The sequence below is a fragment of the Brachionichthys hirsutus genome, chromosome 14 (genome assembly GCF_040956055.1).
Source record: "Brachionichthys hirsutus isolate HB-005 chromosome 14, CSIRO-AGI_Bhir_v1, whole genome shotgun sequence".
Classification (NCBI taxonomy): Eukaryota; Metazoa; Chordata; class Actinopteri; order Lophiiformes; family Brachionichthyidae; genus Brachionichthys; species Brachionichthys hirsutus.
The window spans coordinates 12,094,790-12,166,524 of record NC_090910.1 but is presented as its reverse complement, the minus strand read 5'-3'; the positions used below and the strand labels follow the sequence as shown (position 1 = coordinate 12,166,524).

The 71,735-nt window shown below is 49.2% G+C and overlaps 1 protein-coding gene across 1 annotated transcript; it reads right to left on the bottom strand.

Annotated features, from left to right (window-relative positions):
- Nucleotides 1-37,609: 37,609 nt before the first annotated feature.
- Nucleotides 37,610-62,995, bottom strand: LOC137904124 (cadherin-12-like). The gene is made up of 12 exons (XM_068748287.1): nucleotides 62,991-62,995; nucleotides 62,877-62,934; nucleotides 61,667-61,961; nucleotides 59,324-59,443; nucleotides 58,421-58,588; nucleotides 56,166-56,353; nucleotides 48,437-48,690; nucleotides 45,355-45,491; nucleotides 42,619-42,740; nucleotides 41,091-41,208; nucleotides 39,873-40,124; nucleotides 37,610-38,121 (listed from the first exon to the last, which is right to left on the bottom strand). Exons 1-12 carry the CDS (start codon nucleotides 62,993-62,995, stop codon nucleotides 37,610-37,612), a joined length of 2,229 nt encoding a protein of 742 aa, XP_068604388.1.
- Nucleotides 62,996-71,735: the final 8,740 nt, after the last annotated feature.

Genomic DNA, 71,735 nt, shown 5'->3' with positions numbered 1-71,735 from the left:
GATGGCAACCGCTAGCGTTAGCGACACCGTCGCAGACAGAGATATTTCAAACGCTGCTCTCTGGAGAGACGATAAAAACAACGCCACCGTCGACAGCATCTCGGGCGTCAAAATGGGAAGGAAAACAGGAAAACTCCGGCGACGTTGTTCTAAATTGACGGACAGTTCTCTGGCACCGGCGACTCGAAAGCGCCTCGGCGGAGACAGGATGCCGAAAGTTGTAGCCGCCACAAGCTCTTCCAGATGACCAATTTAATATGGGCTGCAGATTGTGATGTAACAAGTTGTCACCCAAATCACCGGGACAGCCACAATCTCAGCGTGGCCGCCGGCAGCAGCAGATAATTGCCATCAATATTTCACACAAAGGGCGACAGGAGGGCGTGACCTGATGCAGCTCGGGAAAAATCAGAATCTCTCGGCTCTGACGGATCATAACTCAGCGGCTGCAGTTTCCCACAGTCAGTAAAAGCTGACGCAGACGTCCCTGCAGGAGACCGACGTGTCAACGTCTGTCCTGCAGGTTCTAGACTCCGAGCAATCAGGAAGTGGGAGTTTTTGTATTTACCTGCCGGGTTTGCAGCAGGGCAACAGAGATTGTGTTTATTTCTTGACTATCTCTAACAACCCAGTTGTTGATCTGCTGAAGCCTCACAAAGAAACTTTATTTTGACATGCTTGAAAAAGTAGAACCATGCGAGAACCAGGCCGCAGGGAACGCTTTTCCTAATTCAGCAGGAGACGGGAAATACGGATAGGACAATACCGGACGTCAAAGCAGTGGATGGAACTTTCAGGGATGAACAATTATGCCAGCACATTAGTCAAATCTTCTAATGACCAGCAGGGGGCAGCCTTACTGATTTCAAAATGATGTTAGCTTCCGTGAAATTTTTTTACTTGATATGTTTCCCGAATATTTTTCAGTGACTTCATGGTCACAGTTTCATGTCTTTCTCCAAATCAGCTACAGCTCCACCCTCTTCTCCAAATATGGTCACTTCCAGGCTTGGCAGCCGTTCATAATGTCGCACACTCATAGGGCACGATTGGTGCATTGGTGCATAATCCCCCCCAACATTTACACGCAAAGAGCAACCTGGCCTCTTTATGCGCCGGCCCGATGACTTGTGGGAAATACAGAAACCGTCAAACCGTGATTGACACTGATCAGAACTGTGATGGCCAAGATGTCTCCGAGTGGAATGAATCAACAGGCAGAACCATTTGTCATGCAGATGAGGGCTTTTGTGTCTCCGGTGTGATTGCTCGTCCCTCAATCATCCACTATGTGCACAACGTAGGTTATTGATTTATTTCCCATGCCTTTTTTTTTTTTTTTTTCCTCTTGCGGCTGCTATTCCAACACAGAAAATGTAAATTCAATCATACCGATGTTGATTATGACTTATTGTACAGGAACATTTTCAATTTGTCCGAAAGTTAGTCCCCTTCAGCCGCATGCCCTTTATCTTCAAATTGCATTATAAACCTTTATTTAATATATACCACACTGAGGTCATTTTTGCTGTCAGGGATGATATTTAACAATTATTAAGAATGCATTTTATGTATTGCACTAAGAATGGTTGAGTAGGAACGTTTAGCCTTTAAACTGTTCCTTTCCTTTTAAAGCATTGATAATATATCCTAACATTTGGAGGACGACTACAGGGATGCATTTTATTTTAATTCCGAGTGCAAGCGGAGTGTAAAAAGCAGCCCAAAGTACATCTGCAAGCGTCCGAGATTGCCTATTAGAAACAGAGGTTTGCACACAGGTGAAAATCAATGGCGCTGGAACTCGCTACGGGCGCTCGCTAATGTGTGTGCTACCATGGGGTGAAGTACAAGGCAGAGCAAATAAATAAAGGAGGTTTGCAGCATTCAGACTCCGAGTAGGGGAGATATCTAACGCAGCCTGGCTATTGGCCCTCAGCCCAGGAGCTGCACGTGCACCTCGCTGGCTGGCTCGCCACCTGCCCCGAAACACCGAACGTCTGCAGGTAATAAACGTAATAACCTCTCTTCTAATTTCCCAGCGAAGCTGCAGGATCCCGGACAGGTTTTACTCGAGTGGCCCAGCCTCTGGATTTTATTTTATGGTGCTTCACAGTGAGGCGGCACCTGAAAGGAGCTATTATGATCAAATAAAAGTCTGATAATACCAACCGATTAAAGCGAGGGGCGAACGCCGGACCGATTTAATGGTGTGTTTTTTTTTGTTTTTTTCACTTCAATGGAGAGAAATTTTAAATTGCCTCATCATAAAGCTGAAACAGTCGGAAAGGAATCGTGAAAATCAAAGCAGTGGCGACATTCAAAGCTTTAATAGAAGAACGCCGTATAATCGTAATTCTTTCCATAACTCCAGTTTGCTCCGTTTGGATTCCGATGAGAAAATACTTTCTAATATTCCCAGCTGTCCCACCATTGACAGACATTATCAATCCTTTGTTATTTACATATAGTGCAAGAAGAACTTAAATATAAGAAATGAGGTCTCTAATGACCAGTGTCTGACAATTAAGTAGCTTTACCTGTAAATTGACTTTTGATTGGTGCAAATTTAAATACTCCACTGTGATTCGATGAGGGAGCTGAAAATGATTTAATTTGCTGCATCTTTCAAGCTGCTCTAACAACAGGTATCCAAACCGAGAACGCTAAAAACGAGAGGCTTTATTTCTTATTATATCAAAAGAATCTGCTCTTTGCGGATGATGTGATGCTATCAGTGGTCCATGATATTTGACTTGTATGGAAATGCTTCCGGATCTCTCCCTCCAGAGGAGCTGGTACCTTCAGACGGACCTTGGAATAAAGACGCTGATGTGTGTTGGATTCACTCTGGAGGCTTTCCAGGCTCGTCCAACTGAAAGGACACCCTGGGGTACACCCAGAACTCGTACGTGGGGGATTATATATCTCATCTAGCCGAGGATCCACCAACTGTTGGCAATCAGAAGATTATAATTGGATGAATCGCTTTGATTTTATCGATTCGACTTTGCCTTAAAACAGTAGGAAGTCCAGTAGGAAACACATTTCAACGCGGGTACCTGTTGAAGGATGAGTCCTAATGAAGCACGCCGTGTTCTCCGGTAGCACGGAGCAGTGCCAGCGTCACCACATAGATATTATTACTTTACGACCGAGGTAAGGCTTAATGGAAGCGTGTCTCTGGAAGTGGAAGCGGCTGTAATAATGAGTTCGCTGCTTCTGAACGGTCCTACCGAGATGATTCAATATTCCTTCCTCTGTAATCGCTCATTAAATTCTCCGGGATTTCTGCGCTGCTCTTCCCATTAAGTCGTAGGAAAAGGTGCATTCGCTGTCTTTCACTGCGCTCACTTCATCAGTGAAAATCAGAATGCTAATGGGCTCCCTTCCTGCACGGCGAGCTGCGTACTCGGGGGGGGGGGGGGGTGCAGCGTCTACAGACGGGTGTTTGCCAACGCGAGGCTGTTTCAGACTCGTGCGCCGTCAACAAGAGTGAATTAGAGCTTTCAGAAATCTTTCATTTACCCTTCTGAGCTCTCACTTTCTGCCGGGTCGCGAGGAGGATAAAGCAGCAGAGCAGTTTCACGCTTCAAGCAGCAGCAACGGTTTATGTTTCTCTTCCTGAACTCATCATAAGAAGAGCTCGGCGGTCAGTGCACCGTCGCAGTAACGGTTCAAATCTCACCGTCGCTGAATCTGACCAAAAAATAACGGCGTGCAAACGTTGGCAACAGCTGCCGCCGGCGCGATAAACACGGTGGAGTGAATAATACGGGTCACGACAGATACCCTGTGGGCGTAAAACATATGGCTTCTGCTCGACAAAGCAAAAACGTCACCAGATTAACGGGTTCAGCAAACCGATGGGCCGGGAGACGCTGGACTTTAAATGTCACATCGAGTCCGTCTCTGAGATCAAGCAGCAAACAATTCGCATGTCAGACGTGTTGCACACGTCCAGGTTCGACTTGGAGAAGAAATCCGTCCTCATCCGATCAGTTTTTGTTGCCGCCGTGGTGCGAACTCCACCGGAGATCCGACCGGCATCCCGCTGAATAGATGGAGACAGAATTTCAATTTTGAGGTGAATAGTTCCTTAAAACAAGCGCGCGTGCTTCTGCGTGGATACGAGAGCATTGATTTGTTCAATCGGTTATTTTCCAGAGTAAAATCCACCGGCTGGTTTAAGGCGACGCCGGGTGATGTCTTCGGCCAGCTGGGAAACGCAGCTGCAGCTCCTGACAGCGTGTAGCGTGCTACGCTCGGTCGGACGCCGGCGGCAGAATGAATCAGGCTGGCGACAGATAATCATTTAAGATGTTCAAATTACAAGAGAATAACGTTGCTGCTATTGAGTCAACACAAAGTCGATGGCTGAGGATTCTTACGTTAGCGATGCTCCTTCTTTAACAGCATTTTAGCTTCTAGCCCCCAGCAGGGGAATCATTTCCACCCATCTGCTGCCTGTGTGTTTGTGCTACATGCTAACTCTCCACATACGGTTATGCTAATGACTGAGATGCCCTCATGAGCCTCTCGTCACATTTGTTTCATTCAATGTCAGTCGGTGCATCTTCTGGCGTTTGGTCTGCTGTCGGCCCCGCCCGGGCGAGGCGCCTCCGCTACACGGTTATCCGACCGCCGGTATGAGCTCTGGATGGCGCCGGAGCAAATGAGGCTCGCTGACAGTTCTTCAAAATGCCAAATATCTGCCTGGCAGAGATGGAAGTTTCTATCCTCGGGGACATCTTGCATGGCAGCCAGGCATTCAGCCATCTGCGAATCGGAGATCGCCATATTTATTTATTTAATCGTTGTGGCCCATCCCTGTTTTTTTTTATCCTGCGTTGTGTCCCAGTCCCCCGTGCAACGCGGGTAGGTATAATTTAAAGCCAGCAGCACCGAGTGCACACGCTAATTAAAATACATCTAAAAGCAGCCAGCGTATAATAATTGTGTGAAATGTTCTACATCGAGGGATTTCGGCTGCAAACAACCATCAGCATGTTTTGCGATCCTCACCAACTGAATGGAAGAATTAATCTGCAGATAGAACAGCTAACAGGACACATTCAATCCCTTGTATAATATATTCCAGCTGATTTTTACATCTGGGGAAGGTTTTGCTGTGCTGGCTCGTTGCTTTTCAGCAATGACCTGCTTTAGGATTCACACTTAACAAAGAGCGTAATCAGCATGGAGGGCTGTGGACGGTTGTATGGAATCACGTCTGCCCCTAATGTCCCTGGCTGGCGTGGCTTCCTGTGCGTCCTGCAGAATGTTCCTTTTCTTCTTTGGGATGAAATGCCTTTATTTGATGACTCCGGTGAACAGGATGGGGCCTGGCTGGCACGCAACTAAGGTTCCTAGTCAGGAGCAAAGCAGGTACGTTAAAGCTGGCGGCCCCGGCTCAGAATATTCCAGCTTCAGTGGAGTACAGCTTTTTAAAAGAAAAATGTAGTTTCAACCATGTTAGGAATGGGAGCTAAAGTTCAAAGCAAAGCCAGCACGACTGGCTTGTACTTGTTATATTCCTATGCAGATGACTCCATTTGTTATCTTTCAGTCATGGACTTTCTAAGGTGCTGTTTCATGTTGTATTCCTGGTTTTGTCCACCTGTCCTTGGACTACAGCTGTAAGTGAGCTGTCTTTTAAATTCTTCTTAATTTCTCAAAAAATAGCGTTCATATTCCTGCTGGTTATCTTTGAGTATGTGGGCGGAACTGTCTATATTTATGCAGGTGATGATATGAAGGTTAAAAAAAAGAAGAATATTGAAAATAAAGAGCTTTACCTTATTAATTTCAATCTTTAGCAGAATTTGAAACGTTTAAATAATGTACTCTGGACCACAAATTACTTTCAAGTGCTCAGTTTGTCTCCTTAACGACCCTTTAAAAATAAGGGTCAAAAAGTCATTACTATGCTAATGCAATGCAAAGGCCAGAGGCAAGGAGGCAACAATTGATCTTGGAATTGACATGCTGTCACCGTGACTCGTCCCGACTCCACCGAGATAAACAAATGTGCTGCCGAAAAGAAGAAGAATCAATTCTGCATTCCTGCGCTCCGAAGCTGGCAAAATTATTATTTTCCATGAAGTTATCAGATGGAACTGAAGCACCCTGAAATGCTGGAACCCCGTCAGACGTAGGGAAAAGCCGGAGCGCTATTGTTATGCGCTTCATTTATTATTGTCTCTAAGGTCATTCGGTGCTACAGGATACACAGACGACAGCCGTCACAATTAAAATCAATCATTTATTGTCAAATGCGTGCGTTCCTCTTTCAAGATGATCAAGATCGATTAGCCATAAATGTATTCTTTCATACTAAATAATCAATATATCTTCATGCCGTTCTTTTCCAGCAGGTTTAATTAGACAATCGATTGAACACATACAAGCTGAAGCTTATTTTGCGCTGCATTTGTGCAGGGATGCGCGTCTTTGAACATGCTGCACAAACGTTGCCCAGGAGGAGCTCAAGGGTAGAAACAGGTCGTTAATTCAAAGATTTGGGCACGCAGCTCAGGCGGCAAACAGCCGTCGAAAGCTTGCCCAATTAAAACAGTGGCCAGGGCGGCGTGGAGGACAGCGGAGAAGCGGCGAGCGCCGGTTCACGTGGCGTGGCGTTGATCCCCGCGTCTGAAGTACGGAATCTTAACCGCCGTTGCAGCCAACTTGCGTCATGCGTGTTGGAGAAGAATGTCAGCGATTCATGGACTTGAATAGAGTTCAGTAAATATACGCCTCGTTTTGCATTTCGCTTCTAAATCACGAAGCCGCTCGGGTCTCAAAGGTTAAAGCTCCCTCGCAACAATAAACCTCCTTTTCTGAGCATGTAGAGACCTTTAAGTTATTTATTTCCCGTGAGAAATGCTAAGTGAAAAATGCTTCCTTGTTATTATTATTAATATTATTATTGTTGTTGTTGTTGGTGAGAATTAGCATACATGCCAAACCAATGAAACGATGCATCCTGTTACACTCACATGCTAATAATTTGACTTCCTGTGTCCGAGGCAGGCGACTCGTCGTTTGAAATGCGCTGATCTCCTTTGGCTTTTCTTTTTCATTAAAGACTTGCTCCAGCAGGATCTTAATCAGGAGGTACTGATGTGGGTCAAAGCGTGCCGCCGTCGGAGCCTTGGGCTCATTTATTGCCCGTGGCAGGTCGTTTTAAGGCCCCTCACACTAAAGGGTTTCAGAAGGAAGGGAGATTCATTAAAGTTCGTTCTACGGCCTCGGGGGAAATCAGCAGCGACTTTGCCGTAATCCAATCTGCTCAGATATGAGTAATACAATCGGTAATGCTTTATGTGTAATAAAGTGGGAATATTTAGGCTGCTCAAACACTTGAAGAGGAAATCATTGATCCGGGAAATGCTTTAAATTGACAAAGATCCTCTTCTTGGAGTCCCTGAAGTCCGTTCTGACGGACCGATAAAGAAGGACAGCGGTTTTATTGGTTTTATTATTTAACCACATTCAAACGATCGCATTCCTGTGATTGGAATAAGTTGGCTTCCTTTTTATTGTTCTTTTTTTTTAGCCATTCTATTGTGTTAATTATGAAGCAACGGTCAGGAGGAGGAGCTCGCCGTGCGCCGGGCCCCACGCGACCTTGACTCTCACAGACGTTATTCTGCGACACAGATCACTAGTAACGACTCGGCTTTATATCCAAATCATTAAAGCTGGGCTCATCGCCTCCGTTTTCCATCCCAGGTCCACAAACCTCCGAGGGGTCGTTTGGCTGGGTGGGGGGGGGGCACATTATCAGCACTTTGAGGGTTTATGATGTTTTGCCAAGATTTCAGCGGGACGGACTTCATGAGGCTTCATTTAGTCCGTCCTTATTATTCACGTCGATGTTCCCATTTCAGTGGCGATAACACTCCCAATCCCGATAAACGGCTAATTGCAAAGCGGCGCGAGCGTCTTTGTCTCGTGTGTCCCCGCTACGTGTAAAAGGCGCCGCCGCCGTCATTTAGTCCACCTATTTAAAGGCCTATTTAAAAGGAGCGTATTCCAATACAACAAGCTGGACACGTTCCAGTCGTCTATTTATGGAGGCGTGTTGAAATTAAAGCCTGATAGTCTGCAGATGAAGAGTGGGATATATTTATCCTCCGTTGACATGACAACCATCAACAGCCCATTTACGCAAATAAACTCCGAACTCTATCTGTGTTTATTTTAGCGCGCATTAACGGGACGTCACTGTTTATGGTCATAAATGTCAGACGGTTGGACGGACGGCGCCGCCGCCTCGGACGCCATCCCTCGGTCCGCTGGGATCAGAGACGTAACGGTAACGACACCCGACAGCCTCCGGCGCCACGGCCCACGTCGTGCAGCTGATGCGGACACATTGCGGGACAGATGGGCCAGAGGATGCTCGACATTAGACGTGCGCCTTCTTTCGCATTAGCGTAGCATATGCTCGCCGCTACGCAACCGGTCCAAATGGATCTATAAGTCAGTCCTGTGCGTCTGCGTAAGCGTTTCCACAATGCAGTCCGTATCGGGATTTAATTTGACCTCCTTCTGCTCCTTTAAAAAACAACAACAACAACACAGATCTATCCAACGGCGTCGCAGCACAACACGCTGGGCGTGCACGCTGCTTCACTATCGCACACCCACGAGGTCTTCAGTGGAGCGCCACAGCACTTAGGGGACGTGTGCCTTGCACAAGAGCACATGAATAATTCGTCTCGGCGCGGGGATTGAAGCCAGAACTCCCTCGTCTGTAATCTTCGGTCCAGCTTTGACCCGAGCGTCCGCCGGAATATTTGCTGCTTCGCTCAGAGCAGTTGCAAATAGAAGACAAACAGCCGGCCCAACACGCGACGAATGTCTGGAACAGGAAGTGCTGAAAGCCACGACGTGTCTGTTGAGGATAAACGCCGCATGCACGGCGGCGGCGGCGGCGCGTGGAGCCAAAGCGGCGCCGCCCTCGGCCACCTGGCAGCTGGAAGTCTCGGTTGAGGATGAGGAGCCGGCTGTCACCACCGGTTCTACATGTGTGGCCCCCCCCCCACCTCCCGCATGTTCGGCTACACGCTGAAGAGTCGTAAAACAACCGTGTCCGACTCGTCTCTGCGCGTCTCCTGCAGTCCTCGCATGGCAGTCGCTGCGTGGACGACACGCTGTGAAACTGCAAAGCATGCAGGAAGCGAGGAGTCTCTGGAGGCTCCGTCAGCAGCTCAGTCGGAACCCATTATAGATTCAGGTCCCAGGGGGGGGGGGGGGCTGCTTTTAGGGGGTGTCAGTGAGTTTAACGGGAACGTCACGGACCAGGCCGGCTCCCCGAGGCACCGACCGCAAGCCGCTCAAAGGTGACAGAAAGGTGCCTTCCTATTTATTCACTTGATGTCTGAATTTAATTTCTGCATTAATGCCACATTCACAATTTTAAACATGAACTGAAACTGGAATCCCTTCAATGTTTTGCCGAAGGTTCAGGTTCTAAAGCCGACAACGTGTTTGTCTCGTGGGTTAATGACCGAGTCGTTCCAGGTGACAACAAGCAGCGGGTTCATATCTGTCGTAAATAAAGCTCCGAGCAAGTCATCAAGGGAAATGTCACCGGAAGCGGCGACCTTTCAGGAGGGCTGACCTTTGAGGCTCGGTCGCCAGACGTGGAGTCATTTAGCAGAAGTGCTGAGTCGTAATGAGGGCCGCTGCGGCGTTTGTCACAGAAATTAACTTTCGGCTAATGATCGGGGAGCGTCATTAGGGAGCGTCGTCGGGGAGCGTCGTCGGGGAGCGTCGTCAGGGAGCTCCTCAGCTCCCGTGTGCTGCTAAACAAGCACAAAGAGGCGCAGACGCAACGACTTTTATGCTCGCGCGCACACAAAGACGGACACGGCGGGACGGTTTGCAGATGCATGCAAGTACTTCCTCATCAATTCAACCTCCGGCGCTCGGCGAGGAGGAGCAGCAGAGGAGGCGTGGAGCGCTTATTTAGCGTCTGCCCTGCGCAGGCTAACAATATGGCCGTCTATCTGGGCCGAGCAGGGTCGCGTCGCCCCCTACAGCGATCGGTGAGGTCTCTGTCCGCGTGATAAAACATCTCGCCCCGGGTTGAAGCCGGAAATCCGCATTCTCTGAGTCATGACCATGAATCACGGCGCCACACTCGGCTCTCCCATTGGCCGAGAGGAGCGAGATGCTGAAGACAGAGGCGATGCTTCCGTTCACGTTTAGCCACTTCCTTCCTCTTCCGATCCGATTCCCAGGCGTGCGTCACAAGGCATGAGAAGAGTACGAGTTTCATCAGAAACTTCTATCGAGCGAAACCAAAAAATAAATCGCTCTCCTCCGTTCTGTTGAAAAAAAAGAAAAGGAAAGTAATTTCATTTTTACAAAGCGGTGATTTATTTTCGGGTCGATATCTGGAGAACAAGGGAAGGCGTGCGATCGATACGCAGGCGAAAAGCGACGCTGGCCTCTCGTGCCGAGGAGAGTCGTGTTCCTGCGAATCTCCAGTACGGCAGCATTCAAACGTCCGTGTTGGCAAACGCCGTTGCGTCACGGCGCCTCGTGGGAGCCGCAGAGGTCCGGGGGCAGATTGGGCTGAAATTAGGTCGCACACATTCTGTAACTTCTGCTCTTTCTTGTTTACTGCCACATTTTGGGGCCACAGCAAGGTCTGGAAATCCCCCCCGGGGGGGGGGGGGGGGTCCTTTTAATCTTTAGAAGAGGAGAGTGATTGCTGACGAGCACAGATGCTGTCAAAAGTGCAGGACCTCAAACCCCGGCGTCGACATCGCCGACATCCTGGGCTGAAAGTGGCTTCTCTGCTGCGGAGAACAGAAATCAGGGCTCATTTGGGGTCGGAGGCGATTTGAACGGCGACCTTATCTCCGCGGCGCAGCATCTGAGGTGCCATCGTGCCATCGTGACGGGGTTAAGCTCTGCATGTCCAGCCTCCTCTTCCTCGCTGTGTAAAAATACATCCAGCCCATGCAGGTTCTATTCAGCGTCTCTGAGGGTGTGGGCGGTGTTCCACCAGAATAAAAACGACGGGCTCTTTCATCCTCACACAGAATCTATATGTTAGCATTTCGCTATTTAATGAACTCCCTAATGAACGCTGGTGTTTATTCACGTCCGCCAGCGACGCCCAGATTTATGCTAAACTTATTTGACAGGGGAGCGTCGCGGTCGCTTTCATACTGTAAAACACAGCGCGGCGCCGGTTTGTGGATGAGCTCAATCTGTCAACGTTTGAGAGCTTTTTCGGGAAATGTTAAAACAATTAACAGGCTGAGAGAGAAAACAGCGCTCCTCTCATCCTTCTTTCATATGCATTATATATGTATTGATATCAATTTGCACTCCATCTTTTCCTGGGTGTTATTTTCCCACAGCGCCCCCCACAGGGCTGCGTGGGAACTGCATCTGCGTCTTCCTGGCGCTGCAGCCTGCCGTGGCAGTAAACTGTTGAAGCCCGTGTAGAACATCTGCTCAGCTCGACCAATCGCTCCCTGTGGCCGACCGCCTCTCGTAAAATCAGCCGGAGCTTCATCCTCCGATGCTCGTCTTCATCAGACAAAATGAGCCGGGCTGAGAGCAAAATGATAAATCCAGCCGCTTCGAAGAGAGAAAAAGATAGTAAAGTTCTGATTGATCGGAATCTGAAAGTCTGGTCACCTTCAGACCGTCTGATGAGATTAGTATGGAGCGGCTGAGGAGATGGCAAAAATGTGTATTTACCCATTAGAGCATTGATCAGGGTAAACACTGGGAGACGGCTACGTGGAGCTGATCGATGTGGATCAATGAGACCAAACCTGGAAGTATCAGAGGTCGACCTGCCCCGGCCAGAATAATTAGCGAGAGTTTAATCAAAAGCTGAAAATGTTGATCTTTAGTCGACTCCAGAGGTGAAATGAAACCGTTTGCTCTGAAAAACGGGAGGAGATGAGCTTGCGATCAATACCGGCACGTCTTTAGGAGCAAAGCGTTGCTCCTTCGTCGCATGATTCCACACGGGATGAGCGATCGGAGCGATCCGTTATAAAAACAATTCACATCTCAGTTTAAATATGAATTACATTTAAGCGTAGAAGCAGGATTCCTCAGCCTCACGCACGCACACACCCACACCCACACACACACACACACACACCCACACACACACACACAGACGGTGTCGTTTCCGGTTCGGAGCGTCCGGATGAGCGTCACAATTCCCTTTAACCGTATCAATCGCCGCCTTGAAATCACGACGCTTTCTATGAATTCTCGTTCTACCGCCGCTCAAACTTCCTGCTTGCAGTCGGAACAAATGGATCGGCCCGATCTGAGCTGGCAGCGCCGTTCGGCTGATTGTGTTCCACCGTCAGGTAGCAGCTGGCTAATCGCACCTATCTGCTGCGGGCCTTTTTAATCAGCAGCTATATGGAAAGTGTGGCAGCGGAATCCTGTTAACTCTGGGAGCCAGATGCGGGCCGCCGGCCGCTAATGGCCCCGTTCAAGAGGGAGCGGCGTTGCATTTATTATTAATGAATTACAGCTCAGCCGCTCTGCTTCCAGATTCCATTCCCTGAACGACATTTTCTCGGCTACAGGTGCACAAGATCGAGATAAAAACGTGTCCTCGGTGGCTGATGGGTAAAAAACGGGACTGTCGCCAGACCTGCGTGAGGCAAATAAATAAAAGCGCTTTCCTTTCAAAATAAAAGAGCCGCGTGAGTCATGCAGCGTCTGCTGAGGCCCTGAAGGTCCAGCATTAGCCTGGTTTCAAACTCGTAGCGTGAAAACGCTGCAACTGCAGTGAAAGATTGCAAAAGAAAAAAATGTCTGCAAACATTTTTATGAAACATTTATGCGATTCCAGATAAACATTTGAAGCAGGATCGCCCTCGCTTCACTGTTTTTATCGGGGTGAAGCCGCGGCTGAGGCGTGGCAGCAGGTCGACGCACATCCATGAAAATAAAAGCATCCTCGGTGGGAATATTTACACCGAAGATGCTTTTATTTCTTTGGTTGCTGTATTTCTCATTCCATCATCCCAGCAAATAGAATATTGGAATAATCTTTCCTAACCAATCCGTGTGAAGCAACAACAACAACAACAACAACAAAATGAGAGCCCAAAATGATAAAGCTATAAATAACCATCAAACCAGGATGTGCAATGACATCCAGCTTCCGACGACGCCCCGTCGGTGGCGCTAACAGGAAGTCAGGTTTGCTCTTTCGACTGGCGTTGACGCCGTCACAGAAAAGCAAGGGGGGGGGGGGGGGGTTGTTGGCATTGTTTGCAGAGATATTCCGCTTTAAAGTTTGATGGCGCCATCGTCACACCATTCATCCTCCTTCTGGGCTCCTCCAGAGCCCGCCTGCCGCTTCCGCCACAGTCAGAACCGGTACCGGAACCAGCAGTAAAAGAATCAAATGTGTTGAGGTTGAATCCACTTCCGTTCTCTCATCGCGCTCCGAGCAGCATCTTTGAAATCCGCCTGTGCTGACAACCCGGTGTCAGATTCCATCGGTGGCGCCCGCGTAGCGGCGCCTCATCCATCAGCCTCACTGAGGCGTTACGCACCGTTCCCATTCCAGCGTCTCCTGCAGCCCGAGACGGGAAGGCGTGTCAGAATAAATCCAATCGGCGCCTCACCTCTGACGCACGAGCTCAAACATTGAAACGGGTGTTGATGCAATGCATTCTGGGAGAGAAACGTGATCGCAGCAATTAGCCGTGACGCTGATTCTGACTGTAAGCGGCTAAGCGCTACTGCTAACTGGAGTACAGCAACGGACTTCCCCGAACTCGACTCCAATTATAGAATCAAGCAGAACGTTTGTGGCGAAGCTGCTGCTGGTGAATTCAGTCCCTGAGACGCACGCCGGCGCCCGCCGTGGCGCATTTTTCAATCCGCATTTGGCATCAGAAACATTTTTGCAACGGCACAGCGGGATGTTTCTCCGGAATCAAGCCACGCTCATCTGAGTCGTGTTTGGAAAAGCAGCAGAGTTTCCTTTGAGCTGCACCGAGAGTCCGGCGATTGAACTTGCAGCTCGCCTTCATGAGTGGATAAAGGTGGATCAGAGTGGGCGAGCGTGTGTGTGTGTGTGTGTGTGTGCGTGTGTGTGTGTGGTCAGATGTTGCATGCATGACCACATCTCTAGCAGGTCCAACACAACCTCGCTGAGCTGCCATGGCAACGGTTGCAGCTTCATGTCTGTCTTTCAAACATAAACAACAACAACAAGGTGCATTCTGCAACGACTCAGGGAGCAAATCCGACACGAGACTTAAAGACGCGAGCTGCCGACACGCACCCCACACAACGCGGCGTCCGGCTTCCCTCGCCTTACCTGTGCAGCAGGAGGCAGCGGTCCAGGCGGCCGACGCCTCGGGCTGGGGATGCTGCGTTCGAGTGCACGCGGAGCAAGCAGTGGAACGGCAGGGGGGGGGGGTGGTCGACGGGGGCGCCGGTGCTGAATTATGGATGTGGAGGGGGAGAGAGAGGGAGTCCTCTGCCGCCCTCGCTCCCCAGAGCGTGACTCTTCTTCTGCATGGATCAAACGGCTCGGTCCACCGGAGAACAGAGGGGATCCGGCGAGGCTGGGCTGGGTGCCGGCGGGAGTGGGAGTGGGGGGGGGGGGGGGGGTGGGGTGGGGTGGTGTGTTCTCCTGCAGGAGAAGCAGAGGAAATAACTTCCCCGCCTGAGTCCGCTCCTCCTCGAAACAGGCTGAGTGGCTCTAATCAGTTTATGCTCCAGCAGTCCTCCGGTCGACCAGCTGATCAATACCAGGGATTCTTCACTCCCACCCCTCCCTCCCCCCCTCCCGAATGATTCATTATCCTCTCCTGCAGACTCCCTAAATCACTTTATTCCAATATCATTGAACACATTTCTACTTTACGAGGCGATTGGCTCTCGTAGAGTTCGTCCATCTATCGCAGATCGGCTCATTTATTGATTAGCGTCGACACATCCTGATGCCCCGGATGGAAATCCGTCCCCCCGAGCTCACTTTCGTGCTCCGCCCACTCCTGAGGGGGATTTCGACGTCCTATGTTTACCGGTAACTTTCCGTTTTGTGCCGTGCAGGAAGTAAAAATAAAACATGGACTGCAGCTTTCCTCCCCGTGACCCTTCACCCCGGATACAACGGCCACTGGGAGATGAGTCGGAATTCTGTCCCGGGTCAAATTCAGCTCTACAGTCATGGAATAACGAGGCGGTGATTCATTCCGTAAAGTTCGGGGATCGTCGGCAGTTTTCCACGTGTCTCAACTTGAGCTTAACTTTCAGAGCGAGTCTGAAGGAGGAAGGCGAATTCATCTGCCGGCGATGGGCGAGAAGTCAGCTGAGCATTTGGAGACATTTGAGACGCGCCGTCGGCCGTTCGGCAGCATCGGAGACAACCGGAGAGACGAGATGCGTCTCCGGCTCAGACGAACGCCTCGGCGTCCGTTCCGGCGTCTGCTGAGCTGCATTATCGTAAAGCCTCGCTGCCTCCGCGGCGCTCCGAGTTCAACGCCGTAATGTAACGGTGGAATGAAATAAACGGGGTCAAGCCATCATTTCCTGCATTGATTGAGTGTTCCGGCAAACCCAACAACGCATTACGGCGGCAATGATCGGCTCTGAGAGCACAATATTTGATCAGCGATCGGGAAGCGCACTGCGCGGGCGGGAAGGCATCTTGATCCGTTTCCTCTCACGCCCTCCAGGCTGCTTCCATGGCGTCCGCACACCTGTGGCCTTCGCAGTCGTGATGATGAAACCAGAGCCGAGCCTCGCCGTTCTGAGCTTCGGATCCGTTTCCTGTAATTCGCCATGAACGATGGGCCGGCGAGCCGATCTGCATTTTAAGAAGGAGTCGGACACCAGGCGTGGAATACCAATAGGCTCAGCGCTCACGCTCCACTCCTGCAGAAAGCTCGCATCGATGCGCACGACTCCATCTCTGTCTCCGCCGATATACTCGAGTCTGCGTCGTTACGTCGACGCCACTCGGAGGACTTTCTCGCCTCCCGCTCGGCTCTGATCGAGCTTTACGCCTGCTCTGTGTCTGCCTTGTTGAACCTCTCTTCAGATTCTCCCCATCCCCCCGTCGGTGTCAGGCTGTCGGAGGAAGAGGAGGAAGAGGAAGAGGAGGCTTCTGGGCCCGGCCATGCATCTGTAATCATTCAGGCTGCTGATTGGTGCTCCGGTGTCGGGCCATGCTGGAGGTGAGTGATCAGCAAGTCCGCCGTTGATCAATTGGCCCATTAATCCGGCAGCAGAATGCTCGAAAGCGCTACACGCTCCGGATGGTCCGCTCCGTCCGTGTCAAACAAGCCCCCCAGTTGTTTGACAAAAAAAATAAAATCACCCCCACTCATTTGCATAATGAGCTACCTGTGATTGAAAGAGCATCACCTGCAACACAAGAAGCCCCGCCCCCTCCCGGCGGCGGCTGGCCACACCTCTCCCAAAGCGACGTTTCTCGGAGGGAAGCCGCTCTACGTTCTTTAAGTGTATCGCTGTCATTCCGCTTCCGACAGAAGGAAGCCGCCGGAGTTTCTCCTCAGCTTGAAGTTCAAACAGGAATAAAAAACAGCCTCAACTTGACCGTGATTAAAATCCCGGCGACTTCTGTTTACAGCCGCTGCTTCCCTCGTAATCAGGACGGCAACTTTAACAAGGCCAAAATAAAAAAGATGCTAATTTTAATACAACACAAAACAATAATCGAGCCGAGAATTTCCACATCAATCGGGGGGGGGGGGGGGGGGGGGGGGCATGTTTACTCCTTACTTTCTCTCCTCACATCTCAATATCCTGATTACTCACCTGATAACTGCTTTGTGTTTTCTAAATTAAAGCTCCTCGCGAGTCTCCGCCGTTCCTGCCCCGCTGAGCTGGGGGGGGGGGGGGGGCTGACGAGTCACATCTCAGTCATTAATTAAGAAGATAAAGCTGAGCAATGCAGCCGCTCATTAGCTGCAGAGTGGCTGTGTTGGGCTTTCTCCTCGCCGCCGTCTCCCTGGACAGGAATCGAGGTCACCGGCTGCACGACTTCCGTTCCGTTAGCGGCGCTTTGTGCATTGCTTTTATTCCATCAGACGAGCGACCGCCATGTTCAACAAAACCCTCCGACCATCACAGAGCCGTAATGACTAAAATGTGGTGGTTATTGAGGTTCCCGTGTACCCCCCCCCCCCCCCCCCCCCCCGTCGGTTTAGCTTTATTGCTTTTCTTGGTATTGACGGGATGCCGCATTTATCCCGCAGCGCTAATACCCAAACATGCGACCTAAATTGCTTTTCGCACGACTGCACCTATCCGCTCGCACCTATCCGCTCGCCCTCCGAAGTACACAGAGCATCCCTGACGCAAGTAAATCAGTCCAGACGAGGCGGAGTCAAGGAGGGCTCCGCCAACCTCTTGTCCAATCACCTCCCCGATGATTGAGGCCAATCAGTGGAATCAGAGCCGACCTGTCCGGCCCCGCTGTCTCAGCTTTTCACTCGGAACGCCGCGCTCCACCTGCAGCCCAATTGTGTCCGTCTGAGTCTCCTCCCCGCCTTTCGCCTCAATCACGGCTGGTCGATATCGTCTATTAGCATCGACTTGGCCCGAGAAAGTTGTGAGGCTAATGCTAACCCATTTGTTTTGGGGACCATTGCTGCTAACTTTTCAGCTAACACACTGGTAAAGTAATCAATACCGATCTATAGTTCCCTCTGGACCAGGCAGTCCTGCCAGCAGCCTATTAGTAATGTAAAAATACATTAATTTACAGGATAAAGGAATGTAAGAGGGGGGGACATTTTGGTGTTCTGCTTCCAAACAGGATGTAAAGGTGAATTTAGGGATTTAAGCTACACGGGTTAGCTTGCTAGCATGAAGTAATTAAAGGAACTTTAAGGCGGGAAGACGTGGCGCAGAACCATCACAGCAATCAGGATGGACTTCAAAGACCTTCCGGTACTTTCTGCCCTGGATCGGGTGACACACTCCTGCTCGGGGTATATAGCGAGGAATGTCGAAACCATTAGTCACCACAGGGAAGGGTCAGAACTCCGTCCCGGCTGTCTGCTTCAGCCGGGCCCACAGAGACAGCGAGTCGTAAGGTCGAGGAAGCCTCCTGCATCAACCCGTCGCCCTCGAGTTCTACCTCAGCCACCGCCCCGGTTCAGGCAAAGACGTGGCTGCGAGGGTCAGCGGTGACACGTCGACGGGGTTGTCGACCCGCAATCCGAGACGCCGTCTCGTTTGCACCCCAGAAGGACAGCACGTCAAAAGACAGAGGACATTCTCTAACAATGCGTCCCCGTAAAGTCGCGGACGACACCGCCGACTCTTCCGCCGGAGTTCCAGCGGTATCCGCCCATTTACAGAGCGTCACACCTGCTAAGGTGAAATTAGGTGGTCTTTATGTGCATGTGTATATAATCCCCTCCAGTCGTCACCAGATTGCTTCGCCCGCCCTGTGATTAGGGATTAATATTAAACCGTAAAAGCAGAAGCCGGTGCGTTTAAATATAGAGTCTAAATAATGCGGGACATTTAATGGTGCTTTTTATTTCTTTTCTGTTTACCGCTCTGTGGATTTTATCGTTACGTCCCCCCTCCCCCGCTTGCAGATCTCCTCGCTGCTCTCAGCAGTGACAGATTATCTCCTTTCTCTCCTTTAATTAACCAAATTAGGCCCTGCCGCCACGAGCACTTACAACAAAGGGAAAGGCTTTCACAAAAGCACAAGATTGTTTTTTTTAATTAGTTGTTGTTTAATGACGGAGTGACACATTAGCAGCTGCTCTGTGAACTGATTTCAGCGAGGGTGTCTAGTTCTACAGCGAGACTGACATGCTGAAATCACCAGGTTAGCAGGTGTTGCTACGACGCTACGCCGGGTCTGGTTCCATTCAGGGTTCTGTCGGCTCAGCCAGAAACGAACAGGAGCTGAATTTGTAATTCCTGTTTAATCACTTTGTGAATCAGGCGACTATCATGTTAAAATAACTTGAGACTCAGTTCAGGGATTGAATCCTCTGAAGGACGCATTTAAAGGCTAATTTCGACAAGGTCGCACAGGTTTTCAAAGCTCCTTCAAATGTGGCCCAAAAAACACTTCAATGCAAGATAAAATGCTGCTTTGAGTCTCACCAGCATGCGTGGAAATGAATTTCCAACCATAATCACAGGACCGAAAAAGCCTCCATTATATGTAAATGGGAAATCCAGATCTGTTTGTGTTGCGACAGTATCTGCAATCCAGATCTGATCCAGATGAAATGAGACAGAGGGCCCCACCCTACATGACTGTCAAATCCCATAAATATCCGTCAATAATCAACTGAGATATTGAGGAACAACTTTTGAAGCTCCATTGACTGCAATGTTAACAAAAACTTCAAAGTGATCCAGAAATCAGGATCTCTTCTGGATCATCCCAACATTTCCTATAAAATGTCATCAAGATCCGTCTGTAACTTTGAGTTATGTTACCGACAGACAGACAGACAAACCAACGCCGGTGATTACATAACAGAGGTAAAAATATTCATTCATGTATTTTTTACAGTGTAAAGAACCGGAAAGCAATTTCTCCACCGAGCTTGACGAATATTCATCATCGGACTGGTTCACTGGTTCGGTCCTGTTTGCCGAGCTGCAAGCGGCCCGTGGCGTCAGTTGTGCAGCCGTTCGGTCACATTAGGTCAGAACCAATCCCAGAGCGCTTCGGAACATTTGTAAAGAAGCATTTTTAAGGGAAACAAAAGGACCAGATTTAATGGATGGAAACACGAGGGAAGCAATGGAGAAACAATAAATAGCAGACACCTTTCAGAGTGTGTGTGTTTATGTGTTTATGTGTGTATTAGTGCTTTGAGAATGCAAAAAAGCAGCTGTTAAGTCCCGACCTCCAAAAATCAAATCCGTTTCCGTGTCTCTCACTGCGCTGAAAGATTTGAGCGCTTGGGTGATGGATCGTCTCACACGTCTTTGGTTCTGGCTTCAGTTTCTTCTTTGTGGTATAATCAGGGAGGGAGGGATAATTAATTTAGCAGGGGGGCAAAGAGGCCTGGATTACTGTGCATAAATCACTCTGCTGTTTGTTCACACTGGTTTGGGGATGCACTTTTACACCGCGTGATAAATCGGATGGACTGTAACAGCTTTAAACCTGCAGCCGGAACATTTCCTTACGTCTGCGGTAACTCGTTCAGACGTTTTTGTGTTATTTTGGGCTGAATTCAGACGTCCTGTTCGTCTTTACGCTCACTTTTCTCTAAAGGACATCAAATCAGGTGATTTCAGGTCGTTTGTGTCACATCTTCAGGTATCAGGAACCGTCTTTTCATTTTGGTGCAGGAGACAAAATTAAAATGTCGGTTTTTAAGTCCTATTCCTCTGCTCTGATGCTATACTCTTGTTTCCTCCTCTCCCTCTCCTCGTCTACACATTACCTCATTAATTCGTGTGACTTGGCAGATTTTGTGTTTTATTTTGGACCTGCTGGAGGTTTCTGCCTGTTAAAGTAACATTTTCCTACTATTGCCTCCAAGCGATCGCTCTGTTGGAAGAAATAATTTATGTTGTGATGTCATTTAATCCAAATAATTTGAATGAAATGACATTTTCAACCTTCCGATCTGGATCCTCTCCCTCTGCGATGGAGAATTAAGCTTTAGTACTTAAATTATTCAAAGCAATAAAAATGATTTCTTTAATGTAGGGATGTTATTAGCATCAGCGCTCACACAGCAGAATGAGCTCAGTTCAGACGACGCCTCGGGCTAAGCTGAATATAAAATGTAAAAGCAGGTTTTACTGATTTTCTTCCCTCTTGTGTATCGCAGAATATCCTTTTAAACATTTGTGAAAATTACATGTAAATCATAATTATCCAATTATTGATGCTTACAGATATATTTACATTTAATTTTAATCAACAGGCAAATTTCAAGCACATTTCCTGGTTAATAAATATATTTGGGCCTTTCATTGGGTTTCCCTGGAAACATATCCAGAGTTCCAAATCAGTCATCCTGAATGGCTCGAATGTTTGGGAAGTTCTGGCTGCACGAATTCCCCAAACAGCAGATTCTGGGGGGGGAATCCTCGAGAACATGCTGTGCTAAATATGGCGCCGCGGGAGCCGTGCTTCATCTCCCGGCGAACGCCGGATGGCGTGGAAGCAACAATAAGAACGCTTCACCGGTGACAGACGGCGGGTCGTCCATTCATCCAGCGTCGTGACGGAACGGGCAGGTAGCGTTTACGATTTTAAGACGTCCGGATAAAACGGTTCAAAAATTCAGCTGCAAAAATGTATTGGTTTTCACTTTGGTGATGCCACAAAGTGAAATTAAGATCTTTAAGTTTAGAGCCCACAGAATAAAACCCATTGATCGCCTCTCGGAGGGATTTAGTGTCGCGCCCAAGGACGCTCCGGCAGGGACTCCGCTGTCATGGCCGCTTAGATCTGGGTCGTCCGGGTGACGGATGGGCGTGCTAATTTCACTTGGGTCTTTGTGTTCCTTGGCTTCTTCCCCTCCAGTGTCCTTTTGTTTTTTAAACCACTGGTATAAATACACCATCCTAAATGTGGAAGAGGTCAAAGTTCATTTTTGAAAGTCAGTCACATTTTCAGGACAAAGAGTCGTATCAGACTCGAGATATGAATGTCGATTATCTCGCATTCAATAAATACTCTTTGACACAAGTCAGCGAGGGCAGGAAAATACCCATCACGAAACATTCAAGCCTTTTAGATCACACAGAGGCGTACTTAGTGAACCTTTCCATCAAATCACAAACAATATATTGATTAAGTGTCGCATGAAGATTACAATTGCAGGATTCACGTGGAAGGTAAAGGAAGCTGCACACAATGCATTTATAGCTGCAGAGAGAAAGTAAATATAATATTAATTATTCATTGTGTAGGATTTCTCAAAGTGTAATTACAACAGCGTCTCAAACGTGAAACACACAAAGCCTGAAGAAATGTCCAATCATTGCCGTCATAATGCCTGAAGGCCAAACTGAAATTAGAACGAAAAAAAAGGAATTGAACTTTGTCCTTAAAGCTTTTTCAAATATTAAATTTCTCAACAACTCGGCAGAAAAGGTTTGTAAAGTTTCAAACCCTTGAAAAACCTTGAGATTGTTTGAAGACGTTCAGTCCGCCAGTCTAAAGGAAACATTTGAGCGAGGCGGGACGATCCGCGTAGTGACTAATCAATCATTTATGTCTGCATGGACTCCCTAAATATTCCAAAGCCTCCAAAACGTCCGCGTCATCTCTGGAATTCTTCCTTGGGCTGAAACATTTCAGGTTGAAATTGCTTCAGCCTGCAGAACACTGCAAAAAGAAAAAGAAAACCCCCTCTCTCCTCATAAAGGGCGGTTTCACACAAACCACTGACCAATCACAAAGCAGAGTTGCTGTAGAACTACGTCACCTGGGTCACCTGGTCATAGCTAACCCGCTCCGTTCCGATGTCTTTAAATAAACATAAACCTGTCAGGATGTCACCGGAGACAAAAACAAACGCTCCGTAGGTTTCTTTGTCTCCGCCTCTTTTTAACCGGTAACGTTTCACACCAGTCTGACGGAAATCAAAAACACAAACTACCACAGCTCAACTTCGCAGCGACAGATTTTAACTCTGTGATGCGAATCATTCCAGGATTTCTTCATGGCAACGCGGCGAAGGCTGTTTTCACCGAGGTCCAGCGCGGTTCTGGTGAGTTCTGCACCTTCATCTCACCCGATGCATCGGCCCGTCCTGAAACCCAGTAATATTCGATCCTGTGACTTTACTAACCGTCCACAAGTCATGCTGCCATGAATAATAATAGCTAACATCACAGAGAGGGAAAATGAATGTAAAAAAAACTCGCTCCGGCTTAATTCTCTCTCCGAGTCCAGACTCCAGCTCAGATTTAAAATGCGACCGCTGGAACGCTCCGGTTCTGCACAAGAAGACTTGCCCTGATTGCGGCATCGATGCTCCACAGCTGGAGCGACGCCTCCAGGCCACTACTGGGGAGGCTGCCACCGTTTCCCCGCTTTCCACCGACAGCGTCGACGACAACAGGGAGGACGGCACGGCTTTGATTTCATCTGATGAGACAAATGTATGTTTACATCACGTTTAACAAGCCTCCGCTGCACCGTGAGCTCCAAGTTACCGTTAATTCGTGAGAAATCGAGACGCCCGCTTCGCTTGCTTTATTTTTAAAACATTCTAGAATCTGGATCCAGATCCGGATCAACGCCATTCACGGGGAGGACCGAGCCAAGGACAGAACCTTGCTTGTGTAAACATTTCAAGTCGTAATGAAAACAGCACAGCAAACAGTGTCTAAACTGGCAGTGGATAACTTCAGGTGGGAGAACAAGTCTTCATGTTGGGATTAGTGGGAATCTTTCCTGGTTCCGGGTTCATGTCCGCTCTCGTGACTCTATTTTAAAACTCCTGCGGAAAACGCCAGAAGACGGAAACACGAGTTTGTCTGTAATGACTCTGCCCAAAGCCGCTCTGGCGTCGGAACAGAAACCCCGGCAGGGGAAAATGAGGAAACTCATTACCTTTGTCAGTTTTGTTCACTGATGAGATGCACACTCGTCTGACTAAAACCTGCCAGCGGGAACCGAGGGAACAACGTAGCGGCGCTGGAATGGGCCACTTCATCCAGGTGTAAATGCAGACAGCGTCATTCTGCCCTGTATGACGGAAGCCTCATTATCGCCCCGGCACAACCAATAAAGCCCATTCTGGATGCCAAACAGAGGCAGCAATGAAACGCTGCGCGGGGGAGTGCCGTTTGCAAACTGCAGTTCACATTCCCACATTCCATATTTCCTAAAGAACTGAAATGCACCACGTTAAGCAACCCTGGAAAGACTTTGCCAGATGCCGCCGCTCTAAATTGCAATTCCCATCTAAGTAGGAACATCAAAGGTTGGGCTACATGTCTGGAGACGCCTCCTGACAGTCGTCGTCGTGCGGTTCTGTTTGAAAACGTTTGAATTTAAAGACGGATTCTTCCTCTGGAGTAAAACCAGCTGGCTGCTTCTCTTCCTCGCCAATCGAGGGGCCGCTGGAGGAAGTTGGCCCCCGACACGCCGCTAATCTGAGGATAAAATGGCTCGACGGCGCGTTGATTTATCGACGTTAGCGGCGCATCGATGGCCGTAAATCGTAGAGTTCAAAATAAGAGGAAATCAGACACGTCCCGTTCAGACGACTCAGATTGTGATTGATTCTAACTCGTATTAGCTAAAAAAAAACAAACCTGAGGATGAAGTGTTGGTTTGTGTAATTCTGTTATTAATCATTCCCGATAAACAACGTTCCAGGAAAGCAAAGCGGATCCGGCTGATGTTTGTGTTGCTTCACACAAAACCACTAAAACGCCAATTTATATTCAGCATTGTCTGTGGCGGCGGAAGCTTTAAATGTTTCTGTAAGGCCCTGCTTTTAGACCACGTATGGGGAGTAAACGGGGGGGGGGGCTTATGCAGCAAAGCGGTCCACAAGGTGACCCCGGAGAACGGGGCTGTGGTCGGGAGATACGGAGATCAGCGCCGTCGTCAATGTCCAGCCGAGCTGCCTTTAACTTTCCACATATCCAACGATTCCTGAAGAAGCTCCGCCGCTTTCCTTGTTGTTGGAAAGACCAAAATAAGAATAAAACCCTTCGATCCGACCGCCGGTTTGCTTTTCTGTCAAATGTACAACAATAATAACGACACAACAATATGTGCCGGAACGTAAACAATGCTTTTGGACACCACCTCACTGTAATAAAACGCCGCCGTCGCCATCGGTGAGCCCGCTGCTGAAAATAGCAACGCTCCGGCAAACTTCCAGCAGTCCTCAACTTTTTATTCCGACACCTTTGAGAGATCGTTCCTTGTTTTTCCGCTCCCATAAGATGCCTCCTGGAATCACGTCGGCGTTCAAAGCAACTGTGAAGCTGCCCTATTTCAGTGACAAGGCAGACGAGGGGAGCAGCATCCTCCTAAAAACGAGTGATACAAACAGCACAGATGCTATTTGGAGAGTCTCTCGACACGCTTTGTGTCTGCAGCTTCCCCTTCAGAACCTGGAGGCTAATGTCGGTCCGTCTTTACCGAAACCGGCGCCGAGGGAAGCCCAGAAGGGCCAAAACCAGCCAAGCCGACTGTGAAGCTGAGCTAGTTTAGCTTAAACAAAGATGGTTAGCCTAGCTTAGCATAGCTTAGCACAAAGGCCACGTCATCATCTATAGACACTTTTTTGTCTTTTAGCTTTTATCATTTGACCAGTTTGAAGGAATTTTTTTACTTTTCATTAAAAAGTGAAATTGCATTTTTACGATTAAATGAAGGCAATAAATGCAATAATTGGGAGCGCAGCTGCAGCGGGTTTGATATTTCCTCCCGAGCTGAATGCGTGGGCAGGCGAGCATTCCCGTCGGAACCTGATTAAATGAACTTGCCTTTCATGCTTCTGACATTGCAGCGAGACTTTGGCTCTGTTTGTTGAGGAATCAGAAACCGATCATGAGTAAATGTCAGTCTGTACATGATGTCGTACAAATCGTCTCTAACGGCGCAAAATAAAATCATTCCACGCCGTGAACCTTTTAATCATCGCCTCGCCGTTTTCCAGCTGCTGAGAAGGTGCCGATTAGACGCCTCTACAGCCGATCCGAGATCCGTCAGCGTGTGCCGATTCTGCAAGGTTCTCTTTCTGACCCGTTCTTCAGAATCCTCCAAGGCGTCAGGAGGTCGGGGTGGAGGAACAGTTTCCTAAATCCAAACAACACAGCAAATATTTAACCGCAAGTACATTTAATTAGGCCTTTAATGCATGGGTGGGGCAACAAAGGGAATGGGCGTGGCTTAATTCATGTTCAATTAAGACTCCTGGATTCCTGGAGGCCCGCCTCATCGCTCGGATCATCAGCCAGCCGTCCTTCCCTGAGCGGCGGCAGCCTCTCCTGTCAGTCGGCGCCGTGGGAAGAAACGCCCGTTCAGACTCCAGCATCTTCCAGACTGGACCTGCAGACCATTATTGGACTCCATGAATAATTGAAGCGTTGTTTTGGCGTGCACGGCGTTTTGTTTGAATGCATTGATGTTGCTAATGAGACAGAAATGTTCCCGCTCACCGAGCGACTCCTTCAAAGCGAACGCAGCATCTTTATGATCTCCTGAGTGATTGCTGTACGTCGAGGCGGCTCCATCTTTTGTTCTGCGCTGCGCCGACCAGATAACACTATTTTGGTGCGTAAATGTCAATTACAGGAGTGTTTTTGGATTCATTCGCGCTCAAAGAGGCGTTTCATGTCGTCTTACGGTTGAAGGGATGACAGACGTAACGCTCACATCGTAAAGACGCCGTGCGGATTGATGCCGGCTGACGAATGCTGTGTGTTTTGCATCTGTCATTGTTTATTTAAACATCTTCATGATAGCTTTGGAAAAAAGAAGAAAGCCTAACAAAGCTGTGGAGCTACTGTTTAAACGTCTAAAAATTAATATTTGATTCCACTTTAGGGATGAATTCTCGTGTGTGAGCTGAAGCACGAATCGCACGACTCCGCTGGAAGCATTTGCTTTGTTTTGTTTTTTGCTAATAAATATCACATTTAGCGTGATTGTGCAATTATAGCCACAAATCAAATAAGAGCAGATCCCTGAAAAACACTTCCTCTGCGTTCCCGACAGTTTCCATCGGGGGGGCCGATGCTGCAACACAGAAATTACGTTAATAAAACTGCTTCTTTAAGGCCGTGCTTGTTTTCTAAGCCTTGCCTTTTATATCAAATAAAGTGTGAAATATCTAATTGAACGCTGAAACTCTCCACAGAGCTGTTTCGGCGAAGCGCACCAAATTAAAATTTCCCTCGCTTTTGGACACTAATTATTCGCCGAGGGCTTCTCTCTGCACCTGCAGTTTAAAATCCCGCTCAAGCAGATGAAACCTGGACGCAGCGTTGAAATGAGCACCTGTAGTCTCAGGCAGACAACAGAGCTGTCATGTGACTTTCAGAACCTTTAAACGCTCTCTAAGAGACACTCTCTTAGATTCTGCCAACGCAAGTCGCTGCAGGAAGCGATTCCTGCCTCTGCGCTAAAGTAACGCCGTTAGCGGGCTGCAGGCCACTCGCGCCGTCGCATCGGGATTTTCCCGGGAGTATTCCTCGTCTTCTGTCAGACATCTTTGGGAGACTTCGTGCCACAGGAAATGTGAATAATCGCTAATTAGAGGCGTGATTCTTTCAGCTTGCTGCCCGGCAACTTCTATTTTATGTCACGCCACATGTAGCGTGTTTAACTGGAGCTGCGGCTCACGAGGTTAATCTAGGAACGTTCCCACCTTAGTGTGACACGAGTACACATGAAGCTGGAATAAAAGGCAAATATAGACTATTGTCACGCTTTTCATTTCCCTGGGCAGAAGCAGCGGAACGACGCGGCAGCTGCTCGGTGTCTGTTTTGTGTGGATGGAAATACAGATGTCACATTTAAAGAAATGTTGACGGAAGCCTTAAAAATGAAACCTGCAGTCGCGAGGATGAGATCCAATCCCACCGGCCTTCCGTGCATGGCAGGGAGGAATGTCGGCTGCTCGTCTAAACGGTGCTTTGGGTTCATCGGGATAATCAATGGAAAAGCAGATTCTGATTTTAATTAATAAAAATTGGGACAAAAATCTCAATATTTGGAAGTAAAAAGTTTTGGAAACTCCAAAAGACCGGTGTGGAACATGTCACAGGTAAAGAGCCGACATGGGAGGCAGGTGATGATGTCATGAATGAATAATCCAAAAAACGGCGAACTTCACCGTGGATCAAATTTCACTTCAAATGTCTCACAGAGACAGAAACGCTTCTCATTTGTTGTTTGATAAACGTCTCAATAGAACCATAAACACAATTAAATCTTCCTCAGTCCAGACCGGGACACGAACCCATGCCCCCCCCCCCCCCCCGCTTTGACTTTATTTCAAAGAGCCGACCCTCCGAGATCTTTAATAATGAATGACCTCTCACTAGTTCAAAGGAGCTTTTCACGGTTAATCTCCCGTCAGGAAGACGCCGCCGTGTCAAACGTCTACATTTTTCATGAACTTTGATTAATTTGGTTGAATAATTCAGGAATCGCGTTGCAGTTGTCGGTTTTAGACACGTACGACCGGCTGCAACCTTCGCCCCAAACCCAAGCGTAGGCCCAACTGAAACCCTGTTTCATGTTTTGCTTTGTGTTTCTGTTCTTTGACGTCGTCGCTTTCATTTCCAGCGTGGGCGTGGCTGCGAGGAGGCGGGCGGAACACAACGAGGCACACCTGTCGCTCATTCTCCTTCATCACCCTCCTCCTACTTAGGCCCTGCCCTGCTGCCGTTCCCGCGTTTGCTGTCCTCTCTGCTTCTTGTCGCTCCCTCGCCGTCGACTCGCCGACAGCCAGTCATATCACGTATTTGTACTTAGCCCTGAGTTTATCGTTTAAATTATATTTTAGGATTGTTGCAGATGATTCCGCCTGATAAACAGAATCATTTTCAGCCTCAATTTCTCCGACGTTGAAATTCGTTCATCATTCAAGTTATCGCACGTTAAACTGGATGGTGCAATTAGCAAATTTAAAAAAAGAAATTGCTAAAAAAATATTTGCAATGATTAGCGTTTCTCCTGCTGGTGTCAAATAAAGATATTTAATGCTGATCCCTATTAGTTACAAACATTTCATTCACCCTCCCGTCACAAATCATTTTCACATTTATTTCTAAAATGCATTTGAGCTTCAAAGACAATAATTACCCCGAGCCTTGAATGCATGAAAACAGACATCTACTCTTTTTTATTTATTTTTGCTTTCAGCCAAACTCATTATAACAAAATAAATAAAAATAGCGTGCGAGATGTGTGTGAGTGATATCTGCTGCCTCGAAGACGTTTCAAATGGGGCTGAAATCATCTCATTAAAAAGCAGATCTACAAAATGAAACCGTGGGGGAGGGGGGCGAGGGCAGCCTCGGGTTGAACTTTTACCTCGGCTCATCTCCGCGTGTCCCCGAGCGGTTCAAGGAGACGGTCCAGATTCGTATTTGCTCACGTGGGAGCGATTCCCCGAACATACGCTGCCCTCGTTTCTTCTATTCCTTTTCTCAGCTGATAAAAAAAAAAGCAGCTTTCTCATTTGTTGCTCATGAGAACCAATTTTCACAGGCAATTTGATTAGCAGTGAATCCATTCTTACTTTTCAGAGGTCATTCATTTGAAAATTCCCAAGCAATTGTGTTTTTAAACGGTTAATTTGTCCTGCGCAATAATCGATTGAATTCATTTACCAGTGGGCTGATCGTGTTTTTATTGTTATTGTCATTGCATTAGAGGCGTCATTGAATAGATACCGATTTTTATTATGCACCAACCAATCAGAAATATTGAAGGAAGTGAAGAGAGGCTTCAAATAAAGGTCTTAAATGGTGCCTTTATGAAGACAGAAAAAGAGAAGGACTCGTTTAAGGCGTGTTCTCGAACATCCCGAAGGTGCTCAGCAAATCAGAAATCTAGGGAGTTCCGGTGCCTCGACCTCTGAGGAGTGGATAATCCATACTTCCTGCTTTGGTTCCATTAGGGATGAACTCGTCTTTGGTTGTTTGGCAAATCAAATCAAACCCTGACTGGAGGTTTCCCGTAGCCATCAGAGAAACATCAACCAGTCCCCCACCAGCTATGACATTCCCTACAAAAATCAACCCAGACTACTGAGCGTGCCGTTCAGGGAAATAGTTCCTCCGACTTCAGAGGTGTCCAACAGAGTGATGAGGCAAGAGGAGAGGATGTGTCAGAAGGGGTACTAGAAAAGATGGAGGTGGGAGAGAGTCGGAGGTTGCTAAGGTGACCTCTTTTACTTTAGAGTCCCTCAGGGACCAGCTGAAGGGGGGGGGTATTCACAGCTTGGTCTCCCGGAGAAGGCGTGACATGTCCTGTCTGTGGGTTAGATGGAGGCTGCGTGGAAGAATAAACAGCAATAAAACATCCGGGCTACGCAGAGGACAGAGCGACACTCTGCTTACTTTGCATTTATAGAGACGCCTTTTCAGTAATTGTCTTTCGATTTGTTCCGCGTGTCTGTTATTATTCTTGTTTAGTACAGCGTTGACGCCGGCGTGAAGGAAAATGAAGTCTCCTCGAGCCTGACTGTCGCTAATAAAGTTCCTCCTTAACGGTACCGAGTGCGTTTGGGCCCGGACTCATTCAGCCAGCTCGTGAATTTGAGAGCTTATCATGCACAGTTTGCCAAACGTTTGACAATGGAAGAGGCTGTGCCCCCCCCCCCCCAAAAAAAAACGTATATTCAGGACAAAATGTCAAATATGTCCTGTCATGGATGCTGATGCTGGGACATATCAAGGAGGGGGAGGCAGAGTAAGACTTCGACTTCCAAACACCTGCTATGTTTAATAATTGTCGGTGATGGCTCCTTGTCAATTCAGAGCATCCTTCTCGTCATCATCACGAAACAGGCAGCGAATCATTTTGCAGGCTGGAGGGAAGGTGTTGGATTCCAGCAGCATCAAGGTGTTTCGCTGAGATAGCAGAAACTCTGAACTGTGTCCCGATGGGATCAGTTTCAAGCTGCTGGAATCAGGGATCAGCATCGAGGTGGAAAGAATGTCAGACCTGGCATCTTGAAGCCCCCCCCCCCCCCCCCCCCCCCCCAAAAAAAAAAACAGCTTATAGAGAAATTAAATTAGGCATTGATTGGTCTTCCAAATGAAGAATCTCTTCCCAGAGGGCTGAAACACCCGGAGAAGTGGTGGAGACCCAATGGAGGGGCAAAGACAGGCTTGGAAGGAAACTCAGGAGACCGTTGACCAGATCCAAGAACTCCAAGTGGCCCGGACCAGAGTGATCAGAAGCCGATTCCACACAAGATGTGAAGGGAAACATTCTGAGGTGGACAAATGTTGGTCTGTCGCTTCCAATCAGAAATCCTGAGTGAAGAGGAAGGGCTGGTCTTTGACCGCCTGGACAAGGGTCGGCTATTCCGGCTTCCCTTCCCAAGACTTCCCTTCCTCATCTGACCAAGCATCCGATCACTAGGCAGGGACTCTGTTGGAAGCTGAATGTGTATTTATTAAATTGACGCCTGCCCCCCCGTGGCCACTGAAGTGCCATTCGCTGTTGAACTCCCATGGACTGATGGTGATGGAGCAGCTTAGCCCGGCGCTGTGTCTCTGGGGTTCCCTGCAGTTTAGATGTCATTGCTCCAGCCTCTGAGAGGAGCCTACCCCGGAGAACGTGGAACTGAATCTGGTGAGTCATAGACAGCTCTGGCACGATGATGCACGATCACGGACACGGACCGGAGGAGGAGAGCAACCCGGCAAACCCCTGGATGAGCGATAAGGATGTGAAGGATGCTGAGGGACGCTCTGCAGGAGAAAACCGGATTTCACCGGGGGGGTGATTCATCGACGCCATCAACAAGCATTTGTTTGCTTGCATTATTGGCGAGAATCCACCTGATGCAGGAGCCGAGCTTCGCTTCAGCGGTGAGTCATGAAACATTTTGGCAGGTAATTCTAAAACACCAAAGGGGCCATACATTTTTCATGCGGTTCATTTTTCCTGCATCAGCGCCGCGTCCAAACATTACAAATTACTCGCCCCCCACCCCCCCGCTAAAGTAACTGTTACACGCCTTACTTTGTACATCAAAGTAAGGTGGATAAATACGTGCCTGGTCTTCTTATGAGGTAGTACATATTCCATTACGTACAAACCATAATAATAGTGTACCAGCAAACGATTACTGTAGGAATAAGTGTAGTTCAACTCTCTTTGCTTTCAGGGTAAAGCTTTTTATTATTAATAGCTCACAGCGAGGATTTCCACAGAGGAGGAGTGTCAAATCGCAGGCGTGTGCGAACGGTGTCAGGAGTGTGACGACGCCTGATGGCGTGTTCACGCAAGTCAAAAATAAAGGTGTTCTGCCTGGTCGTCGCTGGAAACCCCTCAGCAAAGCCATCTGAATACCCGAACAGGAAGTGGAAAAGGAAAAACGCGTCAGATAAATGACAAAAGGATCTGAAATCTTAAAGATTAAGTGTGTTAATGCACCGGACTGCGGCCATCGCCTTTGAAGATAGTCCTCTTTGTGCGCAGGATTACGGGGACTGTTGGGTTCAATCCCGCTACACCAGGACAACGAGAGAGCTCCAATCTCCCGACTGCACGCCGTCCATCTTTCACCATAAAGGTCAAATAGTATTTTTCATCTTAATACTCGCAGTATTAAGGCGGAATCATGCAGATCTCAATCTGCAGTACCTCTCACCTCGGAGCCGGCTAATCCCTGGAATGCCTGGCAGACATGAATTTGTGTTTGATGTCTGTGTTTGTACGTTCTATTATTTAATATCAGGCAAAATGAGGTCATCAAGTCAGAATAAGTTTTATGATAAAAGAAAGATGGCGGCGTTTGTCGGTCGGTGAAGAAATGCAGCTCATTGGAGAATCGGCGCTCTCACCTCATGCGTTAAATGGATTCTGTTTTCTAAACAGTAAATTGTTAAATCCCCTAAGAGTGGCCACGATTTAAATCTGTTTACGACAAAGAGCCGCAGCTCAAACGATGAAGACATAATTACTGTGATCAAGCCGCCGCCGACGACAGATGTCACTTCTCCACCGACGACACGAGCCGTCAAGCGCGTGAAAGCGGAGCTGTCATCCGTTTGTACGGGCGGCACAAAGGTAGCCATTAGCGACGCCGCGCAACGCGGTTGCTATTCAGCTCCGCTTCGTCGTGTTTTTAATCGCTCTTACGCACAAGAAACACGGACGTGCTCGCCGCTTACGATGCAGGTTAGCATGACATGTAGCACGGACGCGAAGGTTCAAGGTTTTATGTAGCACCTCTGACTGATTAATGAAAACACAGCAGAAAAACGGGTTCTGTTCCAATCGCTCCTATAGATTTCACACGTTTGTATCTCGGCAGGTTTGCAAGCTTAGTTACTTGGAAGTAATGAGTTACTTTACTGTATCTCTACAGCGATGTGTGTCAAGCACGCTTCTTCATCACGGCGTGGAGGCGGGGCCATGTCTGTTTCATGGCGGCTAATCGAAGCGTATAAGCTAAACTTCATTGCGGGTTGTTAGAAATGCAACGGGTCGACGGCGTTGACGAAGGCTCTCCTCCAGAGCATCGATCCGTCTGATTCGTGCGTTCACCCGCGGCGGTTGAAATAGCCTTCGTGTTAAAGTTTCCTGCTTTAATCGTGAGAAAACAGGACCGTTAAATAACCAAACACGTCTACATTTACGTCACGTCAGTAGAGACTTAATGCCTGCAGCTTTCTGGAGTCTAATGTCGTCTGCACTCCGACTGATTGACGTCGGGTAGGAGTCGCTAATGGACGGCGAACAACCAAATAGCCGCTGGAGCTCCTGCTGGGACACTTCACAGCTAGATTTTACTGACGAGTCATTTGTTAAAAAAGAATAAATCCGGTTTGTCAAACTGTCAAACTTTGCTGCGATGAAATTAACACTTTTAAATAACCGGGATTTGTGTTTCCTGATTCCGAGCAGAGCAGGAAGGAGAGGTTATAAAACGCGATCTTGCTTGGCTGCATTGTGAACCGGCTTCACCTGCGGGAAACAGACGCGGGACCGCCACTGTCCCGTTGAAGCACATGGAGGGATGGCGTTCGGTGTTTCATGCGTCCGTTTCCTCTTTATCGCCCGTTCGCCGCCGGCAGCGGTGAAATCCACCACCTTCCAACCCGCTTACCTTTGAGCATCCAAAAATAAAATCTACGTAGCACAACCAGAACAACAAATAAGAGGATTGAAAAGGCGTCTTTTATTATTTCACTTTAATGACTTCTATTAATTTGCTTTTTTTTACTGTGTCATGCTTCGAGCTCCGTTTCTTTTCAGAGGTAAAACACTTGAAACGCCAGACAGATAAATAAAACCACACTGGTCTCCTCATCTCACCTTTTCACTCGCTTTATCTTTTTTCCAGTAATGGAATGACATTTTCTACAACGTGCTTTCAGAGGGGGGGGAGATTTCATAGACCAACTAAAACCCAGCAATCGTGCCGGTGGATTATTATTCCGCTTGAGTGTTTGTCAGCTCCGATTTGTTCCCATTCAACGCGGTTTTAGGGATCACAGTTCTCCCGGAGAACAGTGAGAACTTGGCAAAAATAAAGGCGTCAGACTTTATACGAGTTTTGAATTTCTGACACGCGCTTTTGAAAGCTGGATGGATTTAAGAAGTTGCTCCGCGTCTTAAGTTTTTTTTTGTTGTAATGCCTTCAAAGGGAAAACACAATGCCTTTATTTCAGCAGCTGACTTCTTCACCTCGCTCTTTTCAACCCTGTCGCCGGCGTAAAAAACCGCAGATAGCGTTTGAGCTGGAATGAATGCGTCGCGACCGTGAGGGTGCATCGTTCACTTTTAAATGGGGTTGATGGGCGCTGAGGAAAAGAAACACAATTAAACCCTTTTTAATCTCGCTGTTGCTTCCTGTTTGCTTCATTTCTCAATCACTGTTTAACAACCAGTTGAGATATTCTGCGCGACGGAGACAACGAGCTCCATTCTCATGGTTAGTTAGTGCTGCCGCTGCGTTATTAAAGAGGATAACCAAGGTTAGGCCTCGAACACATGCACACCAACATCAGCACAATCCTGCAAACCGGAGCTGTCAGCTTAGAGAGAGAGCTCGGCGGCGGCGGCGGCTTTATTTCCATACGCATTAACGCTCTCGGAAAATATCCTCAAATGCAGAATAATGCAAAGTGACTGGTATTAATTAAAGCTTCCATACGTATCAGCACTATGATCCCCAACCTCAGCAGTACAAGGGTTCGCCAGGAACACAAAGACTGACGGCGCAGAAGCACTTCCTGGACTCAGAATGAGTTTGATGTGCGTTTCTGGGTGGAAAGGAGTGGCATCGTTAAATGTCTACACGCTGAATGAACCCACGTCTTGGCTCCTCCCCTCGAGGATGTAACAGGCAGGTGTGAGTCGAATCCATTCACTTGTTCCAAATGGTCAGATTTAAGTCCCGATGGATGGAAGCGACTTCCTGTTTCGCCGCCATCCTGCTACAAGCGCTCGGAAGCATCGGTTCACCTCGGCAGGCGCCCCATGTGGCCGTTTTCCTGCTGGGAAAGGCGCTGTAAAGTAGCACGGAGCGTTCCCGGTGATGTGTGTTATCGTTTCAGTTCCCACAACAAAGGAAGACTTTATTTAAAAGGCGCTTCGACAGCTCGTCTTTGTTGAATCGTGACAGCGAGGCTCGCGCAGACCCGTCGGACTCAGAAACAACCCGGTTGACAACACAAACAATCGCGCCGTAATTTGAAAAGTCCTGTAAAATGTGATGTTTACCGCAGCAGTCTCCGATTTATTCCTGAATCCCCTGTAAGAGTGAAGACGGGCACGGGGGGGGGGGGTTGAACGCAATCCAACACAAACGGCATCAATGCCGGGGTTTGGCTTGTGGGACGCGCCCCCCTGAGCTCCTGCATGGATCGAGCCAGCTCTTTCAGGTTTATGCAAAGGATGGAGAGCCCCTCGTTTCCACCCACCTCTCCTCCCCGTTAGCCGTGATGTCTCTGTTCGGCGGGGGTAAGGCATCAGTCACATGGGGCCCTACCCCAGGCTAAAACATCGGGCAATACGGGGGGGGGGGGGGGGGGGTTGTCGATTTACCTCATAAAGGTTCTTCCTGGACTAGTTTCATTCTAATCATACATCCAGTATCTCTTTCTAATGTGACTGCATCGCCAGATACAGATTACAGGAATTAAAAAGCACGTTAAGGATGTCAAACAAGGTCAACTTCTGTCCCCGCCGCCGCCGCCGAGACTTACGGATCGCTGAATAGCCATTCGGACCCATCACCGTGCATTTACCGACACTCAACCTTGAGGTACGCCTGATGGATGCAATAGCAGAATCGCTCCACATCCATTGATAAAGACATTGACGGCTTTACGTTTCATCAAGACCTGCAGATTGTGACAAGAAACGTCCGACGCACCCGTTCGCTCACGGGGGGGGGGGGACTCTTCATAATAAATACGGTACCGAAACCTCGCCGTGATTTGTAGTTCTTAAGCCGTGATTCTTGGAGCTGTAGCCAAATCCAGAACGGGACATTCCTCTCCTATCAGAGGTTACGGAACAGAAATCAGCATGTAGACTAAAAACATGGAAAATAAATGGTAGCCACTGAATTTATTTTGATGGAACATGACTAAATCCAGCCAATCCATCCGATTTAAGAGGAAAAATAACAGCATCAATTCACGGAAATCTCTATTAGTTGAGATATTGTATGACCAGTTTGGTATTCCAATCCACCTCTGGATTAGCAGGAACTAATCCTTAATTACCCAAAGTAGACCCCGTCATTCCCATCTGACCTCGGTGAGTTCAGGCGTCTCCCATGTTGATAAGAAGATAAGAAGCATTGCTTGCACTTTTGACAGTCTCATCACATGCAGCACTGTTTTTCCTCTAATCTGTGGGTGGATTAGCTCTAAATATCACTCGATCCGACACAGACAGGGTGGAAACGTGAGCCAAATAAGATGGAACAGAAGGGCGTTTTGTCCAAGTGTGGTTTATTTAAGAAAACTGTGTTTATCACGTGACTGAACTGCAGTATTTAGCCCTAATTTATCTATTTTTTTTTTTTTACAACTCTAGTACAAGTCTATTCACAGCACCCACCTAATGGAAACATACATTTTCATGTGGGCCTTCAATAATTACAAAATTTCCCTCGCGTGTCTGCAAAAAAAATAAAAATTACAGATTGATGACTGAGAGATAAATAAATAAATACACAAACATCAGATCTAATAAATAAATAGAACAAATAAATAACAATCCAAACTTCTTTGGCCGAACTCGGGCCGCTTTATTACCCCCCCTTTCCCCATGGGTTGACATTGCTGTTGGTGGATATGTTGCCCAATCAGAGCACAGAATTCTGACTGGATTACTTTTAACCAATGGGGTTCCGAGGAGAAACTGTATGTGGCATGAAATAACGAAAGAACAATTATATCGAGGCACTTTTCAGGATGTTCCAGGGAATGACAGCATCGCCGCGTGTTTGCGCGTTCCCCAAGAGGAGGGAGAATGTAAGACAGAAAACAACGTTCACATTGAAAGCTAATGAAAGTCTTCCTCATTTAATTCAGGGGGGCGTCGACTTACGACCACAGCGGGTTCCGAGGGTTTTGTCCGTAGCCGACTCGGTCGAAAGTCGGCCCATGTTCAATTACCGTAAGTATATTATGCTGCGTCTTGGGAGACATCGTGGGTGAGACAGCACTTTAAATCGTGAAATCAAACTGAAATGAGTCAAATAGCTCGACGACCCCCTGTAATGTAATCATGGTTTGTATTTGTTTTTTTATTATTATTATTTTTTTACAATTTTGGGACAAAGGATGGTAAAAAGTACCACGAAAAAATAGACGAACGAGCTGGAAAATCGATGAGGAGAAAAACGATGGTAAACCATTGTGTCGCCAACCAAGGGATCGCCGTTACTGCTCCATGAGTCTTTGAACAACATCATTGTGTGACTTCTGTGGAGGTTGAGTCCGACTGTGTTTCCAACCGATCCCCAAATATCCCCGCCAGTGTCTTAAAGCGAGGCCCCCAATCGTTGAGGTAGTCGTAGTCCTCCTCGAGCTCGACGGGGACGGAGTCGATGGAGCTGAGCGACTCGGCCACAGAGCCGTTGCCCTCGTAGGCGTACGTCGCCAGGGAGTCATAGGGCGGGGCCGAGTTGTCCGCGTCGTGCTCTTTCAGACGCTGGCTGATGAAATCTCGGATGTCGGCGCTGTCCTGAGAGACCGGCGGCCTGGGACCGCTCTTGACCTCAGGTTTGACGTCCCTGCGGTACAGCTTTTCCTTGGCTACCTTGGGATTGCGGAGAGTCCCCATGTCAAACGCGTGCGTGTCCTCCTCGCCGCCTCCTTCGTCGTCGTAGTGAATCACGTTGTCCCGGATGTCCTCTTTGGACGACATGAGGGTTTCCTTTTTCTTCTGCCCTCTCAAGCCCACGTAGAGGACCACGATAACTGGGGCAACAGATCAGGGCGTTAGACGGACGCACCGCAACACACTGATTAGCATGGCTGTGGTAGCGTTTCATAAACATCAGTTAAAGGGGTGATAGCTAATGACATCCCGTTAGAGACATGAATAACAGACGTATCGACATGCATTTGTTACGGCCTCTATGTCGGCGCCGACCGGGAGCTGGTTCAGCGGCTCAAAGCGAGTCCGTCGTTGCGGCGGCATTAAATGTATCACCCAGACTGCAAACATTTACTGACAGCACGCCAGACGGCGCTTGAGGGGCTTTGCCTTTCTGTGGCGAGGATTTCAACACTTTAGAATAAAAAAAATCCCCTCTTTCCCGCCCCTGTTGTGCGTGATCTGTAAATCCGTGGCGTTCCGACTCCTTTCCTCCAGGTCACACGGGAAGAAAAGCAACGGATGCAGCCGACATCTCAGGCGTGAACGCGGCCGATAAATACATTCAGACTCTGGAAAAAAAACAACAACCTGAAGTAGGTCCGACCCCCTCCCTCCCTCTATTCCCCATGTGATGTTATCGGCCTCGCCTGCAGCGCACCAGCTCCCCCTAGTGGCACCCGAGTGGCCTTCCACAGCACTGGGTTGTTATAGGACGGGATTAGCAGCGTGTCACCGGGAGCAGCCAATCGGCGTCAGTCTGGAGGAAGCAGATGAAAGTCTCTGTCTAATTTACCTCATCACTTCTCCTCACAGGACAACTGGGTCACCCCGACAAATCCTCACACGGAGGCTCCGTGTGAGTCCTGATTCTCTCCGCCGCTTCCCTTCCCGGGGGGGGTACAGCGTGGCGGTTTGGCATCCGCCTCGGCCTCGGGGGGCGGGGGGGGCTTTGAAGGCGTTCTCAGATGAAGAGACGGAGCTCTACAGCACAGCGATAATCAGCTTTGTGCTTTTATGTTGAAACTCTTGATTCATGAGAAGGATCGCCGCTCAGGCGTGGCGAGAGTTAAACAGCAAACTCCTCAGAGGACGGATGCAGGGATGTAAATAAAGAGAACAGTTTAACAGCGTCCCATCTTCATAATCGCATTCATAATTCAGACGCCGACGCCGTAAACCTGCATTTACGTCCTCCCCCGCTATGCAGATGAGTTTGGACATTAAGAGAAGAGACTCAAGTGGGAGTTTTACAACCGTGACCTTGTGTGAATTGTAAACGCTGTCGTCAGAGCAGCAGCCACAGGGCGGCAAGATTGGATGTAGTTTATAGAGCTAAGCGTCCCTCCCCCTCGTCTTAAAGGTATCAGTGAATGACCGAATCCATACGGGCCTCTGGGATTAATAGCGATGCTCCTGGAGAGTCGGCAGGTGAGCTTTGAGCGTCTACTCTGCACATTTAAGATCACGATCCGGTCAACCGCGGAGAAGAAGGTGAAGCAACACCTGAGCCGTCGGTCCGAAGATAAATCCGAAGCTAAATCAGGCAGATTAGCTGGATTGGACATGCTCAGCAATTCTCCCCTGAGGTTGAGAAACTGGATTATTAGCAGCGGTTAAAAGCGTTTCAGTGTCAAGCAAGATATTAGGAAGAAAACAAAATCCATTCGGGGAAGAAGAGCAAATCGATTCAGAGGAAATAACGATAATTATCTTTAGTAAAGAAGAAAAGAAAAGAAGCTTTTCAGAACAGGAACAGGAAACTGCTGTTTCTGGACCGAAGATGGAGGTCTCGTGTTTTCAGCAGGAACGAACTCGAGACGTTTACGTTCCAGAGGATGGCGGCTCTCACCTAAGAGGATGACGATGCACAAGAGGATGGCGATCAGCGCCCCCGTGCTGAGCCCCACGGGCAGGAAGATGGCCTCGGCGCTGCACGTCAGCAGGGATCCGTCCGATTCGCAGCCGCACACCCGGATGGTCAGGGTCCCCGTGCTGCTCCTGGGCGGGTAGCCGTTATCTTCGATCGCCACGGGAAGGAAATAGATCTCCTGAGAGCGCCGCCTGAAGCCGCTCCGCTTTGTCACGATTCCGGCCGTGTTGTCTGCAAAAAAAAAGGAGGAATGTTGCAAACCCTGAAATATCAAACGTTCCAGAGCCTCCATTGATTTTCTTTATTTTATTTTGAAAGGGCTGAGATTAAAGGAATCCTCCGAATGTTCATGGAAAGCCCTGAAGTGTTTCTTTGATCTGTACCGCTTTCCTTTTCTGTCCGGAACAGAAGGGAGACACTCTCCAACCGGAATAACCTCGCATCAATGAAACCGGGAAGCACTTCCTGTCTGCACTTCCTGTCTGCTTTCTTTGTGCGACATCACTTCACAGAACCAGCAGAGCATTTCCTTTTTTTTAAACACACACACGGATGAAACCTTTTGGGAAGACGGAGGACAGTGAGCGGAATCGAGGTGGACAACGAGTCGGAGGGACGGGGAGCGTGTCAGGTGGAACCTGGCTGGTCCTGCCCGCCGCCCCCAGACGGTCTGACCCCTGTCAGGCCGGGTTTGTTCCACCGGCGGGGGCTGCCGATGTTTCCTGACAGGAGGTGGCGCGTCTTAGCACACCTCGCGTGTCGTGCACGCCCGGGACGGTGTCTGCGCTCTCCCTCTGCCTCCTGTCCCAGGCGCCCCCCGGTGTTTGCATGTTGTGTCCCTGCCTATCAGATCTCGCTAGCGGGGGGGGCTCTGGCAGCCCGGAAACAGCAAGAAGCCGTGTCCACGAAGGTAGAACTGGATCAGAGGACCGGGCCCGGCGTGTCTTGGACGGTGAATGCGGCCGCGTCCCCGTCCTCGGGCCGGCGTGTCCTGGTTTCATTCGCCGTCTTTCTGGTTCAGCATCACACGAGCCTTCAGAGACGCGGCGTGAGTCGACATTCTTACCATCAGCAGCCGGCTTGTTGAGTCACTGACATTTAATCTGAGAATTCCTTTTAATTTCCTTTAATAAAAGGTAATCAATGAGTTTAACTCATCATTGAGCCAGACAACGGAGGAGGGGGGGGGAGACGTACTTCCAAAGTCCCGGATGGTGAAATTCCTGTTCCTTGGGTCCTCCTTTGGGGATTTGAAGGAGAACTGCTGTCCCGCCATCGGGAGGTCCCGGTCTTTAGCGCTGAACATCTGGATCACCTGTTGGGAAGGAGAGACAGAAGCTCGCTCACGTTTGTCGTGAATGTGATGTCAGACTAGCTGGAGGACGCGTCCGTTAGCGCCCGGCAGCATCGTGCCTTTAGCCCGATGCTAAATGCGAAACGGGACGGCGGCTCAATGTGGCATCACAGAGAGCGAGGGAAACCGATGAAAGAGCAAAGCGCACACTGAAGGACCGGCTGCACAGAACCCCCCCGGGGCGGCTTGCTTTTCCAGGACTCCTTTGTTGCCGCTTTTCCTCGTTTCACGCTCGACCGGGTGAGCAGCCGGTCGCCGCCGACATGAAACACGGAGCTCTTTGCTGTTATTGCAGTCCCGACTGAACTCTGTTCGGAAAGCGCAGACCTCAGACCTCAGGGCGCCGCCGAGACAAACGGATGATAGATTGTCCCAGAGAGGATCTGCAGCTCTTTATCACCCGCCAGGTGTGAGCAACACCTGGTGGCGTCACGCTGTGGAACCACTGGACCGGAGGGAAACGTGGGGAAGGAAGGGATTACAAGAAGGAGATTAAAATATGGAGGGTAAGCCGAGGAAAAGGCTGGTCGTGATGCTTTTTAAAAGTCCTCGCTACCTCGTCGGTTATTTCTCGGCCCAGGAGGTTAGACGTTTTGGATGCTCTTCCTGTCTCGGAGTCTATATTGAACATGCATTTATTTTAAAAGATGCGACACCCATAATCTTTACAATTTGCAGCAATCCCTGAACTCTTGAATATCAACCTCCGCCCCTCCAATTGGAGGTAAAATAAATATCTGGGGTCCATCAAGTGAAGTAAGACAAACTTTGACAGAAAATTGTACATTCAGGCAGGATCCCATCGACCGGAATAAAGGGTTGTCGGGGCCGTTTGTCTCGACTCCATCCGGAAGGATGAAAAGCAGAAAAAGACGCCGGCCGGTTTTCTATCAGGAAAGCCGTTATTTTGATTGCGAGGGGCCCGAGGAGCAGCGAAACAGCCTCCGTGTGATGAGGAGTCGACAGCAAGTTGATCGACTGCCAAAGGAGCTGCTCCCGCAGAACGCTAACTGCATATAGATGCTAGTTAATGGGCTAATTTACAGGCGCAGGTGGTCTGCAATGCGCACAGGCAGGAAGCTGCACCGCAACTCAAGTATATCATCTGGAATGTACCCCGGGCTGCGGCTATGCAAAGCAGGGCTGCTCTTTATGACGGCTCCTTCTGCTGAATGCGACTCTACCAGGCAATAAGCGCCAGATTTAGGTTCAGGCCGTGTTCCGGCAGGGTTTCTGCAAACGGTTTTGTTCCAGTGACCTTGATTCAAATGTGGAAAACCGACCTTCTAGTAATCGCGAGTTAAACGTGTGCAGAAAGATAAATATCTGTAACGTCGTTGTGTCCGATGCCGCGGGTGCGCTTGAACGCACCTGTCCAACTTTGGCGTTTTCACACACAAAGGTCTCGTAGAGACTGGCGAGCTCCGGCGGGAACTCGTTGATGTCCAGCACGTGGACGGTGACGGCCGCCCGGCTGGTCAGAACCGGACTGTCTGCAGAGGGAAACGCAGATTAGAGCCTAAACGGCGCCATCGCTCGATGAGTCCAACCGGAAAGGTGCGTCACTTTGGTGCAGGACGGCCTCGGGGGTCCGGAGGCGGTCTGGGCCGAGCCTCCTCTCCGGAATCTGGAACATGTCGGTGCATGAATTCCTGTTTCACGAGGCTTTTGATTGATGATGTAAAAGAGAATGAAATAAAAACACACATTGAATGAAGCCCGTCTCAAATCATAAAGCTTCTCTTTGCTTTCCTCTTTGAACATATTAATTATATATTGAAAGCCCAGTTGAGAGGGGCCAACAGGAATGCACGGCTGTTTGCTTCTCACCGCGGGGGGGGCACGACGGGGAAATGTTCTTTTTGTGCCAAAGCCCAGGCAATGTAGACTTTATGGATTCGACGCGGGAATCGGCCGAGGGGCTTAGCGTGTTGCTGGTGCCGCTGCAGGGGGGGCAAAGGTGTGTAGATTTATGTGGAGGTGGCTGGTTTAGAAGGTGTAGAGTTACCCCGGGGGGGGGATTGAAGATGCAGCCGCAGCTCGGATGGTAACCCGTCTCTCACCCTGAAGGAAGAACCAATCTTCCCACCGAGGTACAAAAGGACGGCGAGCATGGGATTTGCTTCTGAACCGCCGGCGCTAACGCTAACCCAGCAGAAATTCTGATCCTTCTGGTCATGAAGGTCGGCGATTCTTGGGATTATTAAAAGGCTGAACAAATCTCGGTAAATAAAAATGCTCCTCTGAGAATATAATTTACTTCTCGAAGCATCTCAAAATAAAAAACCCTTTACTGGGCCTCAGCCTGCCGTCAGCGATGCAGCCTACCGTCCACCAGATGGCACAACGATGCAGCGGCTGCATTCAAACCTGACTCGTGTCAGCGTTTCAGCATTAATGGGACATGCTCCCTTTGATTTTACTGAAACAGAATCCTGTGTTCCTGAACGCTCCGTCGGTTTATAACACTCTCCTCTCGGGTATTACGGTTTTTAAATTAAGCTGATTTTAATAATGATAATAATAAAAAAAAATGTAATCTTTGCACGCAATCAAGCACAAATCCATTAAAGGATTCCTTCAGCAGAATAAATGATCAAACTCACGATGCCACACCTCCACATCGATGGAGATAAAGTAGATTAGCATGCTTCCTTTATTATCACACAAAAGATAATCCCCTCTCTTTGACAGCCGCCAGGCCTCGATGCCGGAATACAAAACGCCTAATCCAGTCCCGGTTCTGATCCGGCTCACCTTTACTACGCGCCGGTCCTCCGGTCTGGTTTCGCTGCACGGCTGCAGGAATAACCGGAAAAGGCTTTTTGAAGTTAAGAGTTTCAACTCGGAATTGAGCTGATCAGACGGGATTTAGCCGCTTTATTCAAGGAACACTTTACCCCCCCCGATGGATTGAAACGGGGAGTGTGAAAGGCACCCAAGGACACAAACATTTAACACCTGTTCCAGTTTGACCTGTTTTTTATTTCATCAATTTCTTATAGAATGCCAAATTTCCACGGGCCCTGAAGGCATCGCTTCGCCGTGTTTACTGCTGTCCGTTACGCTTCACAACTTGAATAACAGACAGAAAACAGCCCGGCGATGATAATAGAATCCATCGCAGGCCGGCCATAAAAAGCTTTCCAGAACACAAAGTTCTGCCAAATCTCACTCAAGGTCAGGAACGCATTTGAAGTCGGGGCGGGGCCCAGACTCCCGGGTCCTGGGTTTATCTCCGCCCCTGCGCCGCCAGCGCCGCCATTATTCCTTCAACGCTGGATGATGGGAGTTCTTCCTTTTCTCTCTCTCGCCTCAAATGAAATATCGGTTCCCCGAGATGGGAGCCGGCGAGGGCAGGGGAGGGGGAGGGGCTGAATGAGAGGCTGATAAGGACGGCTCGGGAGACAAAGATGTGCGGAAATCCCACGTCAGCCGCCTCGGCACGTGACCCGCTTGTAAACGCCCCGGTCCTCCCTTTGCATCCTTTCCGGCTGCCACATCCTCCGCTTCGATGCACGTTGAAAGAGGAATTAGCCTGCCGCTGATATGACCTTGAGGGGAAGTGAGTAATATCGGTTTCCAAGGCGACAATGATTCGGGTTTTAGCCGCCCGTATTTCACGGTCTGTCCTAATGAATATACGGCGTGGCTAATTTTGATCGAGCGCCGTCCCGCCTGCGTCTGATGACTTGATGACGATGGATCTGCTTATTTATCATAGAAACACAATTAGCCGGATGACGCGCCGTTGAAGCCGCAGCTCCGCCTCCTTCCCGCCGCCTCGCCGCCGTTAAACTTCAAAAGGTTCCCGTTTTACCGCGCTACGAGTAAAAGTTGACTCTCCCCCGTCGATGTCATCAAACATATTAAAAAGGTACAGTTTAAAAATGGAAACAGAGTTGAGGCGAGTTCGCCGAGACCCCCCCCCCTGCAGGTACCCCCAGCCATCCAGGTTTATAGTCGCCTGTAAAGCTTTGCAGCAAAATGGGATTGAGTATTGACTCGAGCGAAGGCGTGGTAAATCCTTCACGTAGATGATGGCGGGGGGAAGGACAGTGACACCCCCCATGAGTCGCCAGCGATCCGGCCGGCTGTCCTACTCACTGAGCTTGGTGGCCACGACGGAGATGTTGTGCTGGGCGATGCTCTCCCTGTCCAGGAGCTCGTTGGTGGACATCGTCCCCTCCACCGGATCGATGTCGAAGTAGCTGTCCAGGTCGCTCTTCCAGTCGATGGAATACCTGGAAGAGAACGTTCGTTTATCGGCCTCCGTTTGCACGGCGAACCGGAGGATCAGCCCGGGGCGAGTCCCCCCATGGGTATACGGCCTTCATTATTACTTCTGAATGGTCATTTCAAGAATATGTGCTGAGGGTCGCACGAGCGTTCCGATCTGGGAATGGGGCCGGCGGATTCCTCGTGAGAATGGATGCATTGTGGGGCCTGATGGAACCGTATCGATCCCAAACAAAGGCGTGAACGCCGTCGGTTCGGCGTCCGGGAACGGAGGAGACGCCGTCCTCTGTGAAATACCACCCTGGTCTCGGTCAGTCGCCCTGAATGCTAAAACCACGGCACACAAAAGGGACGGCGGCGTCCATCGGGCTGTTTGATCTGAAAGGGCTGTTTTTCATTAATAAACATGCGATTTTATTCCCGTGTTTCCCAGCGGGTCAGAGGTTTTGGGTTCGCTGCCGCAGCAGATGCTTTAGTTCTCGTGGGCTTGAAGTTGAAGGACGGCGTCTACAGACCGCCATGTTTTTTTTTTCCTTTTTCACAGCAAGCGATTTGATCTTAAAAGGCGGTGCTCATTAATATTTAGCGATGCTTGTTTTTCTCACCGTAGACGCTCAAAGAGGAAGAGACATCGAACATTCAGAAAGGCTTTAAAGAACGATAACAAAATGTTCGATTTTTTATTTTTATTAGTTGTTGCATATTAAGAAAATTGTTTCTTTAAAATCAAAGTATAAATAATATTTAAACAAAATAAAAAATAACTAACATTACTATAATAAAGTATGGTAATTTTAAATAATAGAAATAATGAGACTCTTTGAATAATTTTCCAGCCAAATTTCCATCATGAATTGAAAACTGAATATTTGACAGTTTTTTATCGGCAGGGAAAAACCTCTTTTGGGATATTTGTATTTGATCAAAAGCACTAAACCAGATGTTTTACACCGGCAGTGTGGCCCAATGTTATGAGGAACCTCCTCAGAACCTCCACAGAACCTTAATATGATTGAAATCCCCTAAACTAAAACTAAAATATCAAACCTGTCAACGAAGAGCCAATTAGATTCTTTCAATAACACATTATGGACAAACATCAACGGTAATTAGCAATTGGTTCATTCTGAGAATCGTGAAGGAGATTTGAGCTGCGAGGAAGCCATCAGGCATCTGAATGGGGCCGCGCACGCTGATAACTGCACAGATAACATTAATTAGAGCATTATCTGCTGCTTTGAGCTGCAGTAATGTTAACCCAGTCACACAATACACAAGCTAATAACAAAATTTATTTTCCACGCTCATTGATTTTTAGAGTTTACGGCCTTCTCTGCGGTTCCAAACATCAAGGTCGCGTAATTCTGGGTTTAACCGTTTTAGACAGAGGCCCAAAGTTTGGCCTTTAAAACTCGTTCCAACTCCGGCTGGTTCTGTGGAAAGACCAACAATGCAGTATTCATGACGCCCTTTAGCCTCGCCGGCCACAGATAACTCTCTCCATCCTGCTGAAGAGCAGAATCAGCTGGGGGGGGGCGTCTAAAAGCATTTTCCCTATGCATGAAGGGTCGTCGGACGTCAGGCTGCTCTCTGAAGGCCCTGCAACCAACGCCAGATGTGGTTTGATGAATATTTGAGGTCCTGCAGACAAAGTGGAGACACACCGAAGACTTCTTCTTCCATTGTTTGGTGTTTGGGGAATGAAATATTCATGATAAAACAAAGCACGCCCAGACAACAGGGGGTTTGATGCATTTTGACCATCGAGGCGTCCGAGCAACGGTCGCCACGGGAACAGATTTTAACAAAATGGTCCTCATGCATCTTTTAAGGAGGGGCTTCTTTTGTCTTTGGCGGTGAGTCTATTGTTATCCAGCTTTTACGTTTAAAAGTAGAACAGTAAAAAAAAAAAGACGCATTGTCTCCACAAAGGAAAGAGCAGCTGTAGAATAAATCCATTAAATATGAAATGTTTACTAAAAAAAAGCAGCCTCAGAAAGTCACAAACATGTTTTTCGGACCCGACTTCACAGCGAGGAGATAAAAGCGTCGGATCCACGGATGAATAAAGTTCTAATATTGCATCTGTCTCGCCAGCGAAACGGCAACATCTGGCAAGCTGCTGGCGGGACTTCACACGCCAATGTCAAAGGTTCCGCAGCGATTGATTAGTCCTAAAAGTGATCAGCTCAGGATTCAAGTCGCGATGAAGGCGGCCGCAGACATTGATGAATGGATTAGAGTTTTAAAAGCTTCAATTACTGGCTGCCGCGTCAGGAGTTCTCCCGTCTGCTCTTTTATCCTCACGGGAGCCGCGAGGGGGAACTTGGCTCGAGCGTAAAGCCTCTCAAGATGAAGAGGTGCGTTCAGATCCGGGGGTCGCTTCATTTATTAGAGCTTCTCAGAGGGAAGAGCGACTCATCCTGAATAAAGTTAATATGATTTACATGGCTGGACGTCTCTCTGCGTGTTGTTGGAGTCCACGAGGCCATATCGAATCTGAGTGGGTCTTTGGAGCTGAACCGAGAGTCCAGGTCGTGTGAGGATCATCTTAACGTATATATTCTAAACTAAAAACCTGTGGAAGAAGCTTGAAAATGTCCTTCCATGTCAAATTATTGAGAATTACATCTGTTTTCTGTTAAAACTAAGCCATAGCGTTAAACTTGATTCCACGGCCGCCCTTCAGGGGGCAGTAGAGAGCCGATCCGCCCTGATCAATCATGCAACCCATTTTATTCTGCAATTTTCATGACTTGTGACCATCATGGACATTTTAAAGCTGCTTAAAATGCTCTTAAAAGGCAGAATGTGTTCATAATGCATGATACAGGCGACCTCTGGTTCCTGCATCGACGAACCGAATGGAACGCATTTCTGCAGCCAATCAGACAGCTTTCAATGCATCTCATTGATCAAACACTTTGAGAGAGAAGACTTTAGCCTTTACCTGACTGGGCTGCTGCTAGCATCTAAATCCTGCGCCGTCACCGCTCCGATGATGGTACCTGCGGGCGTGTCCTCGTACACATCCATCACATACGAGGGCTTATTGAACACCGGCGGCTCATCCACATCCAGAACGTTAATCTTCACCGTCGCCGTGTCTTTGAAGGCCCCGAAGCTCTGGAAGCGCGAGTCCAGATGAGCGTTGGAGGCGTCTACCTTGAAGGTGTACGCCTTCTTGGTTTCGAAGTCCAGCGGCTTGGAGAAAGGAGGAGAAGGGTGCACTTAATACGGCTGCAGTTTACTTTCTCGTGATAAACAAGTCGAGCGTGTTCCTCCCTCTGTAGCGTTCATCTTCATCGTGTGTTGCTAAAGCGGTAAACGCACCGCAGGTGAAGCGGGCACGCCTTGTTTAAAGGCAACGCCGTGGATTCTGCAGACGCACAGCGGGTCCTGTTCACGTTCGGCACAAGTCAAGCAGCAGTTAACGGTATTTAGCTTCTCCTGGAGTCCCTGACAAATCAGCCCAAAGTCAATTAGCCGAGCGCTAAGAGGGGAGGGATCTGCGTCCTCGGCATGTCTTCGGCTGAGGTGTTAAACGTTCGACAGCAGCGACACGCGTGTTCGTACGTCTGCCTGTCTGCTGCCCTCTCGAGTGTGAACGACGGAACTTGGCGAGCCGGCGGTTTTGCACGCTCCACCGGCCCGGAGTCGCATGAGAGACATTCCTTTTCCATGTATTTCAAATTGACTAGCGTGTAGCCGCTACGGCGGCGGTATCTTCCCGCCCCAGCACGCCGTCTCAAAGGAAGTGAAAACAGCGGCCGAGAAGTTAGCGAAAATAGCGAGGGGGGGGGGAGGATGGATTATTGTGTGGCACAAGCTAAGTATGACCAGTCATCTGTCCAAATTAAACGCACATCAATTAGCCAACTAATTAGAGCCCAGCCACTAAAGACGACCAGAGGCTGTGCAATCATGATTTCACAGTCATAGCAGATGTTTCTCAAGCCCGCCGCCTCGCCTCCATCGCCGTGGTTCCAGTCTCGCAGCCGCAGCAGCCAGCAGGTGTCCGTGAAAAAAAAAAGAGCGAGCTGTGAAGGCTGGCCAATCTGAAAGCAATCATTGACCATCAACCGGCATGATTGGTTTGATTACGGCGCACCAGATGCAGCCGGCCGGCCACGGTTATAAGATCCCTCACCAGGAAATACACTCTGTCCCTTTCAATCTCTTTCAAGAAGTGACAACACTGCGGGGAGATCGAGATCCCCCGAAGCCGACGCCCCCCCCCCCCCCCCCGGAGCAGACCCGAGGTCGCGGCAGGTGTCAGTCAAATTCCATCCCTGCAATAAGAGTGAAACCTCCCACCGAGTCGTCGCTACGACGACGGATAAGAATTCCAGCAGTCATTGTTTCAGTGTGGCGAGCCTTCCGCTGTCCTGCCCATCGCCGGAAATCAACATCCAAAGGAGCCTGGTGTACTTAACTCCTCAAAGAGGGAGTTCCAGGCGCAGAAACAAACGCATCAATAATTCATTTCAAGTGTCCTCTCATTATGCGGAGCGTATATATATATATATACAGTATTTAACAAAACTAGATAGCTTGAAATCGCATGATGATGCACGGCTCAGCTGAAACTCGTGCCCAGGTGTAGGAGGAGAGGGGGGGGGGGGGGCAGCAGGCCTCATTAGCCAGAGACTCACTGTGCAGGAGGAGAAGCGCCGCGCTCCATCTCCACATGCTGCATCGCCACAATTAGGATGGAGGCCCGAACTCTCACCCTAAATAACTGTCTCAGTTTCCTGTAATCCTCTGCTAGCAGAGAAGAAGGGATCGACGGAGGGCAAGGATGGGCGGGCGCGCTCTCTATCGCGCACACTTTGCACTTTTGATGCAAACCTCCTGCGACGCACAGCTGGCATCGATTTGAGCAATTAATTGAGTAAATAATGTGTTTAAATCCAAATGTGTTGAGCGTGAGGGATTTCACCTGAGCTCAGGTGAAGTTTGAGTTAGTGGCTCGATGAGACGGTTAGAATCTTTGCTCTACTTAAAGCGGAGCCGGCCCGAGAGGCAGTCGGACCAATGGTTTCAGTGCTAATACCCTAATATTGATTCCTGGACTGAAAAGAGAATACGGTTCATTTATTGGGACACAAAAATAAGCAAGAAGTTATTGAACAAACTTTCTATCCTTTCCATTGTTTATTCTCATTTTTAAATTTTCTGCGTGCACCGCCCCAGCACGGCCACCAGGGGGCGTTTCACACACCTGAGAAGCACTCAATAACACTGTCAGGTGGTTTTGCACAATAATCCATCACAATATTCAAATCATCGTAAAAACTTTACTGCTTTGATTTGTCATTTTTATCCATCCTGGTCGACTTGCAGTGTTTAATCAGGACCGAGTAGCGGTGGGGGAAAGAGCGCAGGTGGAGGATGCACCAGGAACAATACACAAGCAGCCAATGCGATTAATTCACATATTTTAGTTTGGGTGGGGAAAGACGTTTTTAATACGTCTGAGAGACACAAGGTTTCGAGCTTGTCTGGGATATCTGTGGTTAAATACGAATAAAACGGGGGCCAGCGAGGGCTAATGAGAAAGTCTGAGTTAATGAGAAGACGTGCTAATGTGTCAACGCTTGACTTGCGGAGAATCAAATGAGATCGGGAGGCCATAAGGGAAATTTCCCCGGAAATAATAAATAAAGAAAAGTCGTCCATTCATTCCGTTTCTGAGCATTTTTTCACATTTTTCCGTCTTGTTCGAGGATGACCTACTTATGAGCACAGAGGCGCCGGTGCGCGCGCGGCTATCGCCCGTACCCGCGCGTGCGTTATCCTTAAACCCACACCTATCCACGTCGGAGTCCTCGTCGGAGTCCTCATCGGAAGCGACTCGTTAGCGCGTCAGGAGTTATGCACCTTTTATGAGTTGCTGCGTGCCGACGCCACGTGGAAGCGGATCAGCGGAGGAATTTGCAAGGAGGGCACGCCGAGTTCCTCTCATGTCAGCGCCGCTGCTCTTCAACATCACAACAGAACATACTTGAGATTCCAGACATGCCGCTGCGCCCTTTGATATGTAAATGTGCACCTTCCTTGCACTGGCAGGGATACTGAATGAAGTAACTTTTCCTTTTTCTCCCCTCCCGCCGCCTGAACGTGTTATTTTTCCAGTGGAATTAGGTGACTTGGAACAGCGGGCTAATCTAGGCGCCGCGGCCTCGTGTAAAGGGGCGGGACACACGTGTGAAATCTTCATCCTCGCAGGGCCCGCCTCCTGCGGAGTAAAGCGCTAGCAGCAGCTGCTTTGCGCCACCGCTGTTATTTTGGGGGTGGCGATATGCAGATTGAGTAGACTTTAGTTTCGGTATTACAATCCTCACACGTCAGCTGCTCCCTCCTTTAATACGGGGGGGGGTAGACACCCGTAGCCTTTCCCCTCGCAGCAGCGTTGTCACGGCGCAGCGAGTCATTAGTGGGCTGATGTCATTTGTTTGTGCCGAATGCAGGAATTACCTGAAGATTAAAAAGAGGTGCAAAATACGGCAAATGTGGTTTAATCTTTGATGTGCGGAGCAGCCTTTAATCCATTTAGCCCCAGTATTATGTGTGTACAATACACTTTATGAATCATTAACGCCCTCTCGCTCGATTCGCCCCTGAGAGTAAATCAAAGCTACCTCAAACATGCCGGGAATACCGCAGCCTTCTAATTGCAGCTGCGCTAGCGAGCCTTCGTGCTCCGGCAAACGGCGGCATTAGTGCACGCCTGGACGGGTAAATCCAGCGAGGACGTGACCTCTTGACCCCGCAGGTCGTCTGACGGCCGCTTCGGTTTTGTCCAGACGTTAAACATTATATCTGGGCGTTAAATAAAAGTCTCAGGGTGAGATTCTGAGACAGGACGCGAGGGCCTCGTTGCGGCTCGGCGTCTCTACGGCGAGCAGAGCTCAGCCGCCGGCGAACCACGTGGCACAATGAGCTTGCCACCTGCAGTGAAAAGCCTTCATGCCCCACCGAGCCCTTTGATGCCCCCCAGACAACAACGGCAACGCCGCGGAGACGATGCCCGCTTTTTCCCCGCCGCTGTCGGTCACTTCGGTTTCGCACTCCCGTAAACGGTAAAGGAGTCGCACCTCCACCCTCGCTAGGACGGGGTTAGCCGCGGGATGAGCCTCCAGGCGCCGGTTTAATCGATTCCACCCACACCTCCCCAGGCCGCCGGAGGGAGCGCTTCATCGACCCACGCACACACTCTGCTCCGCCCGCCTGGTTGCTCGCTGAGGCGCCGCTCACCCGCGTCGGCCGCGCGGCCCTCCTGATGTTCGGAGGTATTGTTGTCCTCCTTCCCGCCTCTTTTGACTCCGTTCATACCGGGACCTGAAATATTCCGGCACGATAATCAATAGATTATTTTCAGCTCCGGTCGGTTCCATGCGGCTGCCGGCGCTCCCGATGCTGTCCATCTGACACCGGACAGAACTGCAACAACCCGGCGGCACCGTCCAGATTGCTATAGGACATGAAGAAGTGGAAGAAAAATCCCAGAATGCTTTGCAAACGAAGCCAGCGTAAACCAGCAGCAACAGGTTTGCACAAAACCGGAACACTTCCATGTTCTCAAGGGATGCCCGAGCAAGCCAGGAATCTGATCCGACTTCCAGCCGAAAGGAGGGGCGGGGCTAAAAACAGGGATTTTGATTTGGGCCAGTTGTCAACAATTTAAAAGCACAAACTCCAATGAATGGATTCTGAAACCATTGCTGGGAGAAGAACTTTGCAACCGGCTGCGCTTGAGCAGCATCAACATCCCAACGACAACAAGGAAGCGACGCACAACGCTCCAGTAGAAACACAGCCCAGACATCTGACTTCAGCGTGGAGGTACCTTCCTTCATCCATAACCTCTGCTCAACATCTTAAACCTTTATTAAACACAAACGTCCCTGAACTCCTCCCACACGGAGGCCGGCGGTGAACTCTCTTTATTCGATCCAAACCTGTTCTTAGGATGTTCTTACCCCCTCCTCACGCCGACTCCTTGTCAGGTGGCAGCGCATCAACCACGCAGGAGCGACGCCTCCTCAGCGCCCGTGCCGGGTGTACACGATGTAAACACATAACCGCCTTCATTTAAATCATAATGGCCGCCTGTCTCATCGTGTTATTCCATTACTGTCGATGAGAAGGTCACGGCGGCGTGATCGATAGCGGCAGACGAATCGCGTGTTTTTAAAGCTCCTGCACTGAGACGGGATCAGTTTCTCTCGCTGCTACCTATTTTGTTTTCTTTGGGGGAGGGGGGGGATGAAGTAAAAATGCAGTCGTGATGCATCAGGAAGCAAACAAATGGAGATCTGCACCCCCCGAGAGCATTTTGCATCAGAAATGCCCTGAAAGGTACCGAAAATCACATTTTATTTTTTGCAATCCGGTGAAATAGACGCCGTGTTCCTGAAACCAGGCAAGACAGGAGAAAACAGATGTTTGACGGATCCTGGAAAAGATGTTGTTCAGGGTGATTTTGTTCAGTCACATTTTTCTCTTCCTGATCTTCCACGTTAATCTGTCGCTGATGCTCTGTTCCGTTTAAGAAAGTTTCAAAACCACTGAATAAAACTTTGCTTGTGTGTCAAAACATGTCAAAAGCTCAATTACAATAAGAATATTACATTTTTGGAAAACATAAAAAAAGATGGTGATTGCACCTTAATTCTAATATGCATGACTTTAACTTTTATTTTTATGTGTTCTGGAAAGGAATGGATACAATCCAGGTATTTTTAAATCATCAAAAACTTCAGGAAAATGGGAAAAGCCCTCCGGTGAAACAAAGTGCTCGAAAACCATTTAAAATTCTGCAGCTTTTTGCTGAATTTAGCAATTTTGCACAGCAATAGAAAATAATGTCTTTTTATTTTATTTCACCGTTTGCTGTGCTCTAATGAGAACTCGCGTCACCCGAGCGGTGATTCTTCACCTCCATTCTTCCCGAGGAGGGCTTTCCTGCCGTTCATCTTATTCCAGCATGAAATAATTGGTAACTTGCAAAAGTTATGGTTTTAAAATAACTTCCCGGACACGGGAGAAGTCATTGTAAAAAAAAAAAAAAAGAATGTGACGTTGGACTCCGCCCACAGCGACGGCGCCCGGAGGGGAATCACGCTCAAAGGTTTTGATCGCATCCCTGTTGTTTCATGTGCGAGTCCAGACCTGTCAACTTGGACACTTTTATTATTTAATGTCTGGAAAGGCAGAGGTGGTTGTCCTCCAGCTGTTGCCGTGACGACAGACATGATGCGGGGTGTCTTTTAACAGCATCAGGGCAGCATCGAGCGAAAATACAGGCAAGGATTGGTCTAATGGAAATGCTTCTATTAATCTCCTTTGTTTTTCCTTGAAGCAAAGGTGGTTCCTGAAATCCTACCGAGACCCCGCTCGGGCTTTCATGCTCCACGCATAAAGGCTTCCGCCCACTCACTGTCACGGAGCCGAACGCGTCCCAAAGTGTCCGAAGAGGAGGCAATAAAACACTCCTGCTGTCCAGGAGCGATCAGGCACGTGGGCAGAAGAATGCGTTTCTACTCGGGGCGTTGGGATGGACCAATCTGAAGTGGGCCGGCCCCAGAGAGGGGGCGTCACGGCGGGAAACGAGGGAGGGGAGACCTTTATTTTAAAGTTTTATATATGCTTAAGTTGCTCGGTGTTCGTGGATCAGTCCTCCTGCTAACTTTAGCTGCAGCTATCGTCCTGTTGGTCTCACCTCGGGCGGCTCTGGCCCTTCCGTGAATTAGATCGTACCCCTCAAAGGGTTGTAACTGGCGCCGGTTGCAACGACATCGCCGCCCTGCGTCTGCTCCGCGCGATCAAGCGTTTAAATTTGGTGCTTTAGCGCCGCGGCGTTGAGTCCGAGACCTCCTGCCGCCGTGGATGCATCGGACGCTTTATTCATTTATAAAAGAGGACATATGGCCTCCGGTTGGATCGGTTGCCGAGGGCGATTTGGACAGGTTTACACACTCCTCTCCAGCGTGAAAGGAAAACCGGCGTTCCGGTGGAGCGTTCCCTCCAGAAGTGTCCTGAGTAAATGCCTCATTTAGGAGTCACAGGTTGAGCCATTTCTTTTTTAAGGGGCCTTGGTTGTGCTGTGAGCGATGATTAAAGGCTGTCCCGCTGATGAAGGAGACGCTGCGCCCGATGGCGGAGCTAATGGTTTCACCCATGGCTTGGAATTAGTTTGAATCCACTGGGAATCAAAGTGGGGTCACGCTAGTGGCAGCCGGATTGAGGACGTTTGATTTTCGCTGTGGGAATAATAAACTAACTGTCAGGTCTTTTTTCTTTATGTTAGCAGAATTAAATTGTCAGACACGTAAAGTTTAAAGATAATAATGAAGGAGTAAAATGCTGAAAGGAGACCCCATTCTCTCTGAGATTAAAGCTTTTTTGCTACCAGGATTCCCAAACAGGAATATTTTGCTGCTGCAATCCGAACTCTCTCTTCCTTAAACCCAAAGGGGCCGGATTATGACCCCTGAGGCCTGAAGCCTCTTTGCAATCTGCTGCTCCCTCTCCTGATTGGACTGCCGTAAAACCTCACGTGGATTTTAATGCAATAAAATCCCGTGCTGTAAGTCCGCCTCGCCGGCGGCACGACGTCTTTGAATTCATCTCGACGCCGGTGTGTAAAGGTTCTCCTCTCTCAGACTCCCTACCCTTTTGAGGATGATGATCCCCTCCTGGTTGTGAGCATTGGTCGTGATGTCAAACATGGCTCCTCCGTCCCCCGGCACGATGGTGTACTCCACCTCAGCGTTCTTCCCGATGTCCAGGTCATGGGCTTTGATCCTCCCGACTGCAGATCCCACCGCGGAGGACTCGGGGACTCTCAGGTGGAAGAAGCCTGCAAGCAAAGACTCGTTTATTCCCATCGCTCGACACCGCCTGTCCTTTATGAAGCCTCTGACGTCCCCCCCCCCAGGACGTCCTCGAGCAATCGGCGTGACATTATTCAGTCCTGACTTGTTTGGACATCAAGGCGGCGCCGCTCCTCGTAATTGGCCGGCTCAACACGCGAGATCAACAAACACAGGAGCTCAGGGGCTCTGATGCTCCGACAAGAGGAATCACCGCCGGGGCCTCGCCGAGAGATCCACAAACAAACCATTTGTGTTGACTGATCGTCACCGACACCTGGAACTAGCGGGACATCTGCTCCCGTGTTTCCCTTTCAGCGCGCGAGACCGCCGGCCGTTTGATCGATGGGATCCGTTTGTGCCGGAGAAATTAAAATTCACCAGCGCCGTGTAAATGTCGGATGTAATCGCAGGAGCTCCCAGGACGATGTCGCCTCATAATCTGCGTCCTTTGATGCAATATGCAGCAACGCGTTTCACACAATTTATTTGGGGAAAATGTGTTTGAACCAATTCTGCATTCTTCTTGATGCATTCCACGATCTGAGGGGATCAATTCCAAAGTTCCTGTCATTCCTGGCATCAGAGATACACAAATAGAAGTGTGCGGCAGTGGCATCCATATCGTAATCAAGGTCTGCAGACATTCTGGGATCTCAATCTATCCCGGTAGCGTGTAAGCAACAAACATCAGCGCTTACACGTGGCGGAGGAAGCGGTCCCTGCACGCCGCCGCGTTCCTCTGCAACACGCCCGGGATCCGTGCCGAAGATGCAGCAAAAGGCGCCTCGGAGAGAATCCAATCATGTTCTGTCATTCTGAGCGAACACTGAGGCGACGGCGGGGCTACAGGTGCGCGTGCTAGCATTCTGCTAACCCTTTCCGTGGAAATGCTAATGCAGGTTTGAATTCAGAAAAGGGGAATAAATAAATGATTTTTCTTTTGGGATTGGATTTCAACATTTAGCCGTTCACTCTTAGACCCTTTGTGCGAGACTCCAGCTTGGCTGTGACATCACTGCTCCCCCCCCCCCGTCTTGATCCTGGGATTGAAGAGCGGGAGCCGAGGCATATTGACGAATCTGGCTGCCGTCATTTCAATAAATAATAAAGCGCTCTCAAGGACACGCATTCATTCTTTTTTTTTCGTTTTTGAAGGTTCGCTTCTTTTCAAGGACGGGACAAGAAAGTTCCTTTCCTTTGTTTGTCCCGGTGCCAAACCGGGGGCGAGTCGGAGGTTAGCGCACAGCTGCTATGTGGCGCGCTCAGCGAAAAGCCTGGCGGGTAATGCGGTAAAGCCGCATGTACGTACATCCAATGCCATCTGGTGCATCAAATATTGAATCTACGATAACCTATAAAGGCAGGTGCGGCATCACTGATAAACTGGATCCTGCACATTCCTACCCGCAAGCCCTTCATGGATGGAAGGAGGGGGGGGGGGGGGGGGACACAAAGGGAGGATTTGGGATGGGGCAGAGGAGCCGCCACACTTGGCCCAAACCTCCGTGCTGCAACAGCATTATGGAAATACCATCCGACTGCGCTTTCTGCATTCACCGGAGACCATCCGACGGGACGGAGCACACGCATCGCAGCAGCACATACGTGTAAAGAAGCTTCCACAGATCAAAGTCTTTATACCCCCCCCCCCTTGTTTGGCTCTGACCCGACGGACACTACAATCGAATTAATCTTTTTCAGCAGCTTATACAAAATACCGGCTAAAATGCAGTGTTTAAATACAGCGACTCAATCCCTGACGCGGCGCCATCATCAGCTCAGGCCTGATCTAAATATAGAAGGACGCTCCGGGAGCGGGATAACGCCGACCCCCCCGTTCACCACGCAGGAGCCACGGAGGCAGCGGTGCTGAATAAGCAGGTAAACCGCAGCTTGCAAGAAAATATCATGGAGAATAATTACAACGAGGGGGCGAAATGAAGCCCCCCCCCCACCTCGCTGGGGTCGCATGGGGTTTATTATAGCATCATAAAAGCAGTAAATGTGCATCCGGCTGCTTTAAGCACCATTTAAACACCCTTAATACTCACTTTTGGAGAATCTGGGCGGATTGTCGTTGACATCGCTGAGGGTGATGTTGACGGTCGTGGTCCCGGCCAGCCCCCCCAGTTGGCCCCCCATGTCCTTGGCCTGGATCAACACCTGGTACCGTTCCTTCACCTCTCTGTCCATATTGGGTAAAGCCGTCTTTATAACTCCTGGAAGGGGAAGCGGGAAGACGACAGACGGCCGAGGATGAAATAGAGGTCATTTGACAAACCGAAGACACTTGACATTCGATCGGGAGCTCTGGCGAAGCCATGTGATGATTCATTTGAGGATCAGAGGCCCTGAGATCAGAGAGCGTTTGTACTCCAGATTAATAGTGAGGTCATCAGTTGGTTGTCGGGCTAAGAGGAAGCAGGCAGCATAAGCGGCTCCTCGCTTGTCCCACCCTCATATTCCACTTGATAACGGCAGAGTCTAAAAATCAAAGGGGCTGTGTTTTCTGGTGTCGTCCGTTGCTCACCTTTTTTTTCTTCCTCTTGCCACACGTTGATTTTAAGAATTAAAAGTTTGTTTGAACCCAGTGTGTACTCTGTAAGCTGCTCCACAATGAGCTGTCTGTGTGATACATTTCAATGTATTTATATGCGTTGGACTGGCCCAGATAGGCAAAGGCAAAACACTGCTGCGATGAAGGTAGCAGATAAGGAGCAGTCTTCCTCCGTACTTTACCCCGCTGCCAGTCTGTTACCATTTTACTTCCAATTTCTCTCCCACGAAGCCAGTAAAATTCAAGTTCTGCACGATTAATGTGGAAATAAGGGAATAGAAGAAATAATCATGGTGCATTTGCACATTCAAACGTTAATAAGGTAATAACGCTTCATGTCATGGCTTTGGGTGAAATGCTAACATGTTATACTGTTATAACGAGACGAGAGCGTCACCTGTTTTAGGGTCCACGGAGAAGTACGGCTGGCCGTGGAGGATGCTGTACACCACCCTGGCGCTGTTTCCGTAGGTGGGGTCGTCCGCATCCGTCGCCGTCACCTGCGTCACGTACGTTCCTGCGGAGAGGATGCGGAAGACGTATCGATTTAACCCGTTTCCGCTGACATCCATCAGCTGGTCGAACAACCTCGCCCGACACTAATGAATGATGGATGACCGCCGAGGAGGCTAGCGCCGATGCTAAGCAGTTCAAACGCTGACGTGGTGGAACGAAGAAGAGACAGGATGTGTTCTCCTGCTGTATGTTTTCTATTTTCTAGCATTACTAAGGGTAACCCCCCCCACCCCCCATAAAAATAGGCTATTGTGTAACCATTCATTAAACAATGCAACCATTAACAAAGCAAAGGGCCATGGCGGGAATCGCATTAGCAAGGCAGATGTCCCGACTCCTTGAGACAGGAAGTCGTATCCGAACCAGCATCCGGCTAGTTTAAAAAACAAACTTGGCGTGTAAAACTGGCCGGATTTGTGGGCGAGGAGACGGCGGAACAGAGGGACGTCATTTACATGGTCGTTTTACATTCTGCTTCGCTCCTAGCATGCAAAAGAACTTCCTAATAAGCTTTGCGGCCCGAGCTGGAACAGTAGCTACGAGAGATTAGCATATCAATCCAGCCAAACAAAGCCTCACGGTGGAGTTCGTGAGCTCGACATGGATAACCAGGACGTACACGAGATAACGCCGCGGTGTGGATAATGCACCGGGCCGTTCTCCCTTTCAGCCGGACGGAGAGCTCCTGCAGCTCCAGCGGATTATACTGGAGGAAGCCGAAAAGCCTCTCGGCGCACCGCGACACCTGCACGTTACCAGGCAACACAAGCGCCAGCCTCCGCCTGAGGTGCGAGGCATCAAGCGCGCCATTAGATTCCGTTCACACGGTATGGCCGCGCGGATTTCCTGCAGGAGCATTCGAAGGAGCTTGAAGTGAATCAGGATTATTCATCTGATTTGATCTGTGGAGCTTTTGGGTTCAGTTAGCTTAGCCTAGCTTGTTATTTTGGAGGGGTATCAAGGTTTTGTGTTGCTATTCACGTTCATCTTTGCTTAGCACTTCCTGTCCTCTTTTCTCGGGGGCTGTTACTTCTTGTTTGCCTCCACCATCCATAACATCTAGGATTTCTTCACCTGGCTTTCCAGGATCACTCGCCGACATAACTTACTGCCTGTATTTGGACCTTGCCTTAGCGCTACACCCTGGCGTACTTCTACTCTGGAGCTGTCCGTGGTGCTGAAACACGCCGCTTTTGTTTTGTCGTGTGGGGGGAAGCGTTGTGTTGTTTCAGGGGGCCCTCCCTGAAACAACGCCAGGGTATAGGCTTAGCCTCATCCCGATCGGACTTTGTTGTTTGGACTGTCTTATAGTTTTGACCCTGGACTAGTTATTGGATTTTCAGAATAAATCCCTGGATTGCATGGATCCTCGCTCTGAACTGCTGGAGGGGGTGACAAAAAATAAATCACTGATTTGACATCACGATCCAACGTAAGACACTTATCGTTGTGGAGTAATTATATTCTTTATGCCGACTCTGTAAAACAAAATATAAAATAATTTCATATCTCAACTATCTTTGATGTTTTATTTAAATCTATTAAGTGTGGCAAATATTATGTGCAAAACAAGCAGTAAAAGTCAGTCACCGGTTTATTTCACTGCTGATTTGAGGATCCGGAGTTTTTAACGGGCTGATTCATGCTGGGGGGTAAATTCCAGGAACTCTGCCTCAGCTGCTGCAAGTTTGACTGTAATTCCTCAAATTTATGGATGTGACAGAATTCATTTCTGGAATCTCATCAAGTTCCCAAAGTGTCCCCCGTTGGGACCAATCCCAGTCTCTGAAGCGGGGGTGTGGGAGCAGTTAAAGGTGGATTACTTCCAGGGTCTAGCTCCCGGTACTTAGAGATTAGCTGCCGTCAACCAAACTGGCTGGAACCGTCCAAACACAAGTAACGGTGTAGCCACCTGCCCACTTCCTGTCGTCAGACTGGTTCCAGTCCATCTCGCAGGCTACGCGTTTAGCTTCCTCCGCTCATGCTCATTGGCTAACAGTGAGTTAGTGTTATTTATAATCAGGAAGAGGAAGAGGAAGATGTTTCCGTTTCCACGGCCACGCCCGTCTTTTGCTAAAGCTTCTGTGGTTGGAAGCAGCTCCAGCGCTAAACCAGGCTACGCCCGTTTCTACCCACAGATTGCTGATGGTGGCGTTTTTGAGGGACTTCATTGCCGCTCAAATCAAAAGGAACTCTTCTGCTAGCTAGAGAATGCTAAACTCACCTACTGGCGACATCTCCGGGACACTGGCCCGGTACGGTCCCTCCAGGAACTTCGGTTCATTGTCGTTGATGTCTTGAACCTTGATAACAAATTCCGACTCGGGCTCCAAGGGCCGATTGGTGTCGATGTTGACAGCCTGGGCTCGTAGGGTGTAGTAAGGCTTCTCCTCCCTGTCGAGGCTCCTTAAGGCGTGGATGTCCCCCGTCGTTTGGTCGATTGTGAAGATGGAGCCAGCCCCGTCCCCCGAGAGAGTGTACTTCACGGCACTCTCCCCCTTATCAAGGTCGGTGTGCAGCTGCAGCACAAAAGAGGTGGAAGAACAAAGAAAGGCAGGTTGAGCGCAAACGTCGGCACAGATCACGATTCCATGGACGAGCTGTCAGAGTTCCTGTTCTGCAAAAACAGTCGAGGAAGGCGGCCGCGCATCAAAGAGACAAAATTCATGTCTCTACAAAGATCTGCAAAACCCTTAAGTCATGAGAAAAATAAAAGTGATCGCAGTCTCGGAATGTTCAGCAGATTAATGAGGCTAAATCCCTCATAAATAATGTATTTTCCCAGAGCAATTATGCTGCAGTGATAGCTCTTCAAAAATCCATTTCTATCCAAGCGTGACTCAGGAAAGTTCTCTTACCCGAGATAAGGGGAGTTTTTCCTGAGGAAGCTGAACGCCGTCTGACGGCGACCACATGACAAAGCATCGCGTCTACATCTTTGTTAATGCGGATCCGAGGCCGAGGCAAACACATTCTGGGTCGGCGCCGGAGAGCTTATTGACACAGTAGTGTTTACCTTCCTGGGGAGATCAGCCGCACATTTTCAGAGCCCTCTAAAATATTTATCCCTCACAGACTGCCGTCCTCGCCGCGCACGTGTATGGATTTTTTTTTTTTGTCGTTGTATTAATGCCTTGGAATTTAAACCGACATTGTTGAAGGAGCGAATTATTCCAGGGGTCAAGAAGAGAACTGGAGAACCTCCCGTCTCTGGGGAGGACCGGGAGCTCCGATTCTACACTTTTTGCGTGTCGTAAATGAAATAAATCCAGCTATCTTTACGACTGTGTATTTATATTCCCAATTACCAGCCTGTTGTCCCCGGGAATTGGGTCCATATTGATCAATTCACAGCCAATGATAAGCCCATCCCAGCTGCTCACGTCTTTAATCCACATCTTTAAAGGGTTGGAAGGAGTTCCTCCCTCCAGAACCCGTCCAACTAAAAGAGATCCCAACGGATCTTCTACTATTTCACCATCTTTCTTCCGTCTTTCTCTCACTAGCCTTAGCTTAGCTTAGCAGCTATGCCGAAGCTAACGACTGACTGCATCCTGATTGAGTCTCTCTTTTTCACCCTCCTTGTGAATATTACGCCGTGGTTTTCACACAGCTCATTTCTTTCCCCAGAGCTAGTCCATGGAGAGGAGAGGGAATGGGAACCCCTCTGTGGGTCGGGGTTCATAACAACCCCAGATACACAGCGACAGCACAAACACGCGGGGGTAATTGGTGATTCGGCAGTTCGCACATGCATCGCTTGGCATCCTAATAGCCTCGCCCACAGTGCGTTATTCATTGCTATTCAAATCAACCGGGGGTATTTTTAGTACATTACCCTTGTTGGGTGAGGCTCCAACATTTTATGCAACGAGAACAAAATCTGAAATGTAGATTTTTTTTTATTGTCCATGAAGACCGAAATAATGTGAGATTGTGCTAGCGAGCTCGAATCTTCTATTTTCCATCTTTATATTTGTTTTTCTTTGTGCAGGTGCTTCAGTGAACGGCTGGTTAGGGTGACCGCAGGTAATAAGGAAGGAGGTGCGGATTGGAATCGAGAGCCTGCTGGCTGTGTGACTGAAAAAAAACACCAAAATATGTCTGTGAAATCAAGCTCATAGCACCCGTTAATTAACACGTCTCACAAGGAAAAGAAGTGTGATCACATACTGCCAAACTCCAAATTCAATTAATGGTTCTAATGGCACAGCACGTTAAATGAAACTGTCTTTGCAGTTCAACAAAAAAAAAAAGCTCCTTATATGAAATAGCAATTTATTTTATTCAAAGAATTTCGGATGCTTAATTTAAAGTAATTAAAGTTCTTCCTTGAGGAGAAGCCATCAAGACGTATGTTCATCGTTTCAGCTCCAACAGAGACAAATTAAACATCAAAATATATTATTTAACTCCCTCTGGCAGGACTTGAGAAGCATCTTGAGGCTGGGAAGTCACTTCATTTACACATCCCGAATTCAAAAGAGTTTTTGTTTGAAAGTTAAAATGCAAACCAAACAAGCTCATGCTGTTGAAGATATTTATTTAATTAAAAAACAAATATATACATATATATATATATAAGAATTAAAACCCCAAATTTGTGGCGGATTAATCAAAAATTTAAAACCAGACGTCAGTCTTCAAACGCCTTTCGTCAGATGTCCATATATGGGCTTCCGTTTGAGTCGGGCTTAATTGGACCAATTGTTTTCAGCTTGGGGAGAACGGCCACGGGAAGGAGGACATTCAGGGTGAACCGAACCGAACCGAGCCGAGCCGAACCGAACTGAACCGAACCGTAGAAGAACAAACAGAACCGGTCCGAGTGGTTCCGACGCTTCGGCTCGAACCGTTTTCGTTTAATTCCAGCCGGAAGGAGGAACAGCTGACAGGGAATGTCCCATTCTCCACCTGGATCCTGCAGGACTTTCTCCTCTGACGTGAACCCCGCCAGGTGTTCGTTCCGAAACCGCTCAGGTGAGTCCCCGAACCTGCGTCACAAGGTGCCTTTATTTGGTTCTGCGTGGAGGCGTTTTTCTTTTATTAGTCTCTTCTCTCTTTGGGCCGATTGATAAACTCTTCACAGCTGACTGACTTCCGGTGCAATAAAAAGCCGGATTAGAGTTCTTAAAAATCCAGTAAACGTGTTAATAACATTTTAGCCAAACAATGAATTAACTTGGCAGCAAACCGAGCGATTACTTTTGTTTTTTGTCGTGTTTTGTGTTCTGCTTTAAAGTAATGAAGTAGAGAACTAGCAGAATAAAACATGAACATGGAGTAAAGATATCTTATTCCAAACACGCATCATCCTCCCGTGTGTGTGTGAGTCCTTGCACCTTTATGGCCTTCCTGTGTTTTGGTTTGGTTCCCATGGAAACGATATGTTTCTTTTAATTTGCTGACAGTAATTGTGTTCTGGCTTTCAGGTTTCCTGTGGAGCCGTCGTCATGGCGTGGCAGCAAAGGTAGGACGCTGATCTGCTGTGTTGCTGTGCGGCCGCCGTGCCGTGTTCCTGCGGGTTCCTGTGTGTTTCTGCGTGTTCCTGCATGCGTGTTCCTGCGGGTTCCTGCGTGTTCCTGCGGGTTCCTGCGTGTTCCTGCGTGTTTCTGCGGGTTCCTGCATGTGGGTTCCTGCGTGTTCCTGCGGGTTCCTGCGTGTTTCTGCGGCCGCCGTGCCGTGTTCTTGCGGGTTCCTGCGTGTTCCTGTGTGTTCCTGCGTGTTTCTGCGTGTTCCTGCGTGTTCCTGCATGCGTGTTCCTGCGGGTTCCTGCGTGTTTCTGCGGGTTCCTGCATGTGGGTTCCTGCGTGTTTCTGCGGCCGCCGTGCCGGGTTCCTGCGTGTTCCTGCGTGTTCCTGCGTGTTCCTGCGTGTTCCTGCGGGTTCCTGCGGGTTCCTGCGGGTTTCTGCGTGTCCCTGCGGGTTCCTGCGTGTTTCTGCGGGTTCCTGCATGTGGGTTCCTGCGTGTTCCTGCGGGTTCCTGCGTGTTTCTGCGGCCGCCGTGCCGTGTTCTTGCGGGTTCCTGCGTGTTCCTGTGTGTTCCTGCGTGTTTCTGCGTGTTCCTGCGTGTTCCTGCATGCGTGTTCCTGCGGGTTCCTGCGTGTTTCTGCGGGTTCCTGCATGTGGGTTCCTGCGTGTTTCTGCGGCCGCCGTGCCGGGTTCCTGCGTGTTCCTGCGTGTTCCTGCGTGTTCCTGCGTGTTCCTGCGGGTTCCTGCGGGTTTCTGCGTGTCCCTGCGGGTTCCTGCGTGTTTCTGCGGCCGCCGTGCCGGGTTCCTGCGTGTTCCTGCGTGTTCCTGCGGGTTCCTGCGTGTTCCCTGCGGGCTCCTGCGGGTTCCTGTGTGTTTCCTGCGGGTTCCTGCGGGTTCCTGCTCCTCGCTGTCGGCTGAGTTGACGGTTGCTGGCTTTGTGTTGATTGATCTTTTATTTATTAGCTGTTGTTTTTTATGCATATCAAGGGAAACCTCTCCGAGCTGCATTTTCCTTGCTAGACTGTCGTTGCGAGGAGTTGAAGGGCGTCGATTTCCGGCTTCCTTTGTTTTTGTTTTTTTTTAAGGGGAGGAGTCGGCGAAAAAGGCAAAGTGATAACGGAGGAAAATGTCAGCGGTTAACTTTCAGTCGGGCAGTGAGTGGCCACCTGGTTGGAAAAGGGAGACAAATCTGTTGTTGACAGGAAATTGAAGGTGGGCTCCGGCGGCTCGGCCTCCGTGCTGCAGATTTAGCTTCTCTACGCCTCTTTAGGGGCGTTTCATTTATTTAACTTGCTACCTGCCTGTCCGGGAAGCTTGGACTGCACCTGAACACTTCCCGTTTCATTAGGTGTAGCGAGCACACCTGTGGGGGGGGGGGGGGGGGGATGAAATGTTAAGATTCAAAATGAACAAACGCAAGGTTGTGCGTTGCTTTTAACGTCCTCGTATACAGGAAGCGCACGGCGCCGATCCAACGGCTGCCTTCCAGCTACTTCCTGTCGGCCTTGCGTCCGTCTTTCAAGAACCGCTTTGCATTCTGGCGTCCTGTTTCCATCAGATGGCAGCAGGGCGTTTCCCATGCCCTTTCGCTCGCCATCAATCTGGTTTGTATTGTTTTATAATCCTGTAATCTGTTGCACTCTCGGCACACGGCACTTGGAGATCGCGGCGTCGTTTATCTCCTGCTTCGGCGTGATGAAAGTTGTCAGTCATTTTGCTCGTGGCGTCGCACGGAGACGGATTGGAGCGGCTGCATCCCTGCTCTCCTTCTCTGGATACACAACCCAGACAGGAAGCGCATTCCGGCGTGCGCACACCCACACCCACACCTACCTGTGTTCCAATCTCATGCAATCCCACGCAAATCACCTGCAGCGGCGCCGGCGCCGCGGGGACGTGATGTTTCTGTTGCGATGGCGTTCCATTACAAGATGTTCGCCTTAACTTCCGCTGCGGTGGACAGAATCCAAAGGCCCTGCAAGGACGTCCGGGTCCGGTCGAGCCCGGGAGAGCCGACTCGGCGTTTTCATCTTGTTGTGTTGCCGTAATGTCGTTTAGGCGTTTCCAGTGGAACAGGAAATCATCGGATAAATGGTCGTTTATTTCTTAGGATTAATGCAGCTTTCTTTTTTCTTTTTTAATTCAAAACATCGAACGTTAATTCAGAAGCGCGCAATTAAAGATAAAAGAAATGCAAGCATTTAAAAAAAGAGAAGGATTGGGACACTGCCCCATTTAAGTGGAAGTTGTTTGATATTAATTAAAAATTCCATTACGCCAACAATGCTAATCGGTATTAGAAAACGGTTCTTAACGGGGGGGGCAGACAATGGCTTATTTGAAGCTGCCAAACCCCCCGTGGGTTCGAGTCCCCGCCTCGACCCTCGCCGAGGAGACGCGCCCTGGCTGCTGCCGACTCGATCTGCACAGAATCTGCGCTTGCAGACTTCAAACGTAAGGTTAAAGAATTCCCCAGCTGGGTGACGGGGTGGCGTTCGGCGTGACGATCCGCACCCATAGGAGTGATTTACACTCCGGGTTTCACCATGAGCATAATTAGCAAGCTGCTCCGGGTGGCAGCCGACGTGGCGGCTATAAAAAAGGACCGGAATCGGTTTCCTTGCCGCCCGAACTCGCCATCTGTCGGAATCGTTGTGCGTTTTCCTCTCGGTTGATTGCTCGGCGTTCACAACTTCTCGAGACGCCAAGGAGGACTGAAACGCTTCATGTTTCAGACGGGCTGCGTTTCCGGCTCCGGTCGTTGCTGTTCGCCTCATTCTGCTGGGATTTACGGATTCCTCCAGCCGTTCCCGACGTGTTCCATTCGCATCGGGTCAAATGTTCTGTTGAATAAAGACGCAGGTGGTGGGATATTCACATGCTGGCGCTTTAGAGGGAATTCCTGGCTCCTCGGAGCGGACTCCCCGCTTCTTGGAGGATTTGCAGCTCCCGGGCTGTGATTGGCTGCGCGGTAAACCAGCACATTGATTAATTTCAGTGATTTCAGAGCAGAATGTAACCAACCTCTGTGGAAAATGCTGTAATTGGATTTCTGCAAACGGGATAATTCGGCGCTCCTGAAGGAATGCATTTGGGAGCCACAACTCGGATGGCGAGGCAGCGTTGTTCCTGGAACGGCCTCCGAAGTCTGCGCCGCCGGGCGTCTTCACAAAGGGGCGCGCTGAAGTTAAGATGCGTTCTTTTGTCCCCTCTTTTTTTGTCGTTTGATTACCGCCTTCGAGGAGGTTCTGTTTGTCTGAACGTCTACGTCTGGATCTGGCTTGTCTGGTCCGGGATGGTGGAGAAATATGCCGATTATGGGGATCTAACAATCTAGCAAAGTGTTATAAACTCGTGTTATAAGCACAAAACACCCACGGCTGATGAAACCACTAAGCTTGATATTTGTTTTCTTGAATTACACTTAAAGTTCAAAGAAACAAACAGATTTGCTGTAAATAAGTAATGTTAAACAATCGTTGATTATCTTTGGCTTAATTGAGCTGCAGTACCGCGGTGGGTGTCCCAGCATGCACTGGGATCCGGCGCCACGGGAGACCGGAAGGTGGATTTATTACACTCTGTGAATAACGCTTGCCTGATCGCGCTTGGTGTCGAGTTACGCTCCCAGCTACGAGTTTGTCCGATCGGGATCACCCAGGCTGTTAATCAGCGCCGTCCTGCGTCCTTTGATTTGTCCGTCTCCGTGTCCTCTTTCTGTCTGGCATCTATTTTTATGTTTTGTATTCGTTATCGGGGACGAATCCACCCTTCGCTCTCTCAGCCGTTCGCACGCCGTCCCGTCCAATGAGCACGGAGCTGACATGCTGGCGCTCGGCGGCTCGGAGTCGGCCGCCGGTTGCGTGGTCGACTCCTCTAAGTCCTACTACTGACGGAAGGAAAACTCTGCCGGCGCTGCCGGCTTATTATAGATGATCGATATTGGCTCGCCGGTCATTTCTTTGCTGCTGACAGCTCCTAGCTCGCTAACGCGCTGCTGTCACACCTGAGTCAGGTAACGGGGACCGAGTGATGAAATGCACGCGGGAGGCAGGACATCGGATCCAGCCCCTGGCTTGCAGGCTGACATCGTGTTCCAGATGTCTCACCTGGACAGGTGCTTCTCAACACGCCTTTCCCGTGTAGGGGCGGGGTTCACGCCGTTCATCACGCGGCGTCGCCGTCCGAGCTTCATCATGCATGAATTAAAAATCCTCCGTGGTTATGTTTGACACAGGAAGGTCGCCGTCGGTGGGCGGGGCCGATCACGCTTGATGAAACGATGGAATGATATTGATCCAACAAAGAGGAGATTCTTCTGCCCAAAGTTATAGAAATATCGGCCATCGAGAAACGAATGGAAAATGTTGACCGCTGTCATAAGTGATACTGATTACTGCATTAGCACGTCGTTTGGGAATGTGATCCGAGCCGTTCCGGAGGGGGTGGGGTGGGGGGGGGGGGGGAAGTCCATTACCCGCGAGGACAGAAAATCTGAAATGTATTGCTTTGTCAGCGTAGATGAATGGCGTCGTTAGCCTTCATTTCAGCCGTTCCTTTCTGAATCCCTCTCAACATTCATCATCAACATACTTTACGATCGTAGACCCCCCCCCCCCCCGCTCTAACCTGGCATCGCGCACAATCTCCTGCATTAATCTGCGTTTGAATGCGTGGACTGAGATTATCGGGAAGAAGAGCGTCTTTGATTGTAATCCCTTTTTATTAACGGCTTTAGCGCCAGATTCGAGGGTCGCCTCGCTGCTTGATGGAGGCGTTGTCATGTTGGATTAGACGCGCTTTTTATGGATGCCGTGGACGGATTACCGCCCGGAACGTTCGCTCGGGCCGTTTACAGTGAGGCTTCGCTTGGCGGTGGGTCACCGGCTCGACCTCTGCATACAGGCGGTGCGAAGCGATCGAGTCGATGCTAATTAGCTGCTGCTGTCCCGTCAGTCCCGCTGAAGTATTTCACTACGTCATCATCAATAGTCTGTAAACGGGGGTGCTGGTCTCTGCGGCCGCTCGGGCGTTTCACAGCTCGCTCCAGAAGCGTTTAAAGCGAACGGCGTTCAACGGCGTTCAACGGCGTGGAACGGGCCGTCGCCGGGAAGGCTGGTAAATTTCGTGTTCCGATGATGGCGTCTCCCTTTTGTTGTGCCGGGATGCATAAGTCACGTTGAAAAGGTTTTTATGTCCTCCTTATGGGTCCTCATTGAAAGATTAAATTGCAGACTCCACATGGGTAATAAATCTCAGCCAGGTGTGGGGCGGGGCCGCGAGGAAGCGCCATCAATAAAAAGATGGATGGTCATTTCCTGTCGGGCAGGAAGCGAATGAGTCGTAGGAGCAAGACGGGTCTACCCTTTCTAGGACGACCTTTTGTCAGCGCGGGCGAGAGACGGGGCGCCGGAGCGTGCCGTCGCGTCGAAGGTGCTCGGAGACCTTTTTACGGCTCCTGAGTGTGACTCCATCTAAATTGATTGTATTTCCCTTTAACCTTCAGCCCGTTGGGGGGGGGGGGGGGGGGGTGCTTTCTTAACTTAATGGCTGCGGCGGCGTTGGTGAGATCTTTCTACGGGACTGATTCTTGCCAGCTTGATAATTTGATTCGTTGCCGGAGCACAAAGGTAACGCCTGCCGGCGCAGAAGACTCTTAAATGTGCACTTCAATTAAAATAAAAAGCTCCTTCCAATGCTTCGTGAATATTCACCCGAGCTACTTTGGGTTCGTCTTGAACCCGCCGGAAGATGAATAAATAGCTGAAACTGGAACTCCCTCTAAGGATTTCCTTTCTTTCTTTCTTTGCTCCACCTTTTATCCACTTAGACGTTGCTCTCTCTGTTGTCGACACCAAATTGCAGCAGGTTGGTCGGAAAAATCGCGTCGCTCTGAATTAGGCCTCCGCCTGCCGTGAGCAGTCGTCACGCGCGGGACGCTTGAAACGGCACGCCGGCCCTTAAGTGGGTTCCGATTTACCGCATTGCTGAAAATTCCATGTGAAATATGACATCTGTGGCCGGTAATTCTAAGCGAAGGGAACTTCTTCGCTGCAAAGACGAGCTGGAAAAACCCGGCAAAGACTCAGAGAGAGAGAAAGCGGCTCGGCTTGATGTGCAGCCGCGCCGCTAATGGCAGATCCTTCCTGCTGATAATCGCTGCTCGGCATGCTCGGGCCTCGGCATTGTATAATGCGGGGTTGTCACGGCAACCCTCATTCTCTGGGCTTTAATTGCTAATTCGCAATAATTGCGTTTTTGTCACAAGAAGATTGTCGAACGCTTCTCGACTGTTGCGTGCACTCGAAGCGATTCCTGATCAATATCGGCGTCTTGTTTCTGTTTGGCGGGCGGCCGTTATAGAATCATCATGGCTTACTGTTATCCGTCTTTTTATGGCGTTGGAAAACCTTTGCTGCGGCGCTTTTCTCTTTTTGTAAACATCCTTGGGAATGTGTTTTTTCCTCCCCTCTCCGGCTCCATTGTGGTTTTGTGGGTGTAACTCGCCCTGTGCAGCCGCTGCCTCTCTCCCCACACAGGAGTCCCGGTGTCCCGGAGACTCCCGAGACCCCGCGTGATAAATGTAATAACTATTCTTCTAAACAACTGCAGCTCAGTTCCACTTGAGCAAAGCTCCGAGGTGCTTGCTCCCATATTGATGTAAGGATCCGGGATCGGCGCCGGCGCTGGAGACGAGGCCGGATCTTTCACGCGTCCGTGTTTGTGCTTCGGGGACTAAATAAGATATAAGTGTTCAAAGTTTTAGCTCCTAGCGGCGCCGTTGGGCTTTAGTACCGCCTCTAACGCCGAGCGATAAAGACC

Coding starts and splice junctions, on each gene's coding strand:
- LOC137904124 (XM_068748287.1), bottom strand. Junction 58,589..59,323: donor CTCCGTGGACCCTAAAACAG/GTGACGCTCTCG, acceptor TTCCCCTTCCAG/GAGTTATAAAGACGGCTTTA. Junction 41,209..42,618: donor AAAACGCCAAAGTTGGACAG/GTGCGTTCAAGC, acceptor CCTTCCCAACAG/GTGATCCAGATGTTCAGCGC.